This window comes from Primulina tabacum, chromosome 8 (assembly GCF_025594145.1).
Source record: "Primulina tabacum isolate GXHZ01 chromosome 8, ASM2559414v2, whole genome shotgun sequence".
Taxonomy (NCBI): Eukaryota; Viridiplantae; Streptophyta; class Magnoliopsida; order Lamiales; family Gesneriaceae; genus Primulina; species Primulina tabacum.
The window spans coordinates 35,307,883-35,379,971 of record NC_134557.1 but is presented as its reverse complement, the minus strand read 5'-3'; the positions used below and the strand labels follow the sequence as shown (position 1 = coordinate 35,379,971).

The following is a 72,089-nucleotide window of genomic DNA, read 5'->3' as shown; positions in this document are numbered from 1 at the left end:
GTTCGTTGTCTTTTCACTAACTCATATGGATAAAAAAACTTAATAATAAGTAGTTTTCATAAACCTTACTAATTGATAAGACATATAAGTTTGGGTCAAGACGATAGTTGTTTCTCTCGAAATTCACGCTCATTTTCTCATGTTTTGTACCAAATTACAAGACGAATTATACTGCAATTGTTTTAATTTGTACCAAAGTTAACCCATTTTATGTCAAAAATTTAGTTGCTGGTGTCTTGTGTTTAGTAGATAAAAAAACATGATAAGAAGTAGTTTTTTAAACATTTCTCATTGAGAAGACATAAGTTTGGGTGAAGAAGATGGTGGTTTCCCTCGGAATTTATGAGTTTGGACAAGAAGACGTTGGTTCCTCTCAAAATAAATGCTCAAATTTCCACGTTGTGTGCCAAAATTTACATGAAACACACTAGAATTGTGCTGGAATATATCCGAATTATCATATTTTATGTCACAATAATGTTGACAGTGTCTTGTGTTTGATATATAAAAAACATGGTAAGAAGTCGTTTTCCTAACTTTTATGCAATAAATATACATATGAGTTAGATTATCCCAGTATTATTATATTTTCTGTTACTAATAGTGTTGATAGTGTTTTGTGCTTGCTAGTGCGTTTATTCGGTGGATAAAACCACTATAAAAAGCAAGAATCTATGAGTTAAATGTTTTTATTTAAAATGAGCAAAAAATACGAAAGCGATTATTATAATACAAAAAATAGTGAAAATTCTGTTTACACATTTCACGATGTAAACAGTCTCACACACAACTAAAAAAGACAAATATACAAACCGAATAATCCATAACAAGGAACACACCTCAATATACACATAGATTTATATATTGATAACAGGGCCGTACCTCCTGCGAGGCGAGAGAGGCCATCGCCTCAGGGCCCAGTCCTCACAGGGGCCAAAAAAAAAATAATTGGTCTCATGTTGTTGAGGCTTGCACCTAAATAATATGTACATAGACATTTAAAAAAAATTAGACATTGACGACCTATTGAAAACATGATTAAATATGATGATTGTGTTCATTGAGATTTAATCAAATTATGTAGTACCCAAACAATAAATCTACACGGCTCATTAATTAATTTTTAAAAAATTTTGTATGCATAAAATAATAATGTTTGTCCAATATATTTATTATTTTATCTTGTGTCAATTCATGTGTTAAACTTTTATAGTTTACATGTCGATTATTTGGCTTCTTTTCTTGAATTTATGTAGTTGAACCCATTTCAAAAAATAAAACACAAAAAATTGTGATACTTACCTATTTTACATATCTTTATTTTATATTTTCTTGAATAAAATATTATATTTATTATTTAAAACAAATCATATATTTTTACAATATTGATTCATTATATTTATCATTTTGTTATTTTGATAGATTATATTGATAAATTTCAATTTTAGCAATATATCTTACAATTTTTGCCAATTTCAATCTTTTTTCCAATATAATTGTTCATATGACACTGTATTACGTTAGAGTCATGTTGATGTTGTAGCGCACGAAGAAAAAAATCGCAAAAATATAAATATATAACTCGTAAATTATATTTTTCTTATATCAATTGTTTGATTATTTTTAATTTACAAACTAAGCTTTACGGTTATTTATCACAACAAGATTTTTTTTAAATATATCGCCTCAGGCCCTGTGAATCACAGGTACGGCTCTGATTGATAAACACAACTCAAACATCAACTCAGATGTGGCTCTTTCCAGAAATACTTTATCCGGTGTCCTAATAACCTTTGGTACCTGCTATTATCAGAGCAAAAGAAAAAAAAAAACCAGCCTCCTTCGGTAGTGAGCAAACGCCCTGTTTTGAGCAAACATAATAAAAACGATATAAAAGTATAAAATGATTTATGATATGCAATGCATGCATGTCACATCGGTATCAAGTCAATCACACATTCACTGGTTGTATGTTATAATCAATCAAATTGATGTCAAACCATCGTAATTCAAGCCAGATCGTTGGACTCTGTCAAACATAATGGAATATTGTATGATAGCATCGACAAATCACCATTAAATCCCAAACATCGATAACAACACAATTCCAAATATTAATTCAATCTACTGACTCATTCATTCAATTATATATATATATATATATATATATATATATATATAAAATTGAAATAAAAGTAACACCAATTGTTTTTGCAACAAAGCCAATATGTTTAACAATTAACTAACCACCAATATTACTGTACTTAGACTACCAAAACTAATTGAAGGCAAGGGGTTTACACGTTTCATCAAAGCAAACAATGTTTAATCACATGGATTTCTTAGGACCACATCGTCCACTAGCCATTTATTTTCAAATAAAAAGTACTGAGATTGCTGGGATTTTATTTTCCTTTGGATAATAAAACAACATATCTAAGTCAGTTAAAATAAGAAACTTGCAGTCGGATTTCTTACTACTCTTTCATAATACTCGCATAAGACACCGTTTAAAATATTCTCCAACTCAATGCACAAATTCAAGGGACTACAACTACAAATTTTTTCAATGTAGTAGATGAGACAACAATTAGAGTTTCAGCTGAATTGAAGGCTATAAACCTACCAGAATCCTGACCTTCTACCTTTTTTCCTGATTTTCCTTCATTTTCCCCTGTTTTACGATGTTTCCTTCTTCTATGTGCTTGAGGGCAATAAACGTACGCAAGCTAATAAATACCCTCTACTGTTTAAGAATGTCTACATATATATTTGTTTTGTTTTGTCAATTCTCCTTATTTTGCCGTATTAAGGGAAAAAAAGTTGGATACTGCGCTTCACCATTTCAGTATCCATGTGTGTGTATCTGTACTATTTTATTAAGTTTGAGACACTTAGAGCAAGTAACTTTGGTATCATAGTCAAAATTTAAAATTTTAATGCAAGTTATATGTAGTTCAGTGGATAGAGTAATTGTTTCTTGGGGGCTTAAGTTGTAAGTTCAATTCTCACTGAACTAATTTTTTTATTCTTTTATTTTTTTAATTTATTTATCAAAATTACAATGTAGTCTCTCCTATTTCTTATAATTATATTTTGATATTCGTTTAAATATAAATCAAATGAATTATAAAAAATCGTGTGTCGGTGCGCTAGTATATAATATATATACAAAAATTCGTATCAAAATATATATATATATAAATACAAAATTCGTATCACAGTGAATTTAATCAATAATTATTCTTATTGTCAGATTCTAATCAAGTCACAATATTAAATATTTGGAGTCTCTGTTCGTCCCTTTTTCTAACTCATAAAAAAGTTACAATAGCGCAATAGCCATCAAAATTGTATATGGCCAAGGAAAGAGAGAACTTACTCTTTCATCAGACACGTTGATTTGCTTCATTGCTCGATTTCCTCAATTTAAGCGGCTTGTTGGTCGGCTTTTCTAACAAGGAGCACAGATACCCGAAAAACCGAACCTTGCAAAGGAAGAAGGGAAATTTCTCTCCAACGGTTGTTCGTCGCTCAATTTTGGTTTGTCCCCTTCTCAATATGCCGTTGAGACATCTGCAATTGTTTTGATGGGGTGGTTTTTTTTTCTGTGGAGCCGAGATTAGTGGTGAAGATGAAGTAAAACAGGAAAGAGAACGAAGGTCCAAAAATAATATTTTTTCTGTTTCTGTGTGGATTTTTCACAAGTTTCTCCTTATTTTTAATTGGTGCAAGCCGTTGAAAAATAATATTTAAAATGTGTGTATTAAATATTTGAATGTTGAATATTTGAATGTTAAAAATAAGAGTTGTAAATATTGAAAATTATTGTGTGATGATGTAGGTAATGATGTATTTTATTTTTGGATTATTTGTAAAGAAATTCTATAAATAGCCTCACCATTTGTGAAGGAATTCACAATTGAGTAGAGAGAAAAATATTATAAAGTGTGTTGTTCGGTAAATTTTGAGAGTTTGAGATTTTTACTTTTTACCATAAATTTTTACTTTTTCACAACACGTTATCAGCACGAAGCTCTAAAAGTCCTTCATACTTTTCCAAGCTCCAAACAGAAGAAAAAGGTAACAAAAGTAATAATATTTATTTTACTGTTATTTATTTATTGTGTATATATTTAATATATAATATAATGTTATTATTAGAAATAATAAAAATAAATTTTTCAAAAACTTGTTATAAATCCTGGGAGGATGTTAAGACGACATCCCACACTCCCGGTAAGGGATACGACAAGTATAAAAGCCTATAAGGTTTTTAAACAAAATAACTTATGACACTTCATTATAATAATGTGATATGATATACATAATTATGACTAATATTATATACACCATATTATTACCATAAAATTATACAAATACATACATTTATTTTTTGTACACCAACGGTCATAAACGGTAACAAAACGGCTAGTTTTTGCCCTATAAATATGATCTCACAAACTCTTTCAATCACTCCAACTTTCTCCTATTATCTAAAAATTATTCTTCATCAAATTTTCGAAGAAAAAAGAAGATGGCTTTCTCAAGGTTATTTTTAATTATTTTGGTTATCATACTCACGAGTCTTTTATTTATCGGAGAATATCCTCCTCGTGTGTTTTCTTTATTTTTACAAATGCTTATACTTGTTATTTATCCATTACTTTGTATTGCAATATTCATTAACCAATAACATGCATCGTAATTTTTTTTAGTACCACCATGTCAAATTTGACAAAGCTCGAATTTGTTGCGCTCGACATCACGGGAAAAAATTATATGCCATGGACTCTCGATGTAGAAATGCATCTTGAGTCATTGGGTCTAAGCGAGACCATTAAAGAAAATGGTATATCTTCATCACAAGAAAAAGCAAAAGCTATAATATTTTTGCGTCGACATCTCGATGAAGGTTTAAAATGTGAATATCTCATCGGAAAAGATCTCATGCCTCTGTAGAAATGATTGAAAGAAAGATTTGAACATATAAGGGAAGTTATACTTCCGACCGCTCGTGATGAATGAAATATGTTAAGATTCCAAGATTTTAAGAAAGTCAGTGATTATAATTCAGCGATGTATCGAATAATCTCGCAGCTAAAATTTTGTGGACATGAGGTTACAGAATCGGAAATGCTTGAAAAAACATTTTTCACGTTTCATGCATCAAATATAACTTTACAGCAACAATATAGAGTGCGTGGATTTGCGAGATATTCTGAACTCATCGCCTGTCTTCTTGTGGCGGAAAAGAACAATGAGCTATTAATGAGAAATCATCAGTCCCGACCCACTGGATCAACAGCATTTCCAGAAGTAAATGTTGTGAGTAAAAATGAATTTAAACCTGGAAACCAAAATCAAATCCAGAGACAAGGTTTTGGTCGAGGTCGAGGTCGAGGTCGTGGACGTGGACGTGGAATTGGTCGTGGTCGTGGTCGAGGCCGTGGTTTTGAAAATAATAGAGATAGTTATTTTTATAACTCATCTCAAAAGGGCGTCACGAACCATCCACAGAAAAGGCATCATGAGAACATGAGTGTTAATGAAAATCACTCGAAAAGATTTGAAAGTTCTTGTTTCAGATGCGGCACTCCAGGACATTGGTCTCGTATTTGTCGAGCCCCTGAGCACCTTTGCAAGCTCTATAAAGAATCGATAAAGGGGAAAGAAAAAGAGACCAACTTCACTTAACGAAGTGACCGTTTGAGTGATTCAACTCATTTTGATGCTGCTGATTTTATGAATGATTTCTCTGGAAATGATCAATGTGTTGGTGGGATAGAAATAAACAATATTGATGCCACAGATTTTCTCAATGATTTCTCTGAAAATGAACAATATAATGGTAGTTACTTGGAGCAAATTACTGATAATCTCTCTTCGTTTTTCTTCTTGTTTGTTGCATGCATGATCTCTGTATATTTATGCAGAATACACTTGAAATCTGGTAGTTACTTGGAGCAAATTACTTTCTTTTCTATTTTTTAACTCTACATATACACTTAGTTTAGTGTTAAACTTTTTTACTATTGTTAAATGGGTTCATTTTCGGCAACAAGGTGCAGACTTGGATTGCGGTGTTTACACATATTTGTGGTTGGAGTGTTATGCTCGTGACGAAAATGAAGCATGGACCTACGAAAAAGATTGCACAATGAATAGTTTCTGAGCACATATGGCCACAAATATTTTATAAAAAATGAGGTGTTAAGGATTCATGAAGATTAAATTTATTTTATGTGGATGTGTTTAAAGTGGAAAACATTTTTAGAGTTAATAGATATTGATACCTTGCTTGAAAGATTAGATGTGTTGGTGTTTAGAATAATATTGACGTTCACTTTTCAACTTTAACATTGATTGGTATTTTGTATAATTTTCTCCAAGGGATAGTTTAGTTCATTTGGATGTTTGCGATTTATTCTTTTCAAGGATATTATTTGCGATTTATGGTTATACATATTATTGTTTTCTGTTTATATTCGTAGCGTCATTTCAAGCCAGATCATTTTTGTTGTATTTTCAAACAAATTATACTGTAAATGTTTTAATGTGTGTCGAAATTAACCTATTTCATGCTCAAATTCTCATGTTTTATGCTCAATTGTAGCCACATGATACCGTATTTGCAATATATTATTCCCGAATTGTTATATTTTGTGCCAATAATAATGTTCACACAGTCTTGTGTTTTGTAGACCAAAATCGTGGTAATAAATTCATTTCTCAACTCTTTTTCATCAAATATCTATATGCGTTAGTGATAAGACAACGAACGGTTCTCTGCATATTTGTGCTCAAATTCTCATGTTTTATGCTCAATTTTAGTCATATTATACCTTTAAGACATTATGCCCAAATTATTATATTTTGTGATAATAATAATTTTCCTAAATTTTACTAATTGATAAGACATACAAGTTCGAGTCAAGAGGATTGTGGTTTCTCTCATAATTTATGCTCATATTTTCACGTTATGTACCACATTGCAAACAAATTATACAGCAATTTTTTTAATCTGTGCCAAAATTAACCTATTTCATGCAAAGAATTTAGTTCATAGTATCTTGTGTTTTATTAAATAAAAAAACATAATGCAGTATAAAATTGGAGCATCTAGGCATAAATTCTTAAGGGAACCTTATATCTTTTATTACTAACTCAACTTCATATTTAGTAAGTGAGAGTTGACAAATAAACTTATTCACATGATTTTGGTCAATCAAACAAAAAAATCATATCAACCTTATTTTTGGCATAAAATGAAATGATTTTAGCATACTATTATGCAATTATGGCATAAAATGGCCAAAATGCATATAAAAAGAGCATATTGGCATAAATTCTTAGGGAAACCTTCTATCTTTTATTACTAACTCAACTTCGTATTTAGCAAGTGAGACTTGATAAATAAACTCATTCACATGCTTTTGGCCGATTAAACAAGAAATCATATCAACATTATTTTTGGCATAAAATGAACTGATTTTAGTTTATATTGGGCACATGAATTGAGAATTTGATAAATTCTGAGGGGAGCTACTAACAAAAAATGCAAACTCATGTCTCGATTTAATAAATTAAGAGTTGGGAAATCAACTCTTTACCATAATTTTAATTAGGGGTGGGAAAAAATACTGAAATACCGAAAAACCGTACCGAAAAAATACCGAACTTACCGAAAAAATCGGTATACCGAAAATTTCGGTACGGTACCGTACCGAAATTTTCGGTATCGGTATCGGTATCGGTACGAAATATTTTTTTTTTCGGTATTTCGGTATATACCGAAATACCGAAAATAATTTATTATTATTATTATTTTTTAAATTTAAGTTCGGTATATCGAAAAAATTTTCGGTATACCGACAATTTTTTCGGTATATCGATAAAGTTTTCGGTGTCGGTACGGTACCGGTATGAATTTTTTCATACCGAAAATTCGGTATACCGAATGTGCGGTATACCGAATTTCCGGTATCGGTATGGAAAAATTCCATACCGATATTTTCGGTACGGTATACGGTACCGTAGTTCGGTACGGTATACCGTACCGTACCCACCCCTAATTTTAATCCACCTAACACAAGCAGCATAATAATTTCCGACACAAAATAGGTTAATTCAAGCATACAACCACAATAATTTTAGTATATTTCGTACTCTGTTGAGTACATAAATTGGGAATTTGAGCGTATATTCCAAGGGGAACTACTAGCATAAAAAAGCACACTCATATCTAAATAACATGATTTTACCAAGTACTTACCATGACTTTAATCTACCTAACAGAATTCAATATCATAATAATATTCAGCACAAAATAGGTTAATTCCAGCACACAATTTCAGTATATTTCGTACTCTATTGGATATATAAATTGAGAATTTGAGCACATATTCCGAGGAGAACCACTAACATAAAACAGTAAAGTCATATCTCAATTTATTGAGTAAAAGTTGGGAAACCAACTCCTTACCATGATTTTAATCTACCTAACAGAAGTCATTATCATAATAATATTCAGCACAAAATAGGGTAATTTTACCATACAACCACGACAATTTCAATATATTTCGTGTTATATTGGGTACATAAATTGGGAATTTAAGCATTAATTCTGAGAGAAACCACTAGCATAAAAATGGAAACATGTGTCTCAATTTAATAAGTAAGAGTTGAGAAACAACTTCTTACCATGATTTTAATCTACTTAACAAAAGTAAATATCATAATAATATTCATCACAAAATAAGTTAATTCCAGTATACAACCACAACAATTTCAATATATTTCGTATTATACTGTGTACATAAATTGGGAATTTGAGCATAAATTCTGAGAAAAATCACTAACATAAAAATGCAAACTCGTGTCTCAATTTAATGAGTAAGAGTTGAGAAACAACTCTTACCATGATTTTAATCTATTTAACAAAAGTAAATATCGTAATACTATTCAGCACAAAATAAGTTAATTCAAGTATACAACCACAACAATTTCAGTGTATTTCGTATTATATTGGGTACATAAATTGGAAATTTTGGCATAAATTCTGAGAGGAAACGGTAATATAAAAATGAAAACTCGTGTCTCAATTTAATGAGCAAGGGTTGAGAAACCAACTCTTTAGCATGATTTTAATCTACCTAACATGAGAATTTGAGCATAATTGCATAAATATGTAGAAAACATTCCGTTGTCTTATCACTAACTCATATGGATATTTGATAAGTAATATTTGAGAAATGAATTTATTACCGTGATTTTGTTTTACGAAACACAAGACCATATGAAAGGCACAAAATATAATAATTCAGGCATAATATCTCAAAAATATGGTATAATTTTGTTACAATTGAACATAAAACATGAGAATTTGAGCATAAATATGAAGATAACCGTTCATTGTCTTATCATTAACTCATATGGATATTTGATTAGTAAGAGTTGAGAAATGAACTTATTACCATTATTTTGGTCTACAAAACACAAGACCATATGAACAATATTATTGGCACAAAATATAATAACGCGCTCGTGATATCTCGCAAATATGGTATAATGTTGCTACGAGTGAGTATAAAACATGAGAATTTGAGTATACATATGTAGATAACCGTTCGTTGTCTTTTCACTAACTCATATGGATAAAAAAACTTAATAATAAGTAGTTTTCATAAACCTTACTAATTGATAAGACATATAAGTTTGGGTCAAGACGATAGTTGTTTCTCTCGAAATTCACGCTCATTTTCTCATGTTTTGTACCAAATTACAAGACGAATTATACTGCAATTGTTTTAATTTGTACCAAAGTTAACCCATTTTATGTCAAAAATTTAGTTGCTGGTGTCTTGTGTTTAGTAGATAAAAAAACATGATAAGAAGTAGTTTTTTAAACATTTCTCATTGAGAAGACATAAGTTTGGGTGAAGAAGATGGTGGTTTCCCTCGGAATTTATGAGTTTGGACAAGAAGACGTTGGTTCCTCTCAAAATAAATGCTCAAATTTCCACGTTGTGTGCCAAAATTTACATGAAACACACTAGAATTGTGCTGGAATATATCCGAATTATCATATTTTATGTCACAATAATGTTGACAGTGTCTTGTGTTTGATATATAAAAAACATGGTAAGAAGTCGTTTTCCTAACTTTTATGCAATAAATATACATATGAGTTAGATTATCCCAGTATTATTATATTTTCTGTTACTAATAGTGTTGATAGTGTTTTGTGCTTGCTAGTGCGTTTATTCGGTGGATAAAACCACTATAAAAAGCAAGAATCTATGAGTTAAATGTTTTTTATTTAAAATGAGCAAAAAATACGAAAGCGATTATTATAATACAAAAAATAGTGAAAATTCTGTTTACACATTTCACGATGTAAACAGTCTCACACACAACTAAAAAAGACAAATATACAAACCGAATAATCCATAACAAGGAACACACCTCAATATACACATAGATTTATATATTGATAACAGGGCCGTACCTCCTGCGAGGCGAGAGAGGCCATCGCCTCAGGGCCCAGTCCTCACAGGGGCCAAAAAAAAATAATTGGTCTCATGTTGTTGAGGCTTGCACCTAAATAATATGTACATAGACATTTAAAAAAAATTAGACATTGACGACCTATTGAAAACATGATTAAATATGATGATTGTGTTCATTGAGATTTAATCAAATTATGTAGTACCCAAACAATAAATCTACACGGCTCATTAATTAATTTTTAAAAAATTTTGTATGCATAAAATAATAATGTTTGTCCAATATATTTATTATTTTATCTTGTGTCAATTCATGTGTTAAACTTTTATAGTTTACATGTCGATTATTTGGCTTCTTTTCTTGAATTTATGTAGTTGAACCCATTTCAAAAAATAAAACACAAAAAATTGTGATACTTACCTATTTTACATATCTTTATTTTATATTTTTTGAATAAAATATTATATTTATTATTTAAAACAAATCATATATTTTTACAATATTGATTCATTATATTTATCATTTTGTTATTTTGATAGATTATATTGATAAATTTCAATTTTAGCAATATATCTTACAATTTTTGCCAATTTCAATCTTTTTTTCCAATATAATTGTTCATATGACACTGTATTACGTTAGAGTCATGTTGATGTTGTAGCGCACGAAGAAAAAAATCGCAAAAATATAAATATATAACTCGTAAATTATATTTTTCTTATATCAATTGTTTGATTATTTTTAATTTACAAACTAAGCTTTACGGTTATTTATCACAACAAGATTTTTTTTAAATATATCGCCTCAGGCCCTGTGAATCACAGGTACGGCTCTGATTGATAAACACAACTCAAACATCAACTCAGATGTGGCTCTTTCCAGAAATACTTTATCCGGTGTCCTAATAACCTTTGGTACCTGCTATTATCAGAGCAAAAGAAAAAAAAAACCAGCCTCCTTCGGTAGTGAGCAAACGCCCTGTTTTGAGCAAACATAATAAAAACGATATAAAAGTATAAAATGATTTATGATATGCAATGCATGCATGTCACATCGGTATCAAGTCAATCACACATTCACTGGTTGTATGTTATAATCAATCAAATTGATGTCAAACCATCGTAATTCAAGCCAGATCGTTGGACTCTGTCAAACATAATGGAATATTGTATGATAGCATCGACAAATCACCATTAAATCCCAAACATCGATAACAACACAATTCCAAATATTAATTCAATCTACTGACTCATTCATTCAATTATATATATATATATATATATATATATATATATATATATAAAATTGAAATAAAAGTAACACCAATTGTTTTTGCAACAAAGCCAATATGTTTAACAATTAACTAACCACCAATATTACTGTACTTAGACTACCAAAACTAATTGAAGGCAAGGGGTTTACACGTTTCATCAAAGCAAACAATGTTTAATCACATGGATTTCTTAGGACCACATCGTCCACTAGCCATTTATTTTCAAATAAAAAGTACTGAGATTGCTGGGATTTTATTTTCCTTTGGATAATAAAACAACATATCTAAGTCAGTTAAAATAAGAAACTTGCAGTCGGATTTCTTACTACTCTTTCATAATACTCGCATAAGACACCGTTTAAAATATTCTCCAACTCAATGCACAAATTCAAGGGACTACAACTACAAATTTTTTCAATGTAGTAGATGAGACAACAATTAGAGTTTCAGCTGAATTGAAGGCTATAAACCTACCAGAATCCTGACCTTCTACCTTTTTTCCTGATTTTCCTTCATTTTCCCCTGTTTTACGATGTTTCCTTCTTCTATGTGCTTGAGGGCAATAAACGTACGCAAGCTAATAAATACCCTCTACTGTTTAAGAATGTCTACATATATATTTGTTTTGTTTTGTCAATTCTCCTTATTTTGCCGTATTAAGGGAAAAAAAGTTGGATACTGCGCTTCACCATTTCAGTATCCATGTGTGTGTATCTGTACTATTTTATTAAGTTTGAGACACTTAGAGCAAGTAACTTTGGTATCATAGTCAAAATTTAAAATTTTAATGCAAGTTATATGTAGTTCAGTGGATAGAGTAATTGTTTCTTGGGGGCTTAAGTTGTAAGTTCAATTCTCACTGAACTAATTTTTTTATTCTTTTATTTTTTTAATTTATTTATCAAAATTACAATGTAGTCTCTCCTATTTCTTATAATTATATTTTGATATTCGTTTAAATATAAATCAAATGAATTATAAAAAATCGTGTGTCGGTGCGCTAGTATATAATATATATATACAAAAATTCGTATCAAAATATATATATATATAAATACAAAATTCGTATCACAGTGAATTTAATCAATAATTATTCTTATTGTCAGATTCTAATCAAGTCACAATATTAAATATTTGGAGTCTCTGTTCGTCCCTTTTTCTAACTCATAAAAAAGTTACAATAGCGCAATAGCCATCAAAATTGTATATGGCCAAGGAAAGAGAGAACTTACTCTTTCATCAGACACGTTGATTTGCTTCATTGCTCGATTTCCTCAATTTAAGCGGCTTGTTGGTCGGCTTTTCTAACAAGGAGCACAGATACCCGAAAAACCGAACCTTGCAAAGGAAGAAGGGAAATTTCTCTCCAACGGTTGTTCGTCGCTCAATTTTGGTTTGTCCCCTTCTCAATATGCCGTTGAGACATCTGCAATTGTTTTGATGGGGTGGTTTTTTTTTCTGTGGAGCCGAGATTAGTGGTGAAGATGAAGTAAAACAGGAAAGAGAACGAAGGTCCAAAAATAATATTTTTTCTGTTTCTGTGTGGATTTTTCACAAGTTTCTCCTTATTTTTAATTGGTGCAAGCCGTTGAAAAATAATATTTAAAATGTGTGTATTAAATATTTGAATGTTGAATATTTGAATGTTAAAAATAAGAGTTGTAAATATTGAAAATTATTGTGTGATGATGTAGGTAATGATGTATTTTATTTTTGGATTATTTGTAAAGAAATTCTATAAATAGCCTCACCATTTGTGAAGGAATTCACAATTGAGTAGAGAGAAAATATTATAAAGTGTGTTGTTCGGTAAATTTTGAGAGTTTGAGATTTTTACTTTTTACCATAAATTTTTACTTTTTCACAACACGTTATCAGCACGAAGCTCTAAAAGTCCTTCATACTTTTCCAAGCTCCAAACAGAAGAAAAAGGTAACAAAAGTAATAATATTTATTTTACTGTTATTTATTTATTGTGTATATATTTAATATATAATATAATGTTATTATTAGAAATAATAAAAATAAATTTTTCAAAAACTTGTTATAAATCCTGGGAGGATGTTAAGACGACATCCCACACTCCCGGTAAGGGATACGACAAGTATAAAAGCCTATAAGGTTTTTAAACAAAATAACTTATGACACTTCATTATAATAATGTGATATGATATACATAATTATGACTAATATTATATACACCATATTATTACCATAAAATTATACAAATACATACATTTATTTTTTTGTACACCAACGGTCATAAACGGTAACAAAACGGCTAGTTTTTGCCCTATAAATATGATCTCACAAACTCTTTCAATCACTCCAACTTTCTCCTATTATCTAAAAATTATTCTTCATCAAATTTTCGAAGAAAAAAGAAGATGGCTTTCTCAAGGTTATTTTTAATTATTTTGGTTATCATACTCACGAGTCTTTTATTTATCGGAGAATATCCTCCTCGTGTGTTTTCTTTATTTTTACAAATGCTTATACTTGTTATTTATCCATTACTTTGTATTGCAATATTCATTAACCAATAACATGCATCGTAATTTTTTTTAGTACCACCATGTCAAATTTGACAAAGCTCGAATTTGTTGCGCTCGACATCACGGGAAAAAATTATATGCCATGGACTCTCGATGTAGAAATGCATCTTGAGTCATTGGGTCTAAGCGAGACCATTAAAGAAAATGGTATATCTTCATCACAAGAAAAAGCAAAAGCTATAATATTTTTGCGTCGACATCTCGATGAAGGTTTAAAATGTGAATATCTCATCGGAAAAGATCTCATGCCTCTGTAGAAATGATTGAAAGAAAGATTTGAACATATAAGGGAAGTTATACTTCCGACCGCTCGTGATGAATGAAATATGTTAAGATTCCAAGATTTTAAGAAAGTCAGTGATTATAATTCAGCGATGTATCGAATAATCTCGCAGCTAAAATTTTGTGGACATGAGGTTACAGAATCGGAAATGCTTGAAAAAAACATTTTTCACGTTTCATGCATCAAATATAACTTTACAGCAACAATATAGAGTGCGTGGATTTGCGAGATATTCTGAACTCATCGCCTGTCTTCTTGTGGCGGAAAAGAACAATGAGCTATTAATGAGAAATCATCAGTCCCGACCCACTGGATCAACAGCATTTCCAGAAGTAAATGTTGTGAGTAAAAATGAATTTAAACCTGGAAACCAAAATCAAATCCAGAGACAAGGTTTTGGTCGAGGTCGAGGTCGAGGTCGTGGACGTGGACGTGGAATTGGTCGTGGTCGTGGTCGAGGCCGTGGTTTTGAAAATAATAGAGATAGTTATTTTTATAACTCATCTCAAAAGGGCGTCACGAACCATCCACAGAAAAGGCATCATGAGAACATGAGTGTTAATGAAAATCACTCGAAAAGATTTGAAAGTTCTTGTTTCAGATGCGGCACTCCAGGACATTGGTCTCGTATTTGTCGAGCCCCTGAGCACCTTTGCAAGCTCTATAAAGAATCGATAAAGGGGAAAGAAAAAGAGACCAACTTCACTTAACGAAGTGACCGTTTGAGTGATTCAACTCATTTTGATGCTGCTGATTTTATGAATGATTTCTCTGGAAATGATCAATGTGTTGGTGGGATAGAAATAAACAATATTGATGCCACAGATTTTCTCAATGATTTCTCTGAAAATGAACAATATAATGGTAGTTACTTGGAGCAAATTACTGATAATCTCTCTTCGTTTTTCTTCTTGTTTGTTGCATGCATGATCTCTGTATATTTATGCAGAATACACTTGAAATCTGGTAGTTACTTGGAGCAAATTACTTTCTTTTCTATTTTTTAACTCTACATATACACTTAGTTTAGTGTTAAACTTTTTTACTATTGTTAAATGGGTTCATTTTCGGCAACAAGGTGCAGACTTGGATTGCGGTGTTTACACATATTTGTGGTTGGAGTGTTATGCTCGTGACGAAAATGAAGCATGGACCTACGAAAAAGATTGCACAATGAATAGTTTCTGAGCACATATGGCCACAAATATTTTATAAAAAATGAGGTGTTAAGGATTCATGAAGATTAAATTTATTTTATGTGGATGTGTTTAAAGTGGAAAACATTTTTAGAGTTAATAGATATTGATACCTTGCTTGAAAGATTAGATGTGTTGGTGTTTAGAATAATATTGACGTTCACTTTTCAACTTTAACATTGATTGGTATTTTGTATAATTTTCTCCAAGGGATAGTTTAGTTCATTTGGATGTTTGCGATTTATTCTTTTCAAGGATATTATTTGCGATTTATGGTTATACATATTATTGTTTTCTGTTTATATTCGTAGCGTCATTTCAAGCCAGATCATTTTTGTTGTATTTTCAAACAAATTATACTGTAAATGTTTTAATGTGTGTCGAAATTAACCTATTTCATGCTCAAATTCTCATGTTTTATGCTCAATTGTAGCCACATGATACCGTATTTGCAATATATTATTCCCGAATTGTTATATTTTGTGCCAATAATAATGTTCACACAGTCTTGTGTTTTGTAGACCAAAATCGTGGTAATAAATTCATTTCTCAACTCTTTTTCATCAAATATCTATATGCGTTAGTGATAAGACAACGAACGGTTCTCTGCATATTTGTGCTCAAATTCTCATGTTTTATGCTCAATTTTAGTCATATTATACCTTTAAGACATTATGCCCAAATTATTATATTTTGTGATAATAATAATTTTCCTAAATTTTACTAATTGATAAGACATACTAAGTTCGAGTCAAGAGGATTGTGGTTTCTCTCATAATTTATGCTCATACTTTCACGTTATGTACCACATTGCAAACAAATTATACAGCAATTTTTTTAATCTGTGCCAAAATTAACCTATTTCATGCAAAGAATTTAGTTCATTAGTATCTTGTGTTTTATTAAATAAAAAAACATAATGCAGTATAAAATTGGAGCATCTAGGCATAAATTCTTAAGGGAACCTTATATCTTTTATTACTAACTCAACTTCATATTTAGTAAGTGAGAGTTGACAAATAAACTTATTCACATGATTTTGGTCAATCAAACAAAAAAATCATATCAACCTTATTTTTGGCATAAAATGAAATGATTTTAGCATACTATTATGCAATTATGGCATAAAATGGCCAAAATGCATATAAAAAGAGCATATTGGCATAAATTCTTAGGGAAACCTTCTATCTTTTATTACTAACTCAACTTCGTATTTAGCAAGTGAGACTTGATAAATAAACTCATTCACATGCTTTTGGCCGATTAAACAAGAAATCATATCAACATTATTTTTGGCATAAAATGAACTGATTTTAGTTTATATTGGGCACATGAATTGAGAATTTGATAAATTCTGAGGGGAGCTACTAACAAAAAATGCAAACTCATGTCTCGATTTAATAAATTAAGAGTTGGGAAATCAACTCTTTACCATAATTTTAATTAGGGGTGGGAAAAAATACTGAAATACCGAAAAACCGTACCGAAAAAATACCGAACTTACCGAAAAAATCGGTATACCGAAAATTTCGGTACGGTACCGTACCGAAATTTTCGGTATCGGTATCGGTATCGGTACGAAATATTTTTTTTTTCGGTATTTCGGTATATACCGAAATACCGAAAATAATTTATTATTATTATTATTTTTTAAATTTAAGTTCGGTATATCGAAAAAATTTTCGGTATACCGACAATTTTTTCGGTATATCGATAAAGTTTTCGGTGTCGGTACGGTACCGGTATGAATTTTTTCATACCGAAAATTCGGTATACCGAATGTGCGGTATACCGAATTTCCGGTATCGGTATGGAAAAATTCCATACCGATATTTTCGGTACGGTATACCGTACCGTACCCACCCCTAATTTTAATCCACCTAACACAAGCAGCATAATAATTTCCGACACAAAATAGGTTAATTCAAGCATACAACCACAATAATTTTAGTATATTTCGTACTCTGTTGAGTACATAAATTGGGAATTTGAGCGTATATTCCAAGGGGAACTACTAGCATAAAAAAGCACACTCATATCTAAATAACATGATTTTACCAAGTACTTACCATGACTTTAATCTACCTAACAGAACTTCAATATCATAATAATATTCAGCACAAAATAGGTTAATTCCAGCACACAATTTCAGTATATTTCGTACTCTATTGGATATATAAATTGAGAATTTGAGCACATATTCCGAGGAGAACCACTAACGTAAAACAGTAAAGTCATATCTCAATTTATTGAGTAAAAGTTGGGAAACCAACTCCTTACCATGATTTTAATCTACCTAACAGAAGTCATTATCATAATAATATTCAGCACAAAATAGGGTAATTTTACCATACAACCACGACAATTTCAATATATTTCGTGTTATATTGGGTACATAAATTGGGAATTTAAGCATAACCACTAGCATAAAAATGGAAACACGTGTCTCAATTTAATAAGTAAGAGTTGAGAAACAACTTCTTACCATGATTTTAATCTACTTAACAAAAGTAAATATCATAATAATATTCATCACAAAATAAGTTAATTCCAGTATACAACCACAACAATTTCAATATATTTCGTATTATACTGTGTACATAAATTGGGAATTTGAGCATAAATTCTGAGAAAAATCACTAACATAAAAATGCAAACTCGTGTCTCAATTTAATGAGTAAGAGTTGAGAAACAACTCTTACCATGATTTTAATCTATTTAACAAAAGTAAATATCGTAATACTATTCAGCACAAAATAAGTTAATTCAAGTATACAACCACAACAATTTCAGTGTATTTCGTATTATATTGGGTACATAAATTGGAAATTTTGGCATAAATTCTGAGAGGAAACGGTAATATAAAAATGAAAACTCGTGTCTCAATTTAATGAGCAAGGGTTGAGAAACCAACTCTTTAGCATGATTTTAATCTACCTAACATGAGAATTTGAGCATAATTGCATAAATATGTAGAAAACATTCCGTTGTCTTATCACTAACTCATATGGATATTTGATAAGTAATATTTGAGAAATGAATTTATTACCGTGATTTTGTTTTACGAAACACAAGACCATATGAAAGGCACAAAATATAATAATTCAGGCATAATATCTCAAAAATATGGTATAATTTTGTTACAATTGAACATAAAACATGAGAATTTGAGCATAAATATGAAGATAACCGTTCATTGTCTTATCATTAACTCATATGGATATTTGATTAGTAAGAGTTGAGAAATGAACTTATTACCATTATTTTGGTCTACAAAACACAAGACCATATGAACAATATTATTGGCACAAAATATAATAACGCGCTCGTGATATCTCGCAAATATGGTATAATGTTGCTACGAGTGAGTATAAAACATGAGAATTTGAGTATACATATGTAGATAACCGTTCGTTGTCTTTTCACTAACTCATATGGATAAAAAAACTTAATAATAAGTAGTTTTCATAAACCTTACTAATTGATAAGACATATAAGTTTGGGTCAAGACGATAGTTGTTTCTCTCGAAATTCACGCTCATTTTCTCATGTTTTGTACCAAATTACAAGACGAATTATACTGCAATTGTTTTAATTTGTACCAAAGTTAACCCATTTTATGTCAAAAATTTAGTTGCTGGTGTACTTGTGTTTAGTAGATAAAAAAACATGATAAGAAGTAGTTTTTTAAACATTTCTCATTGAGAAGACATAAGTTTGGGTGAAGAAGATGGTGGTTTCCCTCGGAATTTATGAGTTTGGACAAGAAGACGTTGGTTCCTCTCAAAATAAATGCTCAAATTTCCACGTTGTGTGCCAAAATTTACATGAAACACACTAGAATTGTGCTGGAATATATCCGAATTATCATATTTTATGTCACAATAATGTTGACAGTGTCTTGTGTTTGATACATAAAAAACATGGTAAGAAGTCGTTTTCCTAACTTTTATGCAATAAATATACATATGAGTTAGATTATCCCAGTATTATTATATTTTCTGTTACTAATAGTGTTGATAGTGTTTTGTGCTTGCTAGTGCGTTTATTCGGTGGATAAAACCACTATAAAAAGCAAGAATCTATGAGTTAAATGTTTTTTATTTAAAATGAGCAAAAAATACGAAAGCGATTATTATAATACAAAAAATAGTGAAAATTCTGTTTACACATTTCACGATGTAAACAGTCTCACACACAACTAAAAAAGACAAATATACAAACCGAATAATCCATAACAAGGAACACACCTCGATATACACATAGATTTATATATTGATAACAGGGCCGTACCTCCTGTGAGGCGAGAGAGGCCATCGCCTCAGGGCCCAGTCCTCATAGAGGCCAAAAAAAAAATAATTGGTCTCATGTTGTTGAGGCTTGCACCTAAATAATATGTACATAGACATTTAAAAAAAATTAGACATTGACGACCTATTGAAAACATGATTAAATATGATGATTGTGTTCATTGGGATTTAATCAAATTATGTAGTACCCAAATAATAAAGCTACACGGCTCATTAATTAATTTTTTAAAAATTTTGTATGCATAAAATAATAATGTTTGTCCAATATATTTATTATTTTATCTTGTGTCAATTCATGTGTTAAACTTTTATAGTTTACATGTCGATTATTTGGCTTCTTTTCTTGAATTTATGTAGTTGAACCCATTTCAAAAAATAAAACACAAAAAATTGTGATACTTACCTATTTTACATATCTTTATTTTATATTTTCTTGAATAAAATATTATATTTATTATTTAAAACAAATCATATATTTTTACAATATTGATTCATTATATTTATCATTTTGTTATTTTGATAGATTATATTGATAAATTTCAATTTTAGCAATATATCTTACAATTTTTGCCAATTTCAATCTTTTTTCCAATATAATTGTTCATATGACACTGTATTACGTTAGAGTCATGTTGATGTTGTAGCGCACGAAGAAAAAAATCGCAAAAATATAAATATATAACTCGTAAATTATATTTTTCTTATATCAATTGTTTGGTTATTTTTAATTTACAAACTAAGCTTTACGGTTATTTATCACAACAAGATTTTTTTTAAATATATCGCCTCAGGCCCTGTGAATCACAGGTACGGCTCTGATTGATAAACACAACTCAAACATCAACTCAGGTGTGGCTCTTTCCAGAAATACTTTATCCGGTGTCCTAATAACCTTTGGTACCTGCTATTATCAGAGCAAAAGAGAAAAAAAACCAGCCTCCTTCGGTAGTGAGCAAACGCCCTGTTTTGAGCAAACATAATAAAAACGATATAAAAGTATAAAATGATTTATGATATGCAATGCATGCATGTCACATCGGTATCAAGTCAATCACACATTCACTGGTTGTATGTTATAATCAATCAAATTGATGTCAAACCATCATAATTCAAGCCAGATCGTTGGACTCTGTCAAACATAATGGAATATTGTATGATAGCATCGACAAATCACCATTAAATCCCAAACACCGATAACAACACAATTCCAAATATTAATTCAATCTACTGACTCATTCATTCAATTATATATATATATATATATATATATATAATTGAAATAAAAGTAACACCAATTGTTTTTGCAACAAAGCCAATATGTTTAACAATTAACTAACCACTAATATTACTGTACTTAGACTACCAAAACTAATTGAAGGCAAGGGGTTTACACGTTTCATCAAAGCAAACAATGTTTAATCACATGGATTTCTTAGGACCACATCGTCCACTAGCCATTTATTTTCAAATAAAAAGTACTGAGATTGCTGGGATTTTATTTTCCTTTTGATAATAAAACAACATATCTAAGTCAGTTAAAATAAGAAACTTGCAGTCGGATTTCTTAGAAAAAAAGTTGGATATTGCGCTTCACCATTTCAGTATCCATGTGTGTGTATCTATACTATTTTATTAAGTTCGAGACACTTAGAGTAAGTAACTTTGGTATCATAGTCAAAATGTTAAAATTTTAATGCAAGTTATATGTAGTTCAGTGGATAGAGTAATTGTTTCTTAGGGGCTTAAGTTGTAAGTTCAATTCTCACTGAGCTAATTTTTTTATTCTTTTATTTTTTTAATTTATTTATCAAAATTACAATGTAGTCTCTCCTATTTCTTATAATTATATTTTGATCTTCATTTAAATATAAATCAAATGAATTATAAAAAATCGTGCGTCGGTGCGCTAGTATATAATATATATATACAAAAATTCGTATCAAAATATATATATATATAAATACAAAATTCGTATCACAGTGAATTTAATCAATAATTATTCTTATTGTCACATTCTAATCAAGTCACAGTATTAAATATTTGGAGTCTCTGTTCGTCCCTTTTTCTAACTCATAAAAAAGTTACAATAGCGCAATGGCCATCAAAATTGTATATGGCCAAGGAAAGAGAGAACTTACTCTTTCATCAGACACGTTGATTTGCTTCATTGCTCGATTTCCTCAATTTAAGCAGCTTGTTGGTCGGCTTTTCTAACAAGGAGCACAGATACCCGAAAAACCGAACCTTGCAAAGGAAGAAGGGAAATTTCTCTCCAACGGTTGTTCGTCGCTCAATTTTGGTTTGTCCCCTTCTCAATATGCCGTTGAGACATCTGCAATTGTTTTGATGGGGTGGTTTTTTTTTCTGTGGAGCCGAGATTAGTGGTGAAGATGAAGTAAAACAGGAAAGAGAACGAAGGTCCAAAAATAATATTTTTTCTGTTTCTGTGTGGATTTTTCACAAGTTTCTCCTTATTTTTAATTGGTGCAAGCCGTTGAAAAATAATATTTAAAATGCTTGTATTAAATTTTTGAATGTTGAATATTTGAATGTTAAAAATAAGAGTTGTAAATATTGAAAATTATTGTGTGATGATGTAGGTAACGATGTATTTTATTTTTGGATTATTTGTAAAGAAATTCTATAAATAGCCTCACCATTTGTGAAGGAATTCACAATTGAGTAGAGAGAAAAATATTATAAAGTGTGTTGTTCGGTAAATTTTGAGAGTTTGAGATTTTTACTTTTTACCATAAATTTTTACTTTTTCACAACACGTTATCAGCACGAAGCTCTAAAAGTCCTTCATACTTTTCCAAGCTCCAAACAGAAGAAAAAGGTAACAAAAGTAATAATATTTATTTTACTGTTATTTATTTATTGTGTATATATTTAATATATAATATAATGTTATTATTAGAAATAATAAAAATAAATTTTTCAAAAACTTGTTATAAATCCTGGGAGGATGTTAAGACGACATCCCACACTCCCGGTAAGGGATACGACAAGTATAAAAGCCTATAAGGTTTTTAAACAAAATAACTTATGACACTTCATTATAATAATGTGATATGATATACATAATTATGACTAATATTATATACACCATATTATTACCATAAAATTATACAAATACATACATTTATTTTTTTGTACACCAACGGTCATAAACGGTAACAAAACGGCTAGTTTTTGCCTTATAAATATGATCTCACAAACTCTTTCAATCACTCCAACTTTCTCCTATTATCTAAAAATTATTCTTCATCAAATTTTCGAAGAAAAAAGAAGATGGCTTTCTCAAGGTTATTTTTAATTATTTTGGTTATCATACTCACGAGTCTTTTATTTATCGGATAATATCCTCCTCGTGTGTTTTCTTTATTTTTACAAATGCTTATACTTGTTATTTATCCATTACTTTGTATTGCAATATTCATTAACCAATAACATGCATCGTAATTTTTTTTAGTACCACCATGTCAAATTTGACAAAGCTCGAATTTGTTGCGCTCGACATCACGGGAAAAAATTATATGCCATGGACTCTCGATGTAGAAATGCATCTTGAGTCATTGGGTCTAAGCGAGACCATTAAAGAAAATGGTATATCTTCATCACAAGAAAAAGCAAAAGCTATAATATTTTTGCGTCGACATCTCGATGAAGGTTTAAAATGTGAATATCTCATCGGAAAAGATCTCATGCCTCTGTAGAAATGATTGAAAGAAAGATTTGAACATATAAGGGAAGTTATACTTCCGACCGCTCGTGATGAATGAAATATGTTAAGATTCCAAGATTTTAAGAAAGTCAGTGATTATAATTCAGCGATGTATCGAATAATCTCGCAGCTAAAATTTTGTGGACATGAGGTTACAGAATCGGAAATGCTTGAAAAAACATTTTTCACGTTTCATGCATCAAATATAACTTTACAGCAACAATATAGAGTGCGTGGATTTGCGAGATATTCTGAACTCATCGCCTGTCTTCTTGTGGCGGAAAAGAACAATGAGCTATTAATGAGAAATCATCAGTCCCGACCCACTGGATCAACAGCATTTCCAGAAGTAAATGTTGTGAGTAAAAATGAATTTAAACCTGGAAACCAAAATCAAATCCAGAGACAAGGTTTTGGTCGAGGTCGAGGTCGAGGTCGTGGACGTGGACGTGGAATTGGTCGTGGTCGTGGTCGAGGCCGTGGTTTTGAAAATAATAGAGATAGTTATTTTTATAACTCATCTCAAAAGGGCGTCACGAACCATCCACAGAAAAGGCATCATGAGAACATGAGTGTTAATGAAAATCACTCGAAAAGATTTGAAAGTTCTTGTTTCAGATGCGGCACTCCAGGACATTGGTCTCGTATTTGTCGAGCCCCTGAGCACCTTTGCAAGCTCTATAAAGAATCGATAAAGGGGAAAGAAAAAGAGACCAACTTCACTTAACGAAGTGACCGTTTGAGTGATTCAACTCATTTTGATGCTGCTGATTTTATGAATGATTTCTCTGGAAATGATCAATATGTTGGTGGGATAGAAATAAACAATATTGATGCCACAGATTTTCTCAATGATTTCTCTGAAAATGAACAATATAATGGTAGAATATAAATGTACAATAATTTATTTTTCATGTATTCATATAATAATGTTTTATTGTACAATTATGATATGTGTTATATTTACATATGTATTGTCAGTAATTTTATTTCATTGCATATTTTTTTTTGAAGTTCAAATATGAAAAATGCTATGAGCAAAGCTGAAGTTTGCATACCCGATAGTGGTACAACGCACACTATCCTCCGAGATAAAAGATATTTCTTGGAACTAAAACCAACAAAAACAACGGTGAATACAATATCAGGTCCTGTCGACTTGATTAAAGGATGTAGTAAAGCACAATTTTTGTTACCTAATGGTACAAAATTTTTGATCAATGATGCTTTATATTCACCACAATCGAAAAGAAATTTGTTGAGTTTTAATGATATATATTCTCATGGTTATGATACTCAAACAATAAATGAAGGGAATGAGAAGTATATGTGTCTTATCACATATAAATCAGGAAAGAAATATGTGATTGAAAAACTACCAATGCTCCCTACTGGATTGCATTATACACATATAAGTCCCATTGAATCAAACATGGTAGTTGATAATTCTTCAATATTAACCAATTGGCATGATCGATTAGGACATCCTGGTTCAACAATGATGCGAAGAATTATAGAAAAAACACATGATCATCCGCTGAAAGACCAGAAGATCTTTCAGAATAATAAGTTTCAATGTAAATCATGTTCTCTTGGAAAACTTATTATAAGACCATCACCAGCCAAAATCCAAACTGAATCACCAATGTTTCTTGAACGTATTCAGGGTGATATTTTTGGACCAATCCATCCACCATGTGGACCATTCAGATACTTTATGGTATTGATTGATGCCTCCAGCAGATGGTCACATGTATGTTTATTGTCAACTCGAAATGTTGCATTTGCAAGATTACTTGCTCAAATAATAAAATTGAGGAATCAATTTCCCGATTATACAATCAAGAAAATTAGACTTGATAATGCTGGTGAATTTACTTCCCGAACTTTCAATGATTATTGTATGTCTATGGGAATCATTGTTGAGCATCCTGTTGCTCATGTACATACACAGAATGGATTGGCTGAATCATTGATTAAACGTCTGCAAATGATTGCCAGACCAATGATTATGAAAACAAAGCTCCCTATTTCTATATGGGGACATGCAATTTTACATGCTGCTTCATTAATTCGCATCAGATCAAGTGCATATCATAAATACTCCCCATTGCAGCTTGCATTTGGTAAAGAACCAGACATTTCTCATCTGAGAATTTTTGGATGTATGGTGTATGTGCCTATTGCACCACCGCAACGAAAGAAAATGGGACCTCAAAGAAAGGTTGGAATTTATATCGGTTATGATAGTCCATCAATCATTCGATATCTTGAACCTCAGACAGGCGACGTGTTCACAGCACGTTTTGCTGATTGTCATTTTAATGAGGAAATCTTCCCAATGTTAGGGGAAGAACAGAAACATACCGAAAAAGAAATTACATGGTATGTATCATCATTGGTACATCTGGATCCAAGAACAAAACAATGTGAAAAAGATGTACAACAAATTGTGCACTTGCAAAGAATAGCAAATCAAATACCAGATGCATTTGTAGACACAAAAGGGGTAACTAAATCATATATACATGCTGCAAATGCCCCTGCTCGAATTGAAATTCCGAAGAAACAAATTGAAGATACTGATGATGTCATTAAACGCCTGAAGCGTGGAATGCCAGTCGGTTCCAAGGATAAAAATCCTCGAAAAAGAAAATTCATAGAGAAACACGATGATCACAAAATAAAGAATGATGTTCCTGAAGAAACACATGATGATCACAAAATAGAGAATGGTGTTCCTGAAGAAACACATGATGATGAAAATGTTCTGTCAGAACCACAAACTGACGAGAATCATGAAATCTCTATCAATTATATTAATACTGGAAAATATGGAATCGAAAAGATATAGAAGAAATTGATGATATATTTTCTTATAATGTGGCAATCGACATCATAAATAATAATGAAGATCATGAACCAAAATCTTTTGGTGCATGTAAAAATCGGCATGATTGGATAAAATGGAAAGAAGTCATCCAGGTTGAATTGAATTCGCTAAATAAACGTAATGTTTTTGGACCTATAGTCCTTACACCTGAAGGTGTAAAACCTGTTGGATACAAATGGGTTTTTATTCGAAAGCGAAATGAGAAAAATGAAATAGTAAGATATAAAGCTCGACTTGTTGCGCAAGGTTTTTCTCAAAGGCCTGGAATTGATTATGAAGAAACATATTCTCCCGTGATGGATGCAATTACGTTTCAGTATTTGATTAGCTTGGCGGTATCTGAAAATTTAGAAATGCGTCTTATGGATGTTGTTACAGCTTACTTATATGGATCACTTGATAGTAATATATATATGAAAATCCCTGAAGGATTTAAGATTCCTGAAGCACAAAGTTCAAAACCCAGAGAATGTTATTATGTGAAATTACAAAGATCATTATATGGGTTAAAGCAATCCGGTCGAATGTGGTATAATCGACTAAGTGATCACTTGATGAAAAAGGGATATGTAAATAATTCAATATGTCCTTGTGTTTTCATTAAGAAAAAAACATCCGGATGCGTAATTATTGTTGTATATGTTGATGATTTAAACATCATTGGAACGAATAAGGAAATTCAAGAAGTTGTGTCATACTTGAAGGAAGAATTTGAAATGAAGGATCTTGGAAAAACCAAGTATTGTCTGGGTTTACAAATTGAACAAAAAAAATGTGGAATGTTTGTTCACCAGACAAATTATACAGAAAAGATCCTTAAACGTTTTAATATGGATAAATCAAATCCTTTAAGTACTCCAATGGTTGTTAGATCATTAAACATAGAAAAGGATCCATTCCGACCATGTGAAGGAGATGAAGATATTATTGGTCCAGAAGTACCATATCTAAGTGCTATCGGTGCCCTTATGTATCTTACAAATTGTACAAGGCCCGATATATCTTTTGCCGTAAATTTGTTGGCAAGATTTAGCACATATCCAACAAAGAGACACTGGAACGGAATTAAACATATATTTCGTTATCTTCGAGGAACGACAAACTTGAGACTTTTGTATTCAAAAGATGCTAATCCAAGTATAATTGGTTATGCCGATGCTGGATACTTATCTGATCCACACAAGGCACGTTCCCAAACTGGATATGTATTTACACGTGGAGGCACTGCAATTTCTTGGCGTTCACAGAAACAAACGCTCGTAACAACTTCATCAAATCATTCCGAGATTATTGAACTATATGAAGCAAGCCGTGAATGTGTGTGGTTAAAATCAATGACCCAACATATCCAAATCTCATGCGGACTATCATTCAACGAGAAGCATGTGATACTATATGAAGATAATGCTGCATGTGTTGCTCAAATGAAAGAAGGATACATAAAAAGCGACAGAACTAAACATATTCCTCCTAAGTTCTTCGCATTCACCAAGGAGCTTGAGAAGAATAAATGTATTGATGTTCGTCACATTCAATCAAGTGAAAATTCATCAGATCTCTTCACAAAGGCGCTTCCTACGACAATATTCAGAAACCATATATATAATATTGGGATGCGCAATCTACAAAATTTGTGAAGAATTGTTCGTGTCAACATGAGGGGGAGTTTACGTGACTGCACTCTTTTTCCCTTACTATGGTTTTTATCCCAATGGGTTTTTCCTAGTAAGGTTTTTAACGAGGCAGTATAAAAACACGTAATGAATACAATCATTATGATCATCATCACAAGGGGGAGTGTTGAAAAATAATATTTAAAATGTGTATTGAATATTTGAATGTTGAAAATAAGAGTTGTAAATATTGAAAATTAGTGTGTGATGATGTAGGTAATGATGTATTTTATTTTTGGATTATTTGTAAAGAAATTCTATAAATAGCCTCACCATTTGTGAAGGAATTCACAATTGAGTAGAGAGAAAAATATTATAAAGTGTGTTGTTTGATAAATTTTGAGAGTCTGAGATTTTTACTTTTTACCATAAATTTTTACTTTTTCACAACACAAACATATTTTTAAATATGTTTATATATAAGTGTGGATTCGGTCGAATAAATAGAATAAATTTTTTTTAAAATATTTTTTAAGAAAAACGAGTAATGAATGTTTCGATTTATCACGTCTGAAAGAAACTACATAATAAAAATAACCAACTTAATTATTATTCAATAAAATACTAACTATATTGATAAAGTAACATTTGCTTGATTAATTTTATTTTTTACCATTCAATACTGAAAGAACAAAAAAAAAAAAAAAGACTTGAGCTAATTAAATTTAAATTCTCTCCTAAGGTTCCGGGAGAAACCAAAGTGGGAGTCGCTTTCTGCATCCTGTAGTTTTTTCACCCGGTTGTCATCTCCATAAACAATCTGGGTGTGAGAGTGAGATCATTAAGCAATGGACCCGGATGATATTACACGATTGGTGGGAGAAATCAAATTGGATATCGATAATACCTCTGAGCCAAAACTCTTCCTTAATGATGCGGAAGTAAAAGTGGGAACGACAAAGGCAAACTCTTGTTTGGCCGCAAAGGTTGTCTCGCCCAAATCAATCAACCGAGACACGTTCCGACAGCATATGCCACGAATTCTCCAGGCGACCAGATATGTCGAGATTGAATCAGTAGGCGACAATATGTTCGTTATGGAATTCAAGTCTGGCATGGATAGGAGGCGTGCCCTTTGGGAGGGACCCTGACACTTCTTCCGTGATTTAGTAATCTTCAAAGAAATCAATGGGCTGGAGAATCTAAGTGAAGTAAGTTTCGAGGAAATCTCAATATGGGAGCAGTACCATAATCTCCCTATGGCGTTTATGAACCGAAGTATACTGGAACAGATCGAACATCAGATCGGAGCTATTGACGAAATAGATGCAGGAGAAACAGGTACATATTTGGGAAGGTTTGCAAGAATACGAGTCAGAATTAACATTAACCACCCTCTGAAGAAATATGTATGTGTGCGGGTGAACCAAAAATTGGACGACATTATCATCTTGTTGGCTTATGAAAGGCTGCCGAATTTTTGTTATGCATGCGGCAAGATTGGGCATGGGATGCGTGATTGTGATAGAGATGGGATTGATATAAATAAACCTCCATTTGGATTATGGTTGAGAGCTACTACACAATGGGGGAATAAGAAGGACAGATCCTACACCCCGACGCAATCTAACTCTAGTAATGAGGACACCGAAAAGGAGAACAGAGTTAGCAATCGGGGAATGGTTAGTGGTACACATAATAATGTATCTACCCTCCAGGAAAATTTAATAGTTGTTTCCACTCCCAGGGAGAACAAAACACTCACAAAGAACCCACAAGATGAGATGGTCCAGGATTTCATCTTAGCGGAGCCTATCATGGCAAGGCAACTTGAATCTGCAGTATGCGTGCCTCTTAATAACCTACTTGAAGAGGCTCACTACCAGAATCCAGCAGCTGCATCACTAAGTCGGGATAAAACGATCACTTTGGAAGGAGAAGGTCAAGGGAAACAAATAAAAAAGAGCCCAATGCGGTGGAAGAGAAGGGCCAGGGCTGTGAAAAGTGGAGAAAATCTGAGAAAACAAGATCAGCATCAAATTAGAGGCTTGAAACGTGGCTTGGAAGAGGACAGTGAAAAAGTAGCAAGTAAAAGCCCACACAAGAGAATTATGATACAAGAGCACAGTTCTATTAATACTTGTCCAATATCGGCAGCGGCTGTTGCGCAGCCCTGCCGCTCATTATGAGTTGTATTGTGTGGAACGCTCGTGGGCTTGGGAACCAACGGGCGTTCCGTGAACTGAGACGACTCATTGCCGAGAAGTCCCCCTCTCTCCTTTTCTTGTGCGAAACACGGATGAAGGAGAAGACGTGCACCAGATGGAAACAAATCCTTGGGTTCTCAAATAGTTTTGTTGTGAGTAGCGAAGGTAAAAGTGGTGGTTTGATCATATTGTGGAAAGCTCCATACGAGGTATGGATTAAATCTTTCTCCAAAGGACACATTGATTGTGAAGTTTTCGGACTTGATAAACATTGGAGATTCACGGGTTTCTATGGTAATCCAGATGCGAAGCTAAGACACTTTTCTTGGGATATGATTCGAAGGCTGGCTTCTATTCAAGAACTCAACAAACTGCCTTGGTTAGTGGGGGTGATTTTAATGAAATCTGTTTCGACAGTGAAAAACTAGGGGGAAACCTAAGGCCAGCAGCCCAAATCAAGGCCTTCAGGGATGCTCTACATGATTGTTCATTACAAGACCTCCATTGTCAAGGGGAGTTCTTCACATGGGTAAATAGATGATCGCCGGAACAGCTGATTTTTGAGCGCTTGGATAGATTCTGTGGCACAGTTGAATGGAAAATGCTCTTCCCTACAATAAGGGTGATTTCGTTGGAGTTCTTTCACTCCGATCATAGACCACTTATGACTGATTTAAACCCACATCATATGGAGAACTTAGCACCTCCGAGAAAAGGAAATTATATTTTTCGGTTCGAGGCATGCTGGCTTGCGGAAAATGAATGCTTCGAAGTGGTTAGGGAAAGCTGGAAGCCTAAAACTCCTGGCCAATACATCAAGGAGCGGATAGCAACATGTGCAAAGAATTTGCAAATATGGGCTGGAAGTCGTTTCCGGGCTATTCCGAGGTTAATCCAAGAAAAGAGGAAAATGTTAAATTAGCTGAAGACATGTTCTAACTGGAATAAGAATAATGAGAAAATTCGAAAGCTCGAGGTAGAGATAGAAAACATGTGTCAAAGATGAGATTTACTGGAAGCAAATAAGTAGAACAACATGGCTCAAAGCAGGTGATAAAAACTCGAAGTTCTTTCACACAAGGGAGTCGATGAGAAAGGCCAAGAATTCTATTCGGGGGCTAATATCAAGTCATGGTGATTGGTGCGAGGATCCCAAAGATAAATCTTCGGGCCCTGACAGGATGCCAGCATTATTTTACCAGAGGTGCTGGCATATCATAGGGGAAGAATTAACTGAAGCTATCCTGAACATTCTGAATGGTGGGGCAGATTTAACAGCATTGAATTCCACAATGATTACACTGATACCTAAAGCTGCACAGCATGTGATGATAAAGTAATTTAGGCCCATCAGTCTGTGCAATGTCTGCTATAAAATTGTAGCCAGAGCCCCGTCGAATCGGATGAGAATGATCTTGACACATATTATTACTCAATTTCAAAGTGCATTTGTTCCGGGGAGGCTCATTTCGGATAACATCATGGTGGGATTTGAATTGACGCACTGGCTTCGGAACAAGCGCACCGGAAAAAAAGGATACGCCGCACTGAAACTCGACATGAGCAAAGCGTATGACAGGGTGGAATGGGGCTTTATTGAAGCAGTTATGCGTCGTATGGGTTTTTCTGAGCACTGGATTGGATTAATAATGAGCTGTATCTGATCAGTATCTTACTCTTTTTCGATTAATCAAGAAGTTGTGGGTAATCTGAAACCACAGCGAGGTATTCGCCAACGAGATCCTCTGTCACCTTTCCTATTTGTCTTGTGTGCGCATGGCCTGTCAGAGATGTTCACAACATCCCAAGCCCGAGGTCTAATTCATGGAGTAAAACTATCCTCCTCGAGCCCTCCGATATCACATCTATTTTTTGCAGATGATAGCTTGGTCTTTTTCCGGGCTACCCCGGGGGATTGTGGTGAAATTCAAAGATGCTTAAAACTATATGAAGCAGCCTCTGGCCAGCTGGTTAATTTTGAAAAATCAGCCTTATCATTTAGCCCAAACACTAGCCCAAGAATGATTGAGCTATAAAGACAGAGCTCACTATCCCAGTGGTCCAGGGGCATGACCTGTATCTGGGTCTTCCAACGTTCTCCTTGAGGAGTAAAAGACTTCAGTTCGGATATCTTATCGAGAGGGTTGAGAGAAGAATCAGGCAATGGGAAAATAAATATTTTTCAGGAGGAGGGAAGGAGGTGCTCATAAAATCAGTTCTGCAGGCAATACCCACTTATTCCATGGCATGCTTCCACATTCCTAAAGGGATCAGTGAGGACATCGAAAAGATATGTGCTAATTTATGGTGGGGAGTTGATAATGGACAGAAGAAAATGCATTGGAAAACATGAGATTCACTCTGTAAGCCGAAGAGCATGGGAGAGATGGGTTTCAGAAAATTAGAAGTTTTTAACAAAGCTCTACTGGCAAAGCAAATATGGCGTATGGTAACTAACCCAAATTCTCTTACCACCCGAGTACTTAAATCAAGATATTTCCGACATTGTGATATCATGATTGCAGAGCTGGGAAGTAATCCATCCTATTTATGGCGATCTCTGATTTGGGGAAGGGAACTTCTAAAAGAGGGGATAATGTGGCGAGTTGGTGACGGAAGGTCAGTTCATGTTTACCATGATAAATGGATACCAAGCTTACAAAGTTTCCTGGGACAACTTCTGCCGAATGATATTGATCAAACAAAGGTCCAATCCTTAATAACAAATGGGAGATGGAATGAGGAACTTATCAATACAAAGTTTCCATCTTTTGTTACAACAGAAATTGCCACTGTCCCACTACCAAATTCAAACAAAGATGATTCAAGATTTTGGAGATACGATCCAAAAGGGAAATACTCAGTGCGAGATGGATATAAAGTGGGAAAGAGAGTGTATATCCCCCCGAAGAACCAATCAGAAACTTCTTTGAAGTCATGGTGGAAGTTTCTATGGTCCTTATCGATACCCCCAAAAGTCCGGATTTTTTGGTGGAAAGTTTCGCACAACTCAATCCCAACAAGATGGAATCTTCTATTCCACCATGTTCCAACAAACGGCCACTGTCCAGTATGTAAATTTGGAATGGAAACGACGAGCCATGCTCTATTTGAGTGCACAACTAGCAGGGCCGCCCGGAAGAAATCAGATTTTTGGCATATAACTCACCGAATTCGTGGACAAGAGATTCTAGACACCTGCTGCTGGTTAATGCATGAGTTGGGGAAGGGGGAGCTTGAGAAGATGACAGTGTATTCATGGGCTATCTGGAAGGAAAGAACCAGAGTTCTCCATAATCCTGAGGGTCCTGAGCACAGCTCGAATTTTGAATGGTGTTTGGAGTTCTTAGATGAATATCAGCGTGCAGAACAAATGGAATTGAAAGAACCTGCTATGAGCTATGGGGATCCAATGGCAAGATGGCAATTACCCACCCCAGGGACCCTACAGCTAGATGTGGACGCTTCTTTCAACCAAAAGTCCAACTCTTATGCAATTGGGGGGCATTGCGGGACCACACAGGAAAATTGCTCCTTGCATTTGGTCAACAGACTCCTCAACCAATTTCAGTAACACATGGGGAATTAATGGCGCTACGAAAAGGAACTGAATATTGTATTGGAAAATGGATTCCAAAAAATTCATGTGGCGACCGACTCTCTTTTGGCAGTGCAAACAGTCACCAAACCACAAGATGTGTTGGGATACATTGGTACCATTGTGGCTGAGATAAATGGCTTGATTTCTAACCCAAGGATATCATCCTTTGGTCATATTAAAAGATCAGCAAATGCAGTTGCACACGCATTAGCAAAATTTTCTGTTTCTTCTCCTACACCTTTTTATTTGGTGCTTGGAGAGTTTCCACCTTGGCTTGTTGAACTTGTATTGAAAGCATGGCCGTACCTCCTATGAGGCCAGAGAGGCCATCGCCTCAGGGCCCGGCTCTCACAGGGGCCCAAAAAAATCATAAGTATCATGTTATTTAGGTATGCACCTAAATAGTATGTGTAACGGACATTTAAAAAAATTTGGACATTGATCCATTGAAAATATGATTAAATATGATGATCGTGTTATTGTGGATTTAATTAAATTATTTGGCATCTTTTCTTGAATTTACGTAGTTGGACTCATTTCAAAAAAATAAAACACAAAAAATTGTGATACTTACCTATTTTACATATCTTTATTTTCTATTTTCTTGAATAAAATATTATATTTATTATTTAAAACAAATCATATATTTTTACAATATTGGTTCATTATATTTATCATTTTGTTATTTTGATAGTTTATATTGATAAATTTCAATTTTGGCAACATATCTTACATTTTTTGTCAATTTCAATCTTTTTCTCAATATAATTGTTCATATGATACTGCATTACGTTAGACCTATGTTGATGTTGTGGCGCACGAAAAAAAAAATCGCAAAGAGATAAATATATAACTCGTAAATTATATTTTCCTTATATCTATTTTTTGGTTATTTTTAATTTGCAAAATGAGCTTTACGATTATTTATCACAACAAGTTTTTTTTAACATATTGCCTCAGGCCCTGTAAATCACAGGTACGGCTCTGATTGAAAGACATTTGATTTCTAAAGACTACAAGTTCCCGTCAAAAAAAAAAATACTGAAAGAACAAAATTGAACTAGCTATGAGATTCACAAGTCACGAAAAATTAAGAAGAGATTAGTAATAAATCCCCAACATCAATCTTAAAGTTTTCTGTAAATGACAAAACATTGTCGTTTGTTTGAGCTTCCCTTACGAAAATGCCCTAATTTTTTAAAACCATTAATACTCTTTATTGTATATTATGCAACTGGGACAATAAAAAATATACGACTCATTTTAAATTTAATTAAAAAAAAGAGATTTTGACTTTTTTTAATCGAAAAAAGGGAGTTGACTGCTGTTAATTAGGTGAGTTCATTTATTATGTCATTAATTAGTTAATTAGATTTTACTTTTTAAAAAATATTTTTTTAATTGATATATCCCTCCTCGATTTGAGTTTTCATTTATTCCCGCTATTTTTGTGTTCTTCACGACAAAATAATCAAAAATCATTTGAAAATTTGAAGATTCGTAGAGAAGTAAGTATATACTCGAATGTTCTGTATTGCTAGATTTGTTTCAGATTAGTTCTGATTGTTTTTTTTTTTTTAGAATTTTTGTGAGTGGAGTTAGTGTGAGTATTTACAGTCGAGGAACATGTTTATTTTGTGGTCGAGAAGGTGGATGGAGTGTGATTCGAGTATGATCGTATGTGCTAGGTCTGGATAGTGGAGTGTGAGTAGAGAATGTTAGTTCTGGATATTGTGGTCGAGGTGCCTCGACCCACTGTGGGTCGAGGTGTAGCTGTGGGTCGAGGTGTGCATGTGCACACCTCGACCCACAACATGTGCACCAACCTGTGAGTCGAGGTGTGCATGTGCACACCTCGACCCACATAATAAGTCTATATAATAACATATTTATAATATATCATATTTTTTTAAATACATATGATTGTCTATAATATAATAATCTTATCTATGTTTTGTAGGTTATGCCATCTGTGATCAAGAGAAGATGTGGAAGGAAAAAACAAAACAGATTTCTATTTGTAGTAGAATTTAGTAGAAGATAAGATTGAATGATATGTAATTTGTTTGAATTTAAAGACAATCGATTTGATTTTATTAATATGTAATGTGTTTGTGGTGAATTTTTAATTTTGGTATGGGTCGAGTGGACAAGATTGTAATGTGTGTAGTAGATTTTAAATTTGGGTCGCGCGGGTGGTAAATTGTTTCAATTTTGGGACGAGTGGGTCGAGTGATAATGTTAGAGGTTTGGTTTAGGGTTTAGGGTTTGGGTCGAGTTTAGGTCGAGATGGGTCGAGTGGGTAGGAAATTTTTGATATTTTTGAGTTTTGATCATTTTATAATATAGAATTCACTTTATATATAATTAGAATGTAAATATATATAAAAAATTTATTTGTGTAAACATTAGTTATATGTTATAATTTAAGTATGTTAGTTAAAAAATTCATAACAAGTAGAAGAATGTATCTCTTATTCTAACAATGTGAGTTGAATTTATACTTGACTAAAAATCTTAACAAATTTTATAATTCCACTAAATTCATAACAATTTTTATAATAATAGAACTAAAAAAATTCATAACAATTTCATTACATATTCACTTTAATGAATGTATATCAAAGCATATGAAATTAATGTTTATTGTATATAAACATTAACAAATTTTATAATTCTACTAAAATTATTAACAAATTTTATAACAATAGAAATAAAAAAATTCATAACAAATTTCATTACATATTCACTTTAATGAATTATATCGAAGCATATGAAATTAATGTTTATTGTATATAAACATTAACAAATTTTATAATTCTACTAAACTTATTAACAAATTTTATAATAGTAGAACTAAAAAATTCATAACAAATTTCATTACATATTCACTTTAATATAATGAATGTATATCAAAGCATATGAAATTAATGTTTATTGTATAAACATTAACAGATTTTATAAATTTTATAATTATACTAAAATTTTTAACAAATTTTATAATATTATGATTCTCGGCCCATCTATTACAATATATTAAAATCTATATAGATTTTACAATATAGTAAAATATATAAAAAATATATATATATAATATATATATATATTTATATTTATATAGCTTTACAGGTCGAGAAGCCAAAATTATGCTTCTCGACCCATCTCGACCCACGCGACCCAAAAAATTGGGTTGCGTGGGTCGAGTTTATACTCGACCCAATTTTGTGACGAGTCATAACCCTAGATCTAGTTTTGATTGAAATTGTTATAATCCTTAGCACATAAAATTAAATTATCAAATTGAGTGTACTGCACCAAATATTCTATCTCTTTCTCATTTAAAAATGATACAATCTTCTCACAAATTTCAACATATCTTGATCCTAAAATTAACTTGCATTCAAAAAATTGATTCTTTCCAAGTTTAGCGAGAAATTAAACCTGTAAAAAAAAACAAAACAAACAAAAAGATAATTAGTTATATAAATTTAAAACAAAACAAAGATTATTAATTATAAAAAATTAAAATTAATGGATCGTGTCACGACCCATCATGAAGAGGTCGTGAAGCACAAGAACCCAAAGTTTGGGTCGTGAAGCACAATTAAACTTTGGGTCGTGAAGCACAGTTTGGGTCCTGAAGCACAATTGTGCTTCACGTGAAGCACTTGTCTTCACGACCCACCACACGACCCATGGGTCGTGAAGACTTGTGCTTCATGAACCTTGGCTTCACGACTCAGGGTGAAGCTCTTCATCCTGGGTTCTTCACCCTGGATCGTGAACACTGACGAGATACAATAAATTTCATATCTCAAAATAAATTTCTTATCAATACGTGGTTTTCTTGTTGGATTTGTTGCAGAGCAATAACTTGTAGACTCGTGATTAATTGTTAGCCAAAAAATAAAAGGATGGAAGATTGAGAAGAAAAAGAATTTTTGTGAAGATAAAAAATGAAATGAGAACTAGGGTTGAGTCGGAAAAGATGGAAAAATTGAGTTAAGTAATTTTTTTTATTTAATTAAATTATAAATTTTATTATATATAAAATTAAAAAACACTAACGAAAAAATTAGTTTTTAAACAAATTTTAAATAAAAGATAAAAAAATTAATTACATTCACCCCCGTGTATTTAATAAACTCTTTCCTTGACTCCCGTTTTCCTCATTTTCCCTATGCAACTTAACGTATGCAGTATTCTTAAACCTCTACGTCGTCGTCTTTAGCCCGCGTCGAATCAATTAGCTACGACACTTCTCCTTTCCGCCTCCGGCAGCAGAGGGGGGCAAAAGCAAGCTTTAACAAATCTCTTGCGCCGCCGGATGATAACTTCGCCACCACAAATTCCAATCTTCTGGAAGTTCGAGCTGTCCCTCAAATATTGAGTATTGAATTTGTAGAAAATTGTTCGCACTATTTCCGTGTCGAAGGAAAACACTCAAGAGTCGCCGGCAGAAGTAGATTTTGAAGAAAATTGTTCGCACTATTTCCGTGTCGAAGGAAAACACTCAAGAGTCGCCGGCAGAAGTAGATTTTGAAGGAGAAGCATAATCCCAAACCCTATCTTTTCGAACAAAACGTATCTCTGACCTGTATCCTGTTCAGGTAAAGTATCAATGAACGTGTTTCACGGGTTGCATGATGTATATATACTGATACTTTGATTATTACCATTTTTTGTGCAGTATAGGTATGGGTTCAGTGAAGAGGAAGTCGTTGGAAGCGGCGGCGAGCGAGGATTACGAGGCTCCGACGAAAAAGCAGCAGCAAGAGAATGGTTTGATGAAGACAATTGATGAGCCAGTGGCATGCCAGCATGATGTCTCTTATCCAGAGGGGTATTTGCCTCGGAAAGCTTTGAATTCAGGTTCGATAGACATAGAAAACTCGAAGCCTGCCAAAGAGTTCCCGTTTACCCTCGACCCTTTTCAGTTGGAAGCAATCAAATGTTTAGACAATGGCGAATCTGTCATGGTATTGTTTTCTTTAAATTACTAGAAAGTAGATAGATTGATGTTAATATTTTGTTCCAGTGGTTGTTTTTTTTTTTTGCTAGGATTATGATAGAGAGAGATTTTTAATGGTTGTTTACTATGGAAATATTGAAGGAAATGAATTTGCAGGAGCTTGAGTGAGGGAAAATTCTTTTGCTGGTTATTTTCTTTTAATATTTCGTTGCTCATGAGACAAACATTGGAATTAATTTATAAATTTACTTCTACCGCTGAACTTTGCCTTGTTGAGTTTCGTATTTCAGTTTACTGTTTGTATGGAGTCCAACTTTGTATTTTCAGCAAAGTTATGTTCCTCAGGAGGCAAAACATAACTTCTAAACTGTGGTTAGGTGTCTGCACATACATCTGCGGGAAAGACTGTTGTGGCATTGTACGCGATTGCGATGTCATTACAGCACAAGCAACGTGTGATATATACGTCCCCAATTAAGGCTCTCAGTAATCAGAAGTACAGAGAGTTCAAAGAAGAGTTTTCGGATGTGGGGTTGATGACAGGTGATGTCACTATTGATCCCAATGCTTCCTGCTTGGTGGGTGTGATTAGCATTTGGTTACTTTTATCTGACAAAGTTTTGAATTTTTTTACGTGGCTAAGGTTTGTTACTCCTTTTCAGGTGATGACTACAGAGATCTGGCGAAGCATGCAGTACAAAGGATCTGAGGTTATAAGGGAGGTAGCATGGACAATTTTTGATGAGGTGCATTACATGAGAGACAGGGAGAGAGGTGTCGTGTGGGAAGAGAGCATCGTTATGGCCCCAAAGAAATCCCGGTTTGTGTTCCTCTCAGCTACAGTTCCCAATGCGAAGGAATTTGCTGATTGGGTTGCGAAGGTGATCATAGCACGTTATGCTATTCACTAAAATTATGACAGATGCTTTTAATTTGAAACTTTAATGCATTGTTATACTTAATAGATACATTGATGAAGACTTGACGTAATCATTAAAAACTTGACGGTTCATTTGAACTCCCTAGGAATGTTAAACTGAACTCCAATATTCTGTTGGATTTTTTGTTTAAATATTATATTTAATATGTTTATAATACCGTTAAATAGCACCAGCCCTGTGTTTTATTGAAATTTTTATGTGAGCTCTTGATACTCTCATAAATCCCCTTCTAGCAATGTAATGATGTGTTCCTACTTGGTTTTCTGGGCTGGTTTTGGATACGATTTTTGTTTGTATTCAAATGGTTGATTACACTTGAAATACCTTGGAGGTTGGAACTACTTGAAAAGAGAAGCCAGCAAGGAGATGCATGAATCCCTTGGAAAGAGGCTTTATAAGAAATTAAAGTTATATCATCAATTTTTATTAAAAATGAATACTTCAATATACAATCACTCATATATCCTATGAACCTTATGCAACCTTCTAAAATTTGGATAAGTGGTCAAGAGCCCAAAAATACTCAACTAAAAATTTGATTAAATCTGATTATGTAACAATCACATTTATATCATGTGAACCATATGCAGCCTTCTTTATTTTTACTTTATTTTATCCCCCAGGGTCTACAGTTTAGTTCCTTTTCATTAAATGAATTACACAATTGATAAACACCAAGGCATTTCTTGTTTGGGCTTTCACGTGGAGATTCAAGAACATAATATCATTTTCAAAATTTCTTGCTGAACTTGTTTTCAAAACTTTTTTAAGACAGTTGAGTTTAAGATAATCAATAAATGTAATTAAATGCCTCTGAAGTTGTTCGAAGAGTCTCTTATGAGTTCTTATTCTAGAATAATGACATTTGTACTTTAGTATAACAGTGTTTGGAAAAATTATGAATTCCCTTTGTTATATTACCTATTTTAGACCATTAAAACATGCATGTGCTTATATCATTCTCGGAATACAGGTGCACCAACAACCATGCCATATTGTTTACACGGATTATAGGCCTACACCGCTTCAACATTACATATTCCCTTCTGGAAGTGATGGTCTTTATTTGGTGGTCGATGAAAAAGGAAAGTTTCGTGAGGACAGCTTTCAGAAAGCTCTAAATGCACTAGTTCCTATTAATGAAGAACGAAGGAAGGATAATGGGAATCGGCATAAGGGTTTAGTTGGTGGAAAGGCTGGCGAGGATAGTGACATATTTAAAATGGTGAAAATGATTATCATACGCCAGTATGATCCTGTCATATGTTTCAGTTTCAGCAAAAGAGAGTGTGAATTTCTTGCAATGCAGGTATAAATTTTTTTTGTTTTAAATGTACTTCAAGTCTTCAACTACTCATGTCTGTGCATTAGTTGTGATTACCTTCTGAAAGAAAGAAGTCTGTAGAAAATATAAAAACTTATTTATAAATAAGATTTATTTAGGCATTTTTAGTTTAGATAGATATTCTAGATCTTGTATTTTCGAATTGTAGTTTTTATCATCCCTAGGAGAGATATCAGATGTTCCAGTTGACAAGAATCAGTATCAATGATACTTGGGAAAATTCATCTATTTGTCCTATACAAGGCTGGATTTTGTCGTTGACGTAGGTGTTGTGAGTCGGTATCGCATTCACCATATGAAAACCATCTAAAGAGAGTTTATAAGATCCTAAGATATTTGAAGAGTAATGCAGAAGTTGAGTGTAGAGCCCTTCTAGTCCGCCTTCGTAGTTGGATCCTACTTTGGTTTAACTTTTTCGATTTGCCTAGAGAGAAATGGGATTTGTCAGCTTTGTTATTGTGAATAAGGAAAGGGAACGAACTTCAAGTCCTTCATAGGACATCCATGGGAGGTTGGGCAGCAGAGGCGCTCTCCCCAAAGAAAGGAGACTTATTTGGTTTGAGGTGGGGAGTTAACAGGTCAAGCTGGGCCTAGTTCAATAGAAAGAAGGACTGGATCTGGGGACACGGGAGCAAATGAAGTACGTGAGATGTTTTTTTAAAGGAAATTAAATTATATGTATTAGTTAAAATCAATAATTACAGATAGCGGACAAAGGATCCGCACAGAAAGAAAAAAGACAAAAACCATAGTCAACGGCACATATTACTCCAATTTCTAACTAAATCTAAAGCGAGAAGTTCTTAAACTCTCATGCTTTCCAATCCAGCTAGATGTCCGAATTTTGATCTTGTCCCAACATTCTTCAACCGACTCCTCTGAACTGTCAAAAATCCATCAATTCATCTGCCCAATCATATTGACCAACAGATACAATGAACTATCCCTGCACAAAAATTTATGCCCCTCCTACCAAGATCGCATCCAAAATCTGCCGTAAATAGCTCGTGCGAAGATCTTGGAACTACCCAAACCAAACTCATTTCCTCCAATGGTCTGAACCAAATACAGTTCGTGAAAGAACAATGTATAAGTAGATGATTGTGATTTCCCACCTCACTTGGGCACAACACACATCAATTCGGAAACAGAGCACACGAAGGCCGCTTCTTTTGCATCATCTCACTAGTAGGTAGCTTACCCAGTACTGTGGTCTGCAGGAAGACATGAACCTTTGGTGAGATTGGAGCTTTCCAAATGACATGAAAGAGAGGAAATAAAGGAAAACCACTGATCGGAAAGAAAGACTCGTAGTAAGATTTGACTGAGAAAACTCCTGAAAGATCCCGTCCCAAACCCACCCTGATATCATCAACCCCTCAATCAATATGACCCTCTCTAAACATCCTAACAAAGAGCTTCATTCACTTCCTCATTCCTCATATCCTTACGTGAGATGTTATGGTTAGACCGTTAGAAGGAATACTTGGAATGAAAGTAGATGAAGTCGATGATGAGACTATTTCGGACTAATAAATAAGTCATAAGCATTGCAAATAATCGCGTCTCGGACGATCGTATTAGGCATGTTGAAATTGACAGAGACTTCATCAATAAAAGCTAAATATGTAAGCTAAATATGTAATTATTTGTATGACATTCGTAATTCCAGAACTACAATGACGTGCTAACTAAGGCCATTTCATAACAAAATTTCATATCTTTCATTGACAAGTTAGACATGATCAGTATCTATGCTCAAACTTGAGAGTGCAGCAAAATATAAAGATTTATCTAAAGACAAGATTTATTTAGGTATTTTTAGTTGATATTCTTGATATTGCGTTTTTGAATAATTGGTGTATAATCCCCACAATTGTTGGAGCTAATATTGGTGTAAAATCCCTACAATTGTTGGAGCTAATGTTGGTGTATAATCCCTACAATTGTTGGAGCTAATGTAGAAGTATATAGCCTATATCACAATTCAATGTAGTGTATTTGATATGTATAGAAAATAAGAATAATGGAATATTCTTCACTCTCTATCATGCCTCTGTGTTCAAAATTCTCGAGCAATTTGTTGTTCCTTTATTTGCTGATCTCTTGTCATTGAGTAACACTTTCCTCATTTAAAGTAGATGGCAAAAATGGATCTGAACAATGATGATGAGAAGGTGAATATTGAAATTATATTTTGGAGTGCTATGGATATGCTATCTGACGATGATAAAAAGCTGCCACAGGTCAGATTTTGTGCTGCTATGTGGATAATAAGAAGCTATTTCCATCCATTGTGATTTTCTTTATGTATTTTTCTATGCACTCTTATACTAATTTCAATTATTTACCTATTCCAGGTCTCGAACATGCTTCCCTTATTGAAAAGAGGAATAGGTGTGCATCATTCTGGTTTGCTTCCCAGTATTGAAGGAAGTTATTGAAATTCTATTCCAGGAAGGATTCATCAAGGTTGATAGGAAGCCTCTTGTTCTTAACCCTTTTCGCCTCTTTTCTCCTCGTGTCATAGTGGTCTTAAAATTTCATTATAATTTTGGCATTCTTTCTTGTAAAACTGCAATGGTTCATCATGGAATGTTATAGCAATGCACATATCTGCTCTGCTAATTGGTCATGTTGCAAAATCTACCTGCTGGTAAGCTGTTGGTGAATTTGTGTAATTTTAAATATAAGAAGATAGTCCCCTTACAAAACTTTCGTTATTGGGTCATCAAAGACATTCTTTATATATAAAGGTGTGGTCTTAGCTATGGCTTCTAAGCTATCAGATTCTAATTGGATGACCGATGACCCATACCTTTTTATCGGACCTTTCTTGAATCTTGTCTCTTTAATAGCCCACACTTGAAAGTTTCTTTCTCAAGTCACTTTCTTATTGTTACTTTTTTTTTTCATTTTGTTTCTTGCAGTGTTTGTTTGCGACAGAGACCTTCAGCATAGGGCTGAACATGCCTGCCAAAACTGTTGTCTTCACGAATGTCCGCAAATTTGATGGAGATAAATTTAGGTGGATATCTAGTGGGGAATACATACAAATGAGTGGTCGTGCTGGTCGCCGTGGAATTGATGAACGTGGCATCTGTATCCTAATGGTTGACGAGAATCTAGAACCTTCTACAGCTAAGCTGATGTTAAAAGGAAGTGCTGATCCTTTGAACAGGTGATCTCTTGGACCTGGGATTAATTAACATACTTGTAAGGCGCATTAAAAGAGGATGAATAGCAAGATCTTGGTAGTAGTGTCCAATTGTTTGTTTCTTCAGTAAGTTTTTGAGGAGTCTTTTACTTTTTTTTTGTATTGTATCAAATATATTAATTAGTCTATGCAGAGAAGCTGCTGGTAATCAATTAATACCCTGATTTCTGGTTAGTGTTTTCAAATTGGATATGAATTTTTGCTTGCCAGGAATTCATTTAGCATTTCTCTATGGCATATGCTTTTATATGTTCATGACACCTAGATGTATATGTCACTGGATCGTATTGATGGCATCTGGCTTGATACGAGGCAAAAGTTAATTGTTTTTATTTGAGTTGTTGATGTTTTGTGCTTTCCAATTGTTTGCTACTTGATTGATGTCTGGGCAGTTTTGACATTAAATTGTGGTATGATATTTTGGCAGCTTTTGTTTGCTGGTATTGAGCATCAATGATAATTCTATTACTCTTACATCAAAATCCGTGCAGTAGACGCACTGTCATTTATATCATGGTTGAAATATTCAATGAGCTTGGGGATCATGTGTATTCTCTGTGGCTGAATCCCGACTTGGACAAATGTTCTTTTACCATTAAAAAGTATCCAGAGCCTGGTAATGTTTAAATCTCAGTTTCTTCTCCTCATAGATTGGTCTGTTACATTTCAGTGCATTCCACTTGAACTACAATATGTTATTGAATCAAATCCGAAGTGAAGATGGTGATCCTGAGACTTTGCTCCGTAATTCTTTCTATCAATTTCAAGCGGACCGAGCCATTCCTGATCTTGAAGTAAGTTGATTTATAAGAGATTGTCAGCAGGCCTCAAATGCTAGAATTCTAATAACTAGGGGCATTATCTTTGCAGAAACAAGCAAAGGTCCTTGAAAAGGAGAGGGAGTCGATGATAATAGAAGGGGAAGATAGCTTGGAGGATTATTACTCTTTGCTAGAGCAATATAAAACCTTGAAAAAGGATGTCCGTGACATAGTGCTCTTGCCAAAACACTGCTTACCCTTCCTGCAGCCTGGCAGGCTTGTATGCATCCAATGTACAAAGAATGATGAGAATTCATCTTCTTTTTCTGTCAAGGATGATGTGACATGGGGAGTCATAATAAATTTTGTGAGGATTAAAGAAGTTTCTGAAGGTGAGATGATTTTCTGTTAGATTAGGATCTTTATGTATTTTTAAATTCATAATCATCTATTGGAAATGTTAATCTCAGAGGATGCAAATAAGAAGCCTGAAGACTCGAGCTATATGGTGGATGTTCTCACAAGATGTCGTATGCAGAAGGATGAACTTGCTAAAAAAACAATCAGGATCATTCCAATTAAGGAGCCTGGCGAGCCTGCTGTTATTTCAATTCCCCTTTCACAGGTGAATCGGCACATTTGTTACTTTTATATGCCTCCTTTTATGTTGCATAGATATGGTACGGGTATTGTATCGAATGTGATACGGATACGGCGATTCGGCAACTTTTGAAAATATAAGATACAATACGGTTGTGATAGGACAATCATTAAAAATGATAGAGAGAGAATGCAATATTTTATCAATCATAATATTTCAAGTACAAAATATAGAACACTAGATCCAGAAATTGGGCTTACATGCTGCGAGCACTTCAGATGAGTGGAGCAGAAAGTCAGAAACAATAATTTAGGGCTTACATGCTGTGAGCGGCATCGGCAGAAAGGGAGGCGGGCGACATCAGACTTAAGAGGAGTGAAGATGAGAGCCGAGCAGAATGCTAGAAACGAAAAGATCAATTAGAAATTTAGGGCTTTAAAAATCCAATTCCTTTTTATTAAATATTTTTCCAATTAGTCCTCATAAATTTCAATAATTTTTCAATCAACCCCTAAAACTTTACATTATTTACAATTTTACCCAAACGTATCCGAAAAAACGTATCCGCACTGCGCCGCATACATGGTATGTTCTACCGTGTCCAAAACATGTCCGACTGATCAAACCTCCATAGAGTCAACGACACGGTTTTTGTTGTATCCATGTCCGATATCTTAAATTTTTTTGGGCATCCGTGCTACATGGGCCTCCTTGTGGTTCACCTTATTGCTTACACTAGCCTTCGCGAAAGAAACATGATTGAGGAAAAATGCATTAATAAATTACCTAAGATTTGTAAATATTGGTTCAATAGAACCGACATTATTATTTTGTCTCGGTTTCAAGATTTTTTTTTTGCTGAAACACCCAAGTTTACTATTCTGATGAAAATTTTCGGGCAAATGACATTTAACACCCTCATGAAAATGTAAGAAACCTTCCGCATAGAATTAATGGTTGTTTAATACCCTGCGTTTTCGGTTGGGACATGAGCAAATCTTTGTTTATAAAGTACACATCAACCAGTTTAGTTTTCTTTCTTTTAGAATTTGAATTTTTGAAATGTGACTTCTTTCTCCTTTGTTTTATTTTTGGCAGATTGATTGCTTGAGTAGTATCCGAATAGTAATACCAAAAGACCTACTGCCAGTTAAGGCTCGAGAAAATACACTGAAGAAAGTGTCTGAAGTTCTCAATAGATTTGTGAAAGAAGGCACGCCTCTCCTAGATCCTGAAGATGACATGAAGGTATGCTACGGTTATTATCATCATTTTTATCTTGGTTTTTTACCGCTAGCTATCTGGTCTTTCTTCTTCTTCTTCTTCTTCTTCTTCTTCTGCTACTTCTTCTTTTCTTTTTTGTAAATTTTGGTATATTCTCCAGGTTCAAAGCAGCTCTTATAGGAAGGCAGCACGTAGAATAGAAATGTTGGAGAACCTTTTTGAAAAGCATGAAATTGCCAAATCTCCACTGGTTGAGCAAAAGCTAAAAGTTCTACACACAAAGAAAGAACTTACTGCCAAAATAAAATCTATAAAGAGAATGATGCGGTCTTCTTCAGTATTAGCATTCAAAGGTGAACTTAAAGCAAGGAAAAGAGTACTGAGGAGAATGGGGTAATGTCTTATTGTTCTCTTGTATGTCGGAAGTGACTATTGAATATTTTACTTTTGACCTGCATATTTTCTTCTTCGCAATGTAAGGGTGAGCTATCTCACATAATTTAGCTCCTGTTGATCCCGTTTTGAGATCCTTTTTCGATTGATCTTTAATTTTACACTCTATTTATCGTTTTCTTACTTTTGCCACCTGCACTGAACCTGGCTACTGAACTGCAGCAGGACATTGAACTCTTTCAAAAAAAATTTGTCTTGTATTCAATGATTCAGTGTAATTTTCTCATGCCAGTTAGCATACTCATCTTCGATTTACTATACTTCGTTTTTTTCCTTTCTTATTTTGTGTATTCCTTTAATTTCTCTGTTGCAGTCTATTATGATTTCTTCTACCCTGAAGAAAATGGTTGTGAATTGAATGAAGTAAACTGCAGGGTCTTTGATGTGAATAACATTCATTTTACTTGCTCTATTTGCCCATGAAAAACGATCATATATATTTCTGTTAGTGTATCATCTTGTCCCATCAAAACCAAGGTTAGTGATTATAACATGGGAAAGAATGGGAATTGGGTTCTTTTTTTACTAATTGATAAGCTTGGCAAGGGTCATTTCATCAGTGTTTCTAGGATCCGCTAATGCAGCTAAACAAACACTTCATTCTTTTGTTTTGAACCTTTTTGAACCAACTTGAACAATCAAATGGATCTGCATGACATTTACCCTCATCTAACGAAGTTACAATACTTGTGCGGAAGTTACTTCATATTATTCAACCATTCACCATGTATTTGCATTTCTAGGCAACGCCTTTTAAAATATTGGGCAATTCTAAAACCCCAAGAGTTACCAGTCATCCTGTCATGTTGCTTCTGTTGACATCCATTGTTCTTGCATGCATTTCATTTGGGGATTTGGTTGTTGGTTGTTTTTTGCGTTACTTAAATAATTTATCTTATATAAAAATTTTGATCCAAAAAACTTACAGATATATTACGAGTGATGATGTTGTGGAGCTGAAGGGCATAGTTGCATGTGAAATCAGCAGCGCAGATGAATTGACACTGACGGAACTTATGTTCAATGGGGTTCTGAAGGATATTACGGTGGAGGAGATGATATCTCTTCTTTCGTGTTTTGTGTGGCGAGAAAAGCTACAGGAAGCCCAAAAGCCTCGAGATGAACTTGAGATGCTTTTCATGCAATTACAGGATACAGCACGGAAAGTTGCCAAGGTTCAGCTCGAGTGCAAGGTATCTTCAGACCATAATATGGTTTTATTTTAGATTGTTTGATGCTTTAATTATTGATGATCTACTCGGGGAATGTTATTGGCGTTAACTGCATTTTGCGTTTAGCAGCTGTCCAGCATTATTGGGAAAAAATGGTAAAATGTCTAAACAATGTGATATAAGATACAAGTAAGCTTATTTTTAAATCAGGAGACAGGTGATATTGGCTAGACTGATGTACAGGGCCCAATTTGCAAGTAGTTCTCCACATCCAAAATCCAATTAAGAGGATCTCCCTACATGATTGTTTGTGCAAAAATAATGGATTTTAGTTTTTTTTTTTATGTTCTCGAGTGTTGGTAGGTTCTGTATCTAATCGTTTAAGGAATTTACTCTTGCTTGCTATCTTCTTTCTAGTTTTTTAACTTTCAACGGATGTCAACAAATGACAGACATATTTTCTGATTCCACTATGAGAACCGTGCTTTCCAAAGTGCCACATACAAACATAAACTAGTGTGTTCTGTATATTTTACATTTAATATCTATTTTATCTCTGCCACTTGTTTTTTCTGATGTGACACCTCCCTCTACGTTATGAACAAGCATTAATATTTCCTGTTACTGTTTTCCACATTTAAATGGGGATTGCCGTAGCCCTAGTATTCAATCAATTGAATGCAATTATCTAACTGTGGATTTTTTCCCTTGGCGTCAGGTTGAAATCGATGTTGATAGTTTTGTGAGTTCTTTCAGACCAGATGTTATGGAGGCGGTTTATGCTTGGGCAAAAGGATCCAAATTCTATGAAATTATGGAAATGTCACAGGTGTTTGAGGGAAGCTTGATCAGGGCTATCAGGAGGTTGGAGGAAGTCCTTCAGCAGCTGATTCAAGCAGCTAAATCAATTGGAGAAACAGAGCTTGAAGTAAAATTTGAAGAAGCTGTCACCAAGATCAAGAGAGATATTGTCTTTGCAGCATCATTGTACTTGTAGTGCATGCCTGCTGGATTTTCCTGATGATAGATTGTCTTTTATTATGATTTGAGGCAGAAGGTGTATTTATATCTAAACAATGCAATGATGACAAGAAGTTGCAATGAAGCCAACATATTTCTATCGGCTGGGAACTGAATCCACGGAGTTGTTGCGACAGGGTTGCTGCAAACAATTTATGTTCTTGAATTTTGATACAACATAATAGAGACTCATCAAGGTGGCCCCGAAGACCGAAGTTACAAATTTAAGAGCTATTTACATATTTGTGTTTTCCAATAGAATTGGTAGGTCTCGGTTATGGGTATTTGATTGAACTTATCTTTAATGCTAGTCAGATTATAATTCGTTCATTAAGTTATCTTTTTGGCAATTAGTTTCGCGGTATATGAAGAAAATTGTGGACGATATTTTTCCTTGAAACCTAGTTTAACCGATCACATATAACTTTGTCTTGCATAACTTTGTCTTGCATTTAGATGTGCCCGTTGTTGCCTTTTCTCCATTAGTTATCATTCTTTGTGTTGGTTTAAATCATGTAATTGTAGTTTGAAGCACAATGTGAATTAGGCGGACCTTTATTTCGATGCAAACACCTCGATACAAAGGGGGATCAGCAATCAGGGGCAGAAATTGTATAAATTTTTTATGATTTACAGCCATCGTTTTAGAGAAGATCAAGCTTCCCTAATGTGAAAACAGGGAAAAACAAACCTTACCATGTGGATCCCGATATTAAGAACACATCCAAAAGCGCCATTAGCCCTCTCTGATTTTTTGGATTCAAGAACCACGGGAGTCCCATAAACTGGATTCGGGACCAGATATTGCTGATATGAGGAGCTATCTGCAGGAGACTTCTCTTTCTTTGCCGTTGGAGTATCATTGATTAGTTCCGGTGGAGAAAATTGTTCTTGAATTCTTGAATTGTCAGAGCTTGTAGATGCTGAATTCACCTCAGATTGTAGAAGGGTCTCTTCGGTTTCATGATCAAACTCCAGCCATGGCGGTAGGGGTGGGGCGGAAGGCGAAACTGGCTGGTAGTGATTGTGCCAGGCGTGATAAGGTGGAAGTGGTGGAGGAGGAGCTGGCCGTCTCGGTGGTGGCTTTTCGGTAGTGAACTGGAGCTTAGTTTTCCTCTTCTTTCTTGACCAAAATTTGAGCTTTTTCAAAGATTTGATCACCTTCATTTGGCTTCTGTGCTCTTCAAACGTTGTGTCTTAATTTGGGGTTTGGACATTTGAATTTGTTTTCTGTACACGAAATTGGAAAGATGGAGATTCGGAATCTTAAGCGTTTGAAAAAGGTTACTTTATTAGTGGCTTTTATTTTCAAAACATAAGCAAATATTGTTTTCAAATTTTGTGACCGTTGCCCTTTCAACTACAACAATTTCTAGTTCTCTTGATTTGTCGGCAGTCGGGAGCTACATATGATGAGCACATGGAATCATGGATCAATTTATGTGAACGTTTTTGTTTCACTTCGAATATTTTATTTTATATATTATTTTAATATATTTTTTTTTACTAAAGATCAGTTTTAATAATTTGAAGTGCTCTGAGAAAAAAATAATTTCAAATAATTTTATGGGAAAATCCTAAATAATTTTTTTAATGCAGAACTAGTTTTTCATACCATTAAACTCATTTAGTCACAATATAATATTTTCTTCTAGATTACCTTTAGACTGTCAATTCAGTAACTTATTTAAGTATAACTTAATTTTATTTTTTTTACAAAGGTAAAATTAATGGGACAATTATTTAAAAATATATTATTCATTAACAGATATTTGGATAGTTTTATTTTAATTAACATTCTTGCATCTTTCTATTATAATAAGTAATTTGTACTTTTTTAAAAGGAATTAAGTGATCTAGTAAAAAATTATAAAATTTCAAGCATACCATCGAGGGCAATCAAGATCTACATTGATTACATGAATTCTCTGTTTCAAAATTTAATAGGACCAGTTTTTCAGATTACGCTTTATTTTGCATATTTTGGTACTGAAATTTTGACATTTTTGGTCGAACTTTTCAGAGATTCATCTTACTCTGTATATGTCTCTGTATTTACGTCCTCCTTGTCACAAATAATTTATTTTCAAATGATTTTAAAATCACATATCAATCATGCAATTACGTGCATGAAATATGAAAATTCACCCGAACAAATTGCTCAATATTTCCATTCTCTCAGTCGCTTTACAATTCACAAAGAAAATTACGTAACACCAAACTCGGACAACAAATTACGCAAAATTTGATTTTCTTATGTTTCGTGTTCTAAACAATGAGAGTAGACCGTAACAGCACATAATGAAAAAACGATATGAGATAATGTTACAGCACAAGCCATCAGCGTCTACCTGCTTCCATATTTAGATCTCAGTTTGCCGGTCTCTATCGTATCGGATGTTCGATAACAACACGAAGCGGGATGTCATCCAGTTATATATATATATATATATTACAGTGTCTTCGAAAAAAACCTCCCGAAAGAAAAGGGAGAATGTGATAAAAGTATCGAAACAAACTTCCAATCCCCCCCCCCCCCCCATCAAAAACAAAACTTAAATCCAGAATAACAAAGTCCACCATCAATCAATGCCTAAAGTGCCTTATATTGGTAAAGATAAGTGATACTCCGTACTTCTTACAGCACTCGATTGCATCAGCATCTCGGATGCTTCCTCCCGGCTCGGCAATAACACTGATCCCACTTTGACATGCTTCTTCAACAGCATCATTCCAGGCTATTACAATTAATACAAAAACTCGAGTTTAGATAACATGGATTTTGGCCAGCTTACTTAGCAGTTTAAAAAACTTCAAACAGATGCAAAACAGCTTAATGTTCTTAAGTAGCAACATTTTCTTTCATCCTAACCTCCTTTGGTGTACCCCTTTTTACTCTATCAAAAATCCAGTTCCGTCGGAACATAAGAAGGCGATCTTACTCTTTCTTTTCAATTTTAGCGAGCCTTCATTGTTTTTCAATTTTACCTTCTGTATTTTAAATGCACATTCTTCGCATATGCTTTCTGTTACAATGACAGACATAATGTTCATAGTACAACATATATTATCAGCAACATACCAAATGGGAAGAAAGCATCACTGGCCAATGCAGCTCCCTTGACTTCATCCCCAGCTTTCCTCATTGCTATCCTCAAACTCTCAAGACGGTTTGGTTGTCCACTTCCCATACCTAACATACAATTGTTCTATAGAATGCAGATATGCCTGGGGTCAGAAGTTGGATGAATTTTTATGCATCAAAATTTGACAGATAATTTTATTACAGAATACGTACCTTAGCAATAACAATTGCGTTGCTTTTCACATGCTTCACACAAAGCCATGCAAATTTAGCATCAGACAGTTCATTTTCTTGTGGAATTTTATCAGAAACAATGTTGAACTGGATTTCTTCTGGTGTCAGATCATCTGCTTCCTGAGCTAACCAACCACCACCAACTTGTCTGAGTGATAGTTTCCCTTTATTATTTTTACTTGCTTCGAGGATTCTCAGAGTCTTGGACTTTCCACGCAGTACCTCAAGACCCTTTTCGGTATACTTAGGTGCAACCACGATCTCATAAAACATGCGAGTTTCACCATCCGTTGGACTCCTAAATTCTCGAATATCTTTTGCGAGAGCCTGTCACACACATGGACCGATGAAAAGTTGTTCCCTCCAGAATATCAGCATTTCAAACACATTTTTCTACATCCATATTTATTTGTAGGAACCATGGGTTTAAAAAAAATCAACTCTGAGCTCAGTGCTCTGGAATTCACTAAAACGAAAACCTTATATCTTAAGTCAATGACGTAAAATATGGAAAATTAATCTTACCTCATCTACTTCGACATTAAAGGCGACGATACCACCAAAAGCACTGACTGGATCTGCTTTAACAGCCAGTCTGTATGCTTTAATAATATCATCACGTGACGCCACTCCACAGGGATTTGTGTGTTTCACAACCACACATGTTGGTCTACTGAACTCACAAACACAGTTCCAAGCTGCATCGGCGTCTAAATAATTATTGTATGACATTTCCTGAATCAAAGTGAAGCAACATTGAACATAAGTGAGAAAACTATTGTGACGTAATACCACAAAGAAATGATAGAAAAGGCCAAAATCACAAACTGAAAAGGCTCGAGTCAATGAACTTGTCAGAGCCTTAGTTCTCATTACCTCTATAGCAGCATAAATATGATCACACAAAGGATACTGCTAATGAACACATAATTACTTTATTACAGATAGGGAAAATGCAGTAAGTGAAAAGGAAAAGTCATGCAAAGTTTATCTGGTTCTGTATCCTACGCAGGAATATTAAGCTTCATACTTCAACTGGACAAACATTTAGCAGCCAGTGAATTCTTCTTTGAATGGTATGCAGAAGTTTAATTGGTTAATTTATAACCACCTATAATCTCCACAAAACATATGATCTCGTTGCTTTCCCAATGTCCTAACCCAAAGTTCTCTGTTTGTAACCGCCCTAAATACACAAACTAAACTTCACTAATTGCGGTGATTGTAAACTATAAGTATTATTTATAATGTTCTAAGCTAAAGTTAGCCATCTTTCACTGCCTAAACCTATGAACTAAACTTCATTAAATGCAGTGATTTAAAATTTTAAAGCATTATTTAAAACTTGGAACTAAAAAACTTGTTCTCACATATGACGTGAATCACCAATGGTGGATTGAAAAACTACATTGCAGAGGACAATTTAGAATTGCTATCTTAGTGTCATGTCAAAATTCAAGGTAAAAAGGTAATCTTGTGCCAATTCATAAAGAAAAGCCACAAAATTTGGAAGAGAGGAATTGAAAGAATCCAACTCATATCAAAACCATCATCAATAGCAACTATTAGCAGGTAGCCAAATATAAACATTTGCATGCACGCATAAAGTTTAAGTAAGAAAGGATGTTTTCTAAAAAACAAGGTCCTCCATATGATCCCAAAGTCGTACCTTTCCGTGATGTTGAATAGCAGTTGCAATCCCACCAGCATGGACCTCAGCAAGAGACTTGTCAGCATAAAATGCAGCCTTTTGATGTGGATTTTCCCCATACCGAAGTGAACTTTGAGGGATAAAGGCACGGTTAGGGTTGGAGGAAACCTATCTTAAAGATATAAAAAATTTCAAGTGTGAGAACATAACAACGATATTAAACAGCATATAATTTAATTCGAGACATAAAAGTGTTCTCTGCCAATTATTCTCTGATTTCTTAAAGTTCAGTTTCAAATTGATTTATGGCACATTTCACTGGCGTCCCGTTTAAGTATTCTGATGCTTAGAACTGGTAATTGAAATTGTTTGGTTCTGACATACCTCCCGCAATTTGCTTCCACAACCACTCGGAAACTGCTGAGTCGTAAGAAGCAACATGCTGAAAAGCTTTCCAAGCAAGCTTCCTTTGAAACTGCTGGTCCTCCTGTCCTCCTTTGAGATACTCTAGAAGAGCTGGATAGTCTTCAGAATCAACCACAACCAAGACATCCTTGTGGTTCTGTTCAATGAGAAGATATCAAAACAGACATCAATATTAGAGTAAAAAAACAGCAAACTACTGACATCAATGAGATAAATCATGTAATGTTAGTTGTTCTTCCACAGTACATGCAGACATTGGTTTAAAAACATGATATAAACAGTTGTATATATTTCTTGGTTAGTGATTTGATTATATGGTTCATCTGATAAAACATTAATGTCCTCTAGGCACGAGTTTAAGTCAACAAAATGCTCTCTCTCTCTTCATAAGGATTCAAATATTGTGGTGGTGTGGTAGGTGGGGCCACTAACGTATTAGCATTGACAATTGAAGTTCCCCACATTTTATCTAAAGCTGAAGGCTTTATCAACCGACAGTTTCCCAACCCTAAAAGATGCAGCCCATTATCCCATGCTGCAAACTTTACATCATATGCATTAAATATTATCCAATTAATACAAGAGCACAAAGAAAGCAAACACAGAGAAGGTATATTTATAAGTTTTTGGCCCAGATAACACCTTCAGGGGGGTAAAAGGCCTGAGATACCATAAACAGACTAACAGAGTACTTTGATCTTCAAATAATTTATTTGTACCAACTTGACAATGAGAAGGCTTCATCCCATCCATCAGAAACTTCTAATTTGATGTAGCGGAATGTACTGGCAATATTTTAAGTAGCTTCGTGTTGAGAAGGTACATCATCACATTAATCGAAATATTTCCATTTTTTGATAATTTTTCGTCTCTCAATGTGGACAACTTGGCTAACAAGTAACATGGTTGAATGAGTAATTTATGCTCCTCTGCTGAGCTTATGAAGGATTCGTTCTCATAGAAACTTGGCTTGACATTGCAGACAATCACAGATAGTTTTCAACAAGTACCTTGAATGCAAGAGCTTTTACACCTGTCCTTCTGTAATTAATGGTCTTACTAAAAAACAAAGATAACCCAGTTTATCTAAACAAATAATCTAAACCTTTGCAGCCGCCCTAATCATGGCAGGTCCACCAATATCAATGTTCTCAATACCATCTTCAAAAGAAATCTCGCTTGAGGAAACCTTCTCATAGAAGGGATACAAATTTACCACTACCACATCAAATGTACCTGGAAAACAACAATTTGATAAATAGTTAGCACATGATCATAGTGAATGACACCGGCAAATCAAATTCAGAATAAGATAAGCAATTACAGTATTTCTTTTGCAACAAGTTGATAGTACACTTGATAGGAAGAATAGATTTACCAGATATTCCAGTTCCTCCATTTACTAGAAATTGAAATCCTGATATCTATTTCTTGCATGACAAGGCATATGATTTGATACAACTACACGACTCGTAGCGCAACTGATCATATTTTTGTTTCCGTTGGTCCAAAAAATACTAATCAACACTCCACATCCGTTAAACCATCATTTCTCCGAACTTTCCAGTTTGCCGCTGAGAGTTAAGGTATATAGGATTACGGATCAATAAATATTCCAGCTCACTTCAATGTATCACAACAAACTTAACTCGCACTCATTCCATGATACATCATTGCCAGTGGATACCCTTTTATCCAACAAAAATCAAAGATGGAGACATAGTTGATGAAATTGCTATACATTTGAAAACTAAAGCTAATTGATTTTTTCAAACAAAACAAAGGTTTTAAACAGGAGTAATTGTGTTGACACAAATCAATTAAGTGTTACTTGCTTTGTGTAACAGTGAAAACATCGCCTATCTGTTCCTAATATTGTTACATGGCACAAGGATGATTTGTTAATTGTTTATTGGAATTTGCTCAATGGAACAACAACTCCACAGTGATTAGCTTGACGGAGGATGGCTAAATAGCAATTTTTCTTCCACACATGACATAAATTTTACAAAAAGGGAAATACACACCGTTTTATTAATTATGATTTCAAGGCAGAACATAATCTGAATGACATCCAACCCAATATTTATCTTAAACTAGTGCACCGACGCAAGAGTTGCATACTTGTGCAATTTTGTTATATATATTTTTTTATATTCCAATAGAGGCAATATCATAATTGTAAAAAATAATGAAGAATTATACTACAATTTGAAATGATTATGTTGAAATGGGGTTCATGCCATAATCGTAAAAAATAACGTGGGACTACACTGCAATTCAAATGATGAAATTTAAATAAAAAAAGGAAGAAAACAAAAAACCAGACCATATCACCATTTTTGTCTCTGTTATAAAGATTTTTAATAATATAGTATAAGATAGTAAAAGAAAAAAGGGGAGCATGAAAATGATACAATGAAGAGAAGGTAACATATCTGATAGAGTGAAGTAATAACTCACCAATTCCATGTTTATCCAGCGATTCCATGTGATGCTCTAGATCTCTTCTAGCAAGAATACCACCGTGTATGTTCGGGTGTAATGTTTTAACCCGACCATCAAGCTATACATGATAAAAATTGAAGTGAAAAGAAATTATGTTTGATCAACCTAATGGGGTTCCATGACAAACATAAGCATGTTTCTTTAGTTTTAGCGAAAGTCGAGCACAAAAATACACAGTACAGAAAATTCAAACCACATCCAAGGAATGAACAACACATAAATGGAAATCGATGTCCAACAAAGTAGGAGAAAAGGCTTACCATTTCAGGAAAACAAGTTAGTTCTTCTACTTTGGTGACAGGAACTCCAGAACTTTCCAAAGCTGATGCCGTTCCTCCAGTTGAAACAATTGTGAACCTAATAAATAACAAATAGAAAATGTTTCTGTTAGGGATCAAGACGTGGCAGACAAAGAGTACAAATTGCAACATGCTACTGCTCTGTACTCTGTAAAATAGCCAAATAATCTGAAATTTCAATGTGACATAAAAGTTCCTGTCTTCAATACTTCGAAAAAATGCAATATTTCCAAACAATCACCACATCCTAAAGTAACACACACCTACACTACTGACAAAATAGTCTCGTCAGGGCAGCAACACAATATATTAACCACAAAGATCTAAATAGCACCAACGACTTGGGCACAACACAATCAACAAAAAGCTTACTTTTACACATGCTGTGGATCATTGCTTAGTGCATCCACTGATTCAAATTATATAGACTAATAGAACATATAATGTTTTTCATTTATTTTGAAATCAAAAAATTAGTTAGTCATGGCAATAAACACGACCACTTTGTAAATATTTCATTTTTACGATATATGTTATTAACACTTTGTGCTCCCCATTCCATAATTTTCTTTTTTAGTACTCCCTTATAATACCCAGAAAAACTATAATATCAAAAATATAATTTTAATATTTAAGTTATGTATATTTATTTCTCAATTAATCATAAAATGATTTCTTAATTGATTCCAGTTGAAAAATGAAAAAAATTAGAATTTTACACAAGCACGGATCAGGGCACTCACTTAAAGTAGTGTCATTACTAAATGATTCAAGGTCATATCATATACTCACAGCCCAGAATCAAACAAAATTTTCTTAGCTTCAAATTCTTCACTGCAGGTGTCTGTTTAGCCCCAACCTCCAAATCATCTTAGTTGAGAGACATTTCAAATAAGAGCATCACACATTGCACCTTAAATGCATGAAGTCAAAAGTCTTCCATTTTCATCTAGTAAATAATATTATGGGTGCAAAATGAAGTAAATTTCAAAACAATATACTCTAACAAGCAGAAGCCAAGTATTTTACTGCTGGCGTAAAATTAACACGTCTAAATTTCTTGAACAGACACCATCTCATACTCCGAACTAGATGGCCAAGATTTTAACATCTGCATTTAGACTAATATTAAACCAAAAAAAAAAAAAACAAATTACAGAAAACGAACTTCGGAAATAAACTATATCTTAAAATCATCCACACATTTGCATGTGATACCTTGTAGGCCTGAACACAACCCAGAACCTTTTAAAGCAAAAAACGCATCTCATAACCTTTGCCTCAATTTTCTTTACAGGCACCAAAAACGAAACAAAAAATGCACTAGTATCATAGAGCTCACCCCAATTCCCGTAATCCATTCCCAAGCAATGCTAAATCTTTCTTGTCTGAAAGTGAAATCAACGCTTGCCTCTTCTCTAAGAGCGACATAGAGGGAATAGAATAATTAAACTCAGTTAAATGAAAAACAAACATTCTTGAAATTCCAAAACAAAGATAAAATAAAAACAAACAAAACTCTTCACTGAAGTTATATATGAGAAAGCACCAGAAAATGAGGACTTGGAGCCATGCTTCGGAGTTGAGAGAGTTTCCGCCATAGCTTGAATTGTAAACGCGGTTATCTTAGACGATGTCGCCAGTGACTAAAACTCAAATCAATAAGTAACACAGATCATGTTTGAAAATAACTGAATTCCTAAGAGCTTTGAAACAGAATAGCTAAATGCTACTGTAAGTACCGATTGGTTGGACGGCGATGAAGTTCTATGTTGAAGAGAACAGGTGGTGGCGCAGCGAATGCTCGTGTACGATATGTCAGCCTCGTTGTAAAGTGAATAGGTGACGCCGGCGTTAGTGGAAGCAGAGGAAGTGGTGGCGGAGGCCGCAAAACCCAGCATCCTTCGCTTTCTAGCCGCCTGCCTGCCGCTATTCGGTGAAGTACTTGGAGTGCGGTTCGTACTTTTGAGTAATGGAAGTGAGTTAAAGTCCAGGTTTGTTCCAATTTCACCGAGAAAATTAATGATATTTTGAAATCATATATATTTTTTAAAAATATATATATTTTTTAAAAAATTAATATATAATAGTATGTGATTGTTTTTCATAAATCGATTCCAATAGAATATTCATATCTCAAAATTAATCACGATCTCATTTAAATTTTTATGATCTACAAATTGCAAATGTGTCTGATTTTTTAAAACATTGGATTGGATTGGACTGGATTGTGAGAGAGTTTTAATTTATTAAACTATTTTTTCTGAAACAAATCTCGTTTTCAGAACGTGAACTTTTTTTTAAATATTTTATATAATCGAAATTTTTTCATACATGTAATTGTAAATTTTATATATGTTTTAGACTTAGTATTGTCAAAAACAACAAAAAAATTTATAATATAATAATCGATACATTTGTAATATCTCTAAAATAATATTTATTTAAGTCCAAACTTAAGTGAATATTATAAATTAATAATTCATTAATAATTAATTATAAATATGACTAAAACAAGTTAGTAAAATATGATTATATTGTTCTTTGTTTTTCATAAAATATAATTTTGTTGTTTTTTTTATAAAATGAATTTTATTTTATTAGTAAATACAATAAATATTATTTATTATATATATAATATATATTTTAAAAAAATGCAATCAGTGGCGTCTTGAAGATGTGTCACTTTAGTGACCCAAGTCGAGTAATTTATTTAAGTGAAATTATGAATCATTCCATGAAGATACATGCTTTTTGATTCAAAATTTTCATTTTTTATAAATAGGATTTCATTCATTTAAATTGAACACGCGATTTTATCTTCTTATTTTCTTCTATCTAAATTTAGTTATATATACGAATTTTTAAGCATTAACACTTAAAATTCAAAATTTCAAGATATAAAATCTTGAGTTTAGATTTTCTAAACTTATACGCTTACATTCAAACTTTTGAATTAAATTCGAGAGTTGTCTTCTAGTTTTGAGTTTTTTCAAGTATTTGCACTTTAATCCATATTTTGCAAGATTTAAATTATTGGAATTGGATTTTTAAGTTTGACGCTTAAAATTCGAAATTGAAAAATTTGTATACCATCTAGATAGCATTCTAAACATTGTCAAAGTTAATGTGACTTTAAAATTTGTAGTGTTACTATTTTGAAGTTATGGTCATTGTATCTTGGGAAACGAATTGCCAACAACCGTAAGCACTGAAGCGGGACAATATCGTTTTAAGAAAAAATAGCCGAGACATTTCAAACTAATGCCTCGACTATTTTTCTCGTAGTCGTTTGATCGACCCATTTATATCACGTGATTTCTCAAGGCAAATACAATTACACCAACAAGCATCACTTCGGTTGGAGAAGGATGTTTTCAGCCGAGTTTCAGGGAGAAAACACTGAATACAATACAAGGATTCTTTTTTTTTTTTTAGGGAAAAATAAGAGATTCTATCCTTTTGCAATGTCCATTAATTACAATTTTCAAACATTTTGTTTATGTTTTGCAAAAAGTTCATTTTTTCAGAATTTTGCAAAATTTGTGTGCAAAGTTGGGCCCCATGAAAATTGGGGAAAAATTTAATCATCTTCACAAATATATTCTTACATCATTTCTTTTCTATACACTAGCATGTGCATAAATATATTTTATATGACACAAATTAATTAATTAGATATTCTAACAAAAAATTAAAACAATAACAAAAATATTACGTTAAACTTTGTGTGTATAGTATTCCTACCAGTGATTTGTGAGTCAAATGAAAATATTGTTAAAAAACTTACAAATTTAAATAATGAAATGATTATGGAACTGTAATGCGGCACATAGAGAAACATATCCGGTGGAAATTGGTATTGATCATTCTCAAACTCAAATATTGTCATTCTCGTCTCAAACAGGTAACGATTCTCAACTATTTAAATATTATAAATCTAAATTTAGAGAAGAAATGACTAGATATTGTACGATTAAATAACTTTCTTTAGTTTTTTGTGATAAATTACATTTTGAAAATTGACTTTCAATAAGTGCAAATCTTTCTATTAAACGTATCTCATGGAATACACTAAAACACACACTTAAAAAATTAGTTGTTGAAAAAAAAGAGAATTAATTAAAAAAATAAAACAATTAGTTGTTGAACAAAAAAGAGAATTAATTAAAATAATAATAAAGTTTCTTTGTATTCGGATATTTGTCATTGGATCGATAGTTCTTGGAACATTAAAAAAATACTGCTTGCATACGAACCACATACACAAAAATATTTCTCAATTTATATTTGTTATTTCAGAATAATATGGTTTAACTCCTCAAGTTTTTTCAATTTATTTTGATAATTCTAGTGCAAATACTTCCAGGTGTTTGTGAGCTCATTAAAATATGTAAATCTTCACTAGGTAGTAAAATTTTTCATACTAGGTGTATGTGTCATATTTTAAATTTATGTGTTTAAGATTAACTAAAAAATTTAGAATCACATATTAAACTAATTAAGATCGCAATTCATTATCTATGGACACATCCCGAAGTTATGAAATAATGGAGAAAACTTTGCAAAATCAATGGTATGAGGCTTTAACAGTTTGCACGACAAGTTCCAGCACGTTGAAATTCAACACATAAATTGTTATTATCTTATTCTGAATATAAAAATTTATTATGGATATTTTTTCATCAACATGTTCAAGATCGTGACAATTATTTGTTTGTAAATCAATGGAACATATACACAGAGGCAAATGCACTGTAGGGCTGTACTGGGCTGTAGCCCAGCCCACTTTTTTTTTTTAATACTTAGTTAAAATTTTAGCCCACCCACCAATGTCCTAGTCCAGTCCAGCTTAGCCCATCTCAATTTCGGCCCACCTCAATTCTACTCAATTCTACAAAATTTCCGCCCACCTCAATTCTACAAAATCTCTCCCAACTCCTTTAGCGAGAGAAAGAAGGCGCAATCGGACTCACCAAGAAATCGAATTGCTCATCCGGAAGGGCAACAATCCAGGTAAGAATCGGCTATACATGTTTGATTTTGTTTTTGATGGTTTCTCTGTGCGTGCTTTGTGGTTCTTGGTTGTCTTTTTCTCTGCTGGCCATGACTTGTTTGATGAAATGCCGATCACCCTTCTATTTTGGACGAAAAATCTGTGCTGTGGAAATCTGATGCATGTATGTGTATTTATAGAGAAATTAGATGGAGTGGTCCAAAGAATTTGCTAGCTGGTTCCATTAAAATAAGTAAAACCAATCTTATGAAGTTGGTACACTTTGATAAGAATTATGACTTAGTCCTTTTTCTTACGTTCTCATCACTTTGATATTTTTTTTCTTTTGAATTTGAGTGTTAAAAATTAGTATAACCAATCTTATGAAGGTGGTACAACCGTATTGAAGAATATTATGCATTAATAATAATGGAATACTTCTATGAAATGTTTGAAGAATGCACAGAAATGTCACATTGAGTGTAAGCATTTGCAACCTGTCAAAGAAACTTATCATTTACTGTACCTGTTTTTATAATGAGGAAATTCATGAATTATTTAAAAATTTCAGTTAGAGATTTCATTCTACTCAATTAATTTATGACCAGTGGTCAGCCTTTACGTGTGTATCTGTATATTTTTCGACAAAACGCGTAGTTAATTCTAATTGATGGCACGACACATAAATACATAATTGCTTATTTGCTTGTTCTTCCTAAGATTCGGTCCAGTGGGTTAGCTCCATTCTTAATAATTCATCAATTACTTAATTAAATGTCATGGGTGAATCACCACCATGACATTTAATTAAGTAAACTACTACATTGAGTTTTCATGGTTATTATGGTTATTTTATTATTTATGATGATAAATAAAAATTGAGTTTTCTCTTTTATCATTTGATAGCAGATTTCTTGTTATTCGAAATTTTTTTAATCCTTAATTAATATGTCAATTTGATGAGTCATTAATTGGTTATTGCTTGAATATTTGTTTACGAGCAATTGATTCTTGAGTCTTGATTGTTTGTTATTGAGTTATTGATTGATAATTACTTGTTTATATGTTGATAATTATTTTATTACTTGTTTAGGATTATAACTTGAACTATTTCAAAATGGAACATCAATCTGCTGCAAAGAAAGGAAAAAACATTGATATCCTCTTTCTTTAAGAAGAGAGATCGTCAAGCTAGTGAGGATACTTCAATTCCTACAGTCCTTACAATGCAGCATCAATCCAGTGAATGTCTTCCATTTCCCAATATCCAAATTCCTTCATGTTCCTCTCATAGAGACGATCATCAGTCATCATCTACTTGTATTGAACGAGATCCGGGAAAAAGAAAACAGATATGTGAATATCATGTTAATGTACGAGATGAGATAAGACGTTCATATCTAAATATGAGGCTTTATCAACCAGATATGTTGGAGTATCCAGGTACAAAATGTGGAAGTCATAATCGTCGTTTTCAGAAAAAAATTGGTTTCAGAAATTTTATTAGTTGAAGTATTCGCCTTCGACAAATAAGGTATATTGTTTTTATTGTTTTCTTTTCCTGAATTATATTAATTCATCTAATATCTCGGCATTGGTCAATGAAGGATTTGACAATTGAAAAAGGGTAAACCAAGGAAAAACATGTGGTTTTCTTGCCCATATTGGTTCTGCAGCTTCTTCGCCTCATATTATGTGTGAGAGAAGGGCTGAAAATTTGATGAGGCCCTCACAACATATTGATAAAGTGATGCATGCACAATCTAAAGAGGAAAAAGAAAAAAATCATCTGTGTTTGCAAAAGCCTTGATAGGTATGTACACTGCAACTTGCAAAGTTTTTGAAGTTCTCAGTTATCATTCTCAAAATGGAAGAGCTAAGGCTGAAGTTCGGGGGATTTACAGACACATGGCAAGCTTTGAATTTGTGTTTATTTTGCACTTAATGCATAAAATTATGAGAACAACAGATACTCTTTGTCAAATTCTTCAAAGAAAATCTCAGATACTCTTTGTCAAATTCTTCAAAGAAAATCTCAAGACATTTTGACTGCTATTACATTTGTCACTACTACCAAAACTAGCCTTCAAGAATTCAGAGAATGTGGGTGGAACGAATTTCTTCAGGAAGTTAAAGTTTTTTGCTCAAGAAATGAAATTGATGTGCCTGACTTTAATTGTCTATATAAGATTGGACGTTCCTGTCGGTAAACTACAATAGAACATCATTACCACTTTGATGTTTTTAATGCAGTAGTAGATTTCATTTTGATGGAGTTAAATACTCGGTTCAATGAGTCATCGGTGGAACTTCTTTCTCTTAGTACAGCTTTAGATCCTAAAAAATTCATTTGACTCATTTAACAGTGATTATATTTGCAAGCTTGCAACGAAGTTTTATCCTGGAGATTTCACCAATCAAGAAATTGTTGCTTTGGAGTATGAATTGATACATTATAAACTTGATGTGATGCAGAATTTAAAGGTTTCTACACTTGTTGAGTTGTGTCAGCAATTGACTGAGAGTGGACGGTCAAATGTTTACGTTATGTTGACTAGATTGATTCATCTTGTTTTGACATTATCTGTGTCTACCACCACTATTGAGCGGGCTTTTTCAGCAATGAAGCATGTGAAGACGACACTTCGCAATAAAATGGAGGATGACTTTCTTGCTGATTGTTTGACACTCTATATTGAACGAGATTTAGCTAAACATATTGATGTAAATTCTATTATTGATGAATTTTATGTTTTAAAATCTTGTATGGTACAACTTCGTTGAACGTTATAATGTAATTTTTTATAATAATATATAACTTATCATAATTGAGTTCAAGCCCCCCCAAACTCTTATTCCTGGATCCGTCCTAGCATATACACCAGTATTTATGAAATTTTAAAAAAATTTAACAATGTTAGTGACCAATTATCAAGTGTTTATTATCATACATCTCAGTTAGTTTTAACATATTGTTGAAACATTGCATGCATTTTTGGTGAACATATTAAATCTAGTGATGAAGCTCGAGTTCAATGTATTTATGTCATAAAAACCAAATGGAAAAAGTATTTTTTAAAAATTCTTGAAATATTTTTATGTGCATTTGATTTAGATCCTAGACTTAAATTAAAATATTTACAAGAAATGCTAACATTTTATTATGATTCTTTAGACCCTGTTATGGAAATGGTTCCATCTATGCCATTGATTTTGTTTAATATTAGAACTCATTTATATGATATTTATAATGAATATGATAGGTGTGGTTTTTACGTGTTGTATTGCATTAGTTTGTGTGTGTTTGCATTGTGCATGCGTACATTTCGTTCACATTTTGTTCGTTTTAGAGTAAGCATATGCATTTGATCATTCTCACTTGTGCGTGACGAATTTGCAGGAAAAATGGCCGGAAAACTAAAATCGGAGCCAAGTGCCAAGCTAAGAAGATAATGTGCAGAAGAGGCGACGCTCGGGCGGTGAAATTGTACCGCCCGGGCGCGAGAGAAATCACGCAAAGAGCTAAGTCCAGAGAGGCTCGGCGCTCGAGCGGTAGTTTTCTACCGCTCGGGCGCGAGAAGTGATCCAAGAAGAGAAAAGTTACAGAAGATGTGGCGCTCGAGCGGTAATTCTCTACCGCCCGAGCGCGAGAAGCCGCATTCCCCAAGTTCTTTACAGAGAGTGTGGCGCTCGAGCGGTAATATTCTACCGCCCGAGCGCCACTTATTTTTGGGAAGATTTCTTGTCCAATTCCCTACCTTATTTTGGAGGAGAGGATGATTTGGAAAGGGGAGGAGGACGTTTTTGAGGAGATGGAGACATAATTTCAGAGCCCCACAAGCTTTGGAGATTTTTTGCGCCAGAAGTTGAAGATTTGAAGGTTTTCGGGCGTCGTCTTTACGATTTTCGTCACGCCTAGTATTTCTGATCTAGTTTCTATTCTTTAAACTTTGTTTGGTTTAGTTTTAATATGAACTCGAGTAGCTAAACTTTTAATATTTGTTGGGATTTAAGGGGATCCTACCCCGAACTTTGATCTAATTAATTTATATTTCGATTGTTGCGTTATTCTTGATTATACTACTGTTTTATCGTGTTGTTAGAGCGTAACTAACTTTAACAACGTTTTTATATTGCGAGTGAGTTAGAGAGAATAACTTGTGATAGGAACTGAGTAGTATAATCCGTGGATCTACAATTTACATAGACATATGAAATTGGATACGCGCCGATACATTATACTATTATTTGACATCGTGCACTTGCGATAAATTTTGAGTATACAAAACCATATTTTTATTGAGGATTCCACAGTGCAAGTTTTGATCGATCAAGTTTTTGGCGCCGTTGCCGGGGACTGTTAATCTACAATTTTATTTTTAATTCTTTACTTTAGCATTCTCTATTTTCACTTTGGTTGACACCTTCGATTTTTTTCGCAGATATCTTTCTTGTGCATGCCAAGGTCTCTAGAGTCTGAGCTAGAGACATTCGATCCCGAGATTGAAAGAACCTTACGTAGAAGACGACAACAGCAAAGACTAAGAGACATAATGAACAGGAACGAACGTGAGAAGGAGCATCATGAAGACCCAAGGATCGAAGAGCCAAGGCGCATACCCATGCTTGAGTATGCGAAACCATCGCTTGATGGAGCACGTCCAAGCATAGTGCGACCAACTGTTAGAGCAAACCAGTTTGAGATCAAGCCAGCAATAATTCAAATGATCCAGAACACTGTCCAATTCGGGGGAAATGCGCTAGATGATCCGAACACTCACATCGCCGACTTCTTAGAAATTTGCGATACTTTTAAATTTAATGGAGTTTCAGATGATGCTGTTAGACTACGTTTATTTCCGTTCTCTTTGCATGATAAAGATAAATCTTGGTTGAATTGTTTGCCTGTAGGTTCAATCACAACTTGGGAGAATATGGCCAAGGCATTCCTCTTGAAGTACTTTCCTCCATCAAAACCATGAAGCTACGAGCGAACATAACCACCTTCTCTCAATTTGAGCAAGAGTCACTCTACGAGACTTGGGAGCGCTACAAAGACTTATTGCGAAGATGCCCACATCATGAGCTGCCTCTTGGGTTAGTGGTCCAAACTTTTTACTATGGTTTAATTTCATCTAACCGAACCATGATAGATGATGCGGCCTGTGGAAATCTGTTGAGGAAAACGGCCGAAGAGGGGTATGAGTTACCAGAGGAGATGGCTGCTAGCAGCTATCACCCTCAATCTGAAAGGAACACTCAGCGAAGGAATGCAGGAGTACACCAGGTAACTGACTTTTCAGCTGTCACCGCACAATTAGAAGCACTCAACAGGAAAATAGACAGCATGAACGTAAACGGGACAACGATGTGCCTGCAAGAGATATTTTGTGAAAAATGCGGAGGAGAGCACTATGTTAAGGCCTGTCAAGACAGTGGTCCTTTCTATGTAAATGAGGAGGCACCAGTGAACCAAGTGGGAATCCACAACCATCCGAGGAATGATCCGTACTCAAACACATACAATCCTGGATGGAGGCAACATCCAAACTTCTCATGGGGCGGTCAAAACAGTCAGAATCGACCGCAAGGAGGACAATCATATGGGAAACAACCGATGTATAGATCTGATCCTCCTAGAGTAGAGAAGTCCAACCTGGAGCAAATGATGTCTAAGTTTATTTCATCCACTGAAACTAGGCTTCAAAACCAAGATGCATCGATAAAAGGGCTCGAGAATCAAATTGGACAGTTGGCCAAGATGATAGCAAGCAGAGAGCCAGGCACCTTGCCAAGTAACACAGAGACAAATCCAAAAGATCAAGTGAAAGCCATCGAGTTGAAGAGTGGGAAAGTTTTAGAGTCAAGAGAAAAAGCGAAAACTCAAAAATTGGATGAGCATTCTGAAACATCCAAAGGTAAGTCTTCTAACTCTACACCAGCACCCACTGCACAACCTAAAATTGTTATTCCTCCACCTTTTCCCTGCAGCACTGAAAAAAGCAAAACTAGATGCACAATTCGGTAAGTTTCTTGAGGTATTCAAAAAATTGCATATTAATATTCCTTTTGCCGATGCTTTGATGCAAATGCCTAGTTATGCTAAATTTTTGAAAGATATATTGGCAAATAAGAGGAAGTTGGAGGATCACATGACAGTGAACTTAACTGAAAATTGCTCTGCTTTGGTGCAAAACAAGATCCCACCGAAACTTAAGGATCCAGGGAGTTTTTCTATTCCTTGCATGATTGGAGATGTTGTTTTTCATAAAGCGTTATGTGATCTTGGTGCAAGTATTAACCTGATGCCTCTTTCTGTGTTTAGGAAACTTGGATTGGGAGAACCTAAGCCAACGCAGATGTCTTTACAACTAGCTGACAGATCTGTCAAGTACCCCCGCAGAGTGATTGAGGACGTGCTAGTGAAAGTGGACAAATTTATTTTCCCTGCGGACTTTGTGGTACTTGACATGGAGGAAGACATAGAGATGCCGTTGATTCTTGGAAGAGCATTCCTTGCGACTGGCAAGGCCCTGATTGATGTTCAAGAAGGAAAGTTGAGATTGAGAGAAGGCGAGGAAGAGATCACTTTTGATGTTTTTAATGCACTTAAGCACACACTGTACTCTGATAGGTTGTTATAGAATTGGTGTTGTTGATGCTCTCATGTCTAACTATGTGCAGGATGCTCTTGGGGACCCTTTGGAAGCCACCCTCACAACTGAATTGGAGGATGACGACTTGGATGCAAGAAAAGCTGAAATAGTGGCATACTTTAATGCCAACCATCCATGGAGAAGGCCGATGAAGATGAGACTGGAAGATCTAGGAGAGCGCATAGATTTGATCCCTCCAAAGTCAAGCATCGAGGAACCACCGACGCTTGAACTAAAACCCTTACCTCCGCACTTAAAGTACGTATACCTAGGTGAAAATAACATTTTGCCTGTCATTATTTCTGCTGCTTTGACAGACTGCTATGGAGAAAAAATTGTTGCAAGTTCTCAAGGAGCACAAAAGGGCATTCGCCTGGAAGGTGGCAGACATCAAGGGAATCAGTCCATCGATATGCATGCATAAAATCTTGATGGAAGAAAAGTACTCACCTCTCGTGCAACCTCAAAGACGACTAAATCCAAAGATGCAAGAGGTAGTGAAGGCTGAAACTATTAAGCTTCTCGATTTAGGTATTATCTATCCTATTTCAGATAGTGCTTGGGTAAGTCCTGTTCAATGCGTGCCAAAGAAAGGTGGGATTACGGTGATCACTAATGAAAAGAATGAACTTATTCTCACAAGAACTGTTACGGGGTGGAGAGTGTGTATTGACTATAAGAAGTTGAATGATGCCACCCGTAAGGACCATTTTCCCCTTCCCTTTATTGATCAAATGTTGGAGAGATTAGCGGAGTATGAATTTTATTGTTTTCTAGATGGGTATTCGGGGTATAATCAAATCACTATTGCACCTGAGGACCAAGAGAAAACCACTTTCACTTGTCCTTATGGAACTTTTGCCTTTCGCCGTATGCCTTTTGGTCTTTGTAATGCACCTCCTACATTTCAGTGCTGCATGACTACTATATTCCATGATATGATTGAAACCTTTCTTGAAATATTTATGGATGACTTTTCTATCTTTGGTGCAAAGTTTGATGAGTGTTTGCAGAATTTGAGATCCGTGTTGAGAAGGTGCGAGGAGACGAACTTGGTGCTTAATTGGGAAAAGTGCCATTTCATGGTACAAGAGGGAATTGTTTTAGGGCACAATGTTTCGGAACAAGGAATTGAGGTGGACAAAGCAAAAATTGAAGTCATAAAGAACCTACCGCCACCAGCCTCAGTGAAGGGAGTTAGAAGTTTTCTAGGCCACGCCGATTTTTATAGGCTGTTTATCAAAGACTTTTCAAAAATTGCCAAACCTCTATCTTCCTTACTCATGAAAGATGTGCCTTTTGATTTCAATGCTGACTGTTTACAGGCGTACGAGGATTTGAAGGGGAGCTTGGTGATGGCTCTTGTCTTGGTGGCACCGGATTGAGATCTGCCCTTCGAGATCATGTGCGATGCCAGTGATACGGCGGTGGGGGCTGTGCTTGGCCAGCATCAAAACAAGGTATTTCATACAATTTACTACGCAAGTAAGACCCTTGACGAGGCTCAATTGAATTATGCAACAACTGAAAAGGAATTACTTGCAGTAGTATTTGCGCTTGACAAATTTCATTCATACCTTGTTTTGTCCAAAGTAATTGTTTACAATGATCACTCGGCATTGAAATATTTACTTGCTAAAAAAGATGCAAAGCCACGCTTACTTCGGTGGATTTTATTATTGCAAGAATTTGATTTAGAAATAAAAGATAAGAAAGGTGTCGAGAATGTGGTAGCGGATCATTTGTCTAGGTTAGAGCTGATTAGTGATGATTGTGTAGATCAAGCTATAAATGATTGGTTTCCTGATGAGCAGCTATTTGAGGTGAGACAATGCCCTTGATATGCAAATTTCGCTAACTTTCTTGTCACAGGCACACCACCACCAAATCTATCGTTTCACCAACGAAAGAAATTCTTCTCTGACGTGAAATACTATTTTTGGGAGGAACCATTTTTGTTTAAGATTTGTGCAGATTCCATGATAAGAAGGTGTGTTGCGGAGGAGGAGTTTGGGCAAATCCTCAACCATTGCCATGACCGTGAGGTAGGTGGTCATTTTGGACCAACCAGGACGGCATCTAAGGTACTTGAATGTGGCTTTTATTGGCCAACCCTTTTTAAAGATGCTCGTGCTTATGTGCTAACCTGTGATAAATGCCAGCGGTCAGGTAACATCTCTAACCGTCATGAAATGCCATTAAACAATATTCTTGAGTGTGAGGTTTTTGATGTATGGGGGATAGATTTCATGGGACCGTTTCACAGTTCGTTCACAAAAAAATATATCTTGGTTGCGGTTGATTATGTGTCTAAGTGGGTAGAGGCAGAAGCGTATGCCACTAATGATGCTCAAGTTGTCT

General features: G+C 33.9%; 2 protein-coding genes across 2 annotated transcripts; one reads left to right on the top strand and one right to left on the bottom strand.

Annotated features, from left to right (window-relative positions):
• Positions 1-38,370: 38,370 nt before the first annotated feature.
• LOC142553963 (DExH-box ATP-dependent RNA helicase DExH9) lies at positions 38,371-50,219 on the top strand. Its single transcript, XM_075664535.1, is given in 16 exon segments — positions 38,371-38,777; positions 38,863-39,146; positions 39,517-39,717; positions 39,802-40,020; positions 41,054-41,389; positions 43,567-43,671; positions 43,786-43,845; positions 43,847-43,897; positions 44,356-44,606; positions 45,313-45,436; positions 45,513-45,795; positions 45,874-46,028; positions 47,103-47,252; positions 47,389-47,621; positions 48,610-48,874; positions 49,572-50,219. Coding segments are annotated over 15 exon segments (2,994 nt in total). The 5' UTR covers positions 38,371-38,777; positions 38,863-38,864; the 3' UTR covers positions 49,851-50,219.
• Positions 50,220-52,335: 2,116 nt separating this feature from the next.
• On the bottom strand, positions 52,336-60,069 carry LOC142553962 (uncharacterized). Its single transcript, XM_075664534.1, is given in 13 exon segments — positions 52,336-52,611; positions 52,956-53,082; positions 53,172-53,519; positions 53,718-53,927; positions 54,862-54,974; positions 54,977-55,015; positions 55,228-55,405; positions 56,375-56,505; positions 57,733-57,835; positions 58,038-58,134; positions 59,419-59,494; positions 59,626-59,722; positions 59,819-60,069. Coding segments are annotated over 13 exon segments (1,830 nt in total). The 5' UTR covers positions 59,978-60,069; the 3' UTR covers positions 52,336-52,459.
• Between the last annotated feature and the right edge of the window lie 12,020 nt (positions 60,070-72,089).